Source organism: Lycium barbarum, chromosome 10 (assembly GCF_019175385.1).
Source record: "Lycium barbarum isolate Lr01 chromosome 10, ASM1917538v2, whole genome shotgun sequence".
Classification (NCBI taxonomy): domain Eukaryota; kingdom Viridiplantae; phylum Streptophyta; class Magnoliopsida; order Solanales; family Solanaceae; genus Lycium; species Lycium barbarum.
The window spans coordinates 90,284,456-90,356,544 of NC_083346.1; the positions used below are offsets into that span (position 1 = coordinate 90,284,456).

The 72,089-nt window shown below is 39.2% G+C and overlaps 3 protein-coding genes and 1 non-coding gene across 4 annotated transcripts; 1 reads left to right on the top strand and 3 right to left on the bottom strand.

Moving 5' to 3' along the window:
* Positions 1-24,731: 24,731 nt before the first annotated feature.
* On the bottom strand, positions 24,732-24,837 carry LOC132616298 (small nucleolar RNA R71). The gene has a single exon (XR_009573089.1). It is a non-coding gene; the product is annotated as a small nucleolar RNA R71 (small nucleolar RNA).
* A 19,565-nt stretch (positions 24,838-44,402) lies between these two features.
* LOC132615501 (uncharacterized) lies at positions 44,403-45,594 on the bottom strand. Its single transcript, XM_060330105.1, has one exon. It carries the CDS (start codon positions 45,328-45,330, stop codon positions 44,530-44,532), a length of 801 nt encoding a protein of 266 aa, XP_060186088.1. The 5' UTR covers positions 45,331-45,594; the 3' UTR covers positions 44,403-44,529.
* Positions 45,595-58,973: 13,379 nt separating this feature from the next.
* LOC132613105 (uncharacterized) lies at positions 58,974-59,495 on the bottom strand. The gene has a single exon (XM_060327157.1). It carries the CDS (start codon positions 59,493-59,495, stop codon positions 58,974-58,976), a length of 522 nt encoding a protein of 173 aa, XP_060183140.1.
* A 4,540-nt stretch (positions 59,496-64,035) lies between these two features.
* On the top strand, positions 64,036-64,485 carry LOC132613106 (uncharacterized). Its single transcript, XM_060327158.1, has one exon. The coding sequence runs from the start codon at positions 64,036-64,038 to the stop codon at positions 64,483-64,485; it is 450 nt and encodes a 149-aa protein (XP_060183141.1).
* Positions 64,486-72,089: the final 7,604 nt, after the last annotated feature.

Sequence of the window (72,089 nt, forward strand, 5' to 3'; positions counted from 1 at the left end):
CAGGCATTGCATCACATTGCATTCATACCTCATATTGCATTGCCTTGAAAATACTTCTTGGTTGATTATGACTTGGTTATAATGTTGGTTACATTTCTTGGCTGTTTATGAGTTAGACTACGTTGGTTGGATCGCACTAGTAAAGATTTTTGATATACGTGAATAGTTGGGACAATTGAGATTATTTGCTATAACACGAGGTTGGATATGAACGGTAATTACGTGGAAAAGCATGACTTGTACTCTATCGTTTTACTTGTTTTCTTTTACCTTATTGTCTTTATATATGTCAACTAGTCTTAGTCGGCCTATGATACCTACCAGTACCGTTGTTTTGTACTGACTTACGCTTGCTGCATTCTTTTATAGATGCAGAGTATTAGACAGGTTCACTCTTTTCCCTCGCAGCTGATCGGCGAGGCTGATGTATAGTCATTCCAGGTTGAGCACGATGAAGGCCGCTGCCGGATGTTCTTTCCCTTACTTACTTGTCTTACTCTTATTTCGAGACAATTGTATTATGAGACTTTTTCTTCTTCAGACTTGTAGTAGTTAGTTAGTGCTCTTGTATGACCAGACCAGATACTAGGGTGGTTTATGATTACTTCCGCATTTATTGTATATTCAAATAACAGGCTTTGTTGCTTTATTTTATTCCTCTATATATATACTGGGTTTGTGAAGGTTTAATTAAGGGTTCACCTACCGAGGTGGGATAGGTAGGTGCCCGCGCAACTTTGGGAATTTGGGTCGTGACATCTGATTAATCCCCTCTGTGTTATTGTTGATATGTATTCCTTACCTGTTATCCTGCATACTTTCCTCATCCCTTTGTATGCCCTCTCATAGTTCACAGCCTTCTTGTATCCATTTGCACTAATCATCCATGCCTTGTTGTGTCCTCCCATGTATGATCCTGTGTCTCCCCTATCCCCTCCCCTTGCATTTCAGCTTGCCTGCTCATGCATACTTGCTTATTTGTGCAATACCTCATCTAAAATAACTCTCAATATGCATTTAGTCACCTGCATAGTACTTTGCCAAGCCTTTCTCCTGTTTCAGCCCAAGTACAGACTAGTTAGTAAGCATGTCCCTTTCACTTAGATAGGATGTCTATGTAAGTTGATCACTATGTTTACTATACCTGCATCCCATGTGTACCTCTTGACTGAAACCAGCCTTGTTCTCTCCTTGAACTGTCACACTGCTTGAAGCATCTTAGCATACCTGGCATATCTATTGTGGCATCATGTATGTAATTATCCATGTCTTGTGTGTCCATTCACTATGTTCCTGTCACTTGTTGGTAAGATATCCATGCTTTATGATCATTGAGTGATTATCTGAATGGCTTAAGTATGTAATCTTTCTCTGGTAACCTCACCATCAAGCCTGTTCATCTTAATCCGTGTCCCAATCTCCCCCATAGCATGTCATGATCCTAGGTCTTTGCAATTTCATTCATATTGACCATGTGTGCCCACTAAGTTCTAAACCTAGACCTATAAATTAGTTAGTGCCCTTGAAAGATATTAGGTGTCCAGATTCCACATCTGCAGTCTATCTAGGCTAGTCTCTTTTGTGACCATATGACTGGTCATCCCTTTTTCTGAGTTCTGTGATGGTGCAGTCTATATTTGGTTGTACTAACTGACCATGTGCATGGGCCTCATCCTTTTCCTACCTTTCACCACATTGAACCCGCCTATGTAAAATGCTACCATGATTTATCACCTTCCTGAATGTGCCACTGTTTGTGCCATTAGTTGAGTTTTGTATGTCTCCTCTCACAGAAGTTATGACTTACTTGTCCCTTCACCCTACTTGTTCTTTGCCTATATTACTCCATGTCTGCTGGTTTTTCTTTTCTTTGCTTAGTGTTGACATCCATAATCCCTCCCTTTTCTTTTGATATGCCTTGTGACCTGCTCCCTGCCTTTGCTTGCTCTCTTGACTGCACCACCTTGCTTGTTTGTCTCACCTGGTCATGTAGTCTTAGGCACCTACCTTGTCCACTTCCTGCACACTACTGTAGCCTGCACTTAATTAGGTATTATAGACCTAGAAGTTGGTCCTTGTGTCATCTTTATGATTGTGCTGAACTAATGACCATGCTGCATACCTTTGCTGATGCTAAGCTCCTCTGTTAAAACTTTTTGTTTTGCCTTGCTTTGTCTGAGGCTTTCTCTGCTGAACAAAAATGTTTTGGTGTGTCTCTGGTCCTTGATATTGCACTTTGCTTAAGCCTTCATCATGTCCCTACCCCTATCTATGCATGATCCTGTCCAGATTGCTCTTCCAATGTGATTAATTGCTGCTGTTCCCACATACATAATTGGCTACATCATCTTGCTTAAAACAAGTTTAATGTCATTTGCCTATGTTTATAAAATTTTCCTAAAAGTAGTCTTGTATGCTTCTTGATTCTATGAAGACATAGCCCTAAAATGAGCTTGAGTGACTCCCTTTCTTGTGTTGATCCTGCTTCACCTATATTGCCGTATTATAAGTAGTCTTTGGTTCTTTTAACCCTGCTGTGAAATGCTAATAATACTCCCATGTCGTGCCTTGACTGATCTGCTGAACCTTGCCTGATTGCTTCATGGTTATTTCTTACATATATCTCCTATATTCTGGCCAGTTGTTGTTTCTTTGCTATGTGTAAGCTTAGTTGGTCTCTCTTAAGTCTAAAAGTCCTGTGCTCGCTACTGTCTTACTTGGGGTTCATTAGTTTTGAAATGAGTCATGGTAGTTTGGTGTTGTCCGAGCCTTTGCTGGTGTTAGCCATGCTTGGGGTTCCTAGAAATCCCTTGGAACTTGTGCGACATCGGGCTTAAGAGGCAAGGACCCAGTCCCCATACCATGTCGAGTCTCAAACTAGTAAAACTCCATTTTGGGACTGGTATGGGGGAAGTATAGACTTTATATGATCTTGTTTAATATGTTTACATACATAAATATAGTTGATTATTATAGTGATAAGTTCAGCGATTATAAACTAACCAGTGTTTTCTTCCTCCCCCCCCCCCCCCCCCCCCCGCTCTCCTCCTATCACGTGACTAATCGGGTCAAAAAATGCATGAAACCACCCTCTTGGGCCTAAGGCACAAGTAGGAATACTACTTCAAAATAGAGTCCGGGAAGATAAAAGGAAGATAGCGAGGCGCACAGAAGGCCCAGTCATGGGTGAAAATGACCAAACTAGGGGCTTGGTACGCCCCTAGTCTAACCCTATTTCCTTACATTTTGCAAACTTATTTTTAATTTGATGTATTCATAAAAGATGTGTTTGTAAACCCGTATTATAGTGGAAAAAATTGTGGTTGGAATTAGACGTCTTAGGACAACAGTTCTTACACCGTTTAGTCAACTTTAGGTCCCCATGTGCGTTTTCAAAAACCACGGACTTGACATAACATTTATATAACTGAGTTTAAAAATTGGAACTTAGAAAAGATTGTTTTCTTCAAACAACAAACTGATTTCTCAAAGTCTCAAATGGTCGTCCCATTCTATAGCAAAAGTGTTTCAAAACTAAGTTGTTTAACTCAATCAGTTTTTACCGCAATCAAGGGATTTTTTCCACCTTCGCTTTCGATAAATGGGTCCAATGCCCATCAACTTATACATTTTCATTTGAAAAACAGTTGGTAAATTTTTGACAAGGTTGGATCAGTCTTAATCCAAAAATCAAGAGTTCTCTTATGAAATTACAAAAATCTGTTTTGCTTGAAGTATAAAAAGGGGACTCCTAAAGCATGATGCTAATTTTGGCCCATAGAAGGCCCAAATAAACAAGTATTTACAAATGGGATATACTCATTTTTAAGTATGAAAACGCCTTTATAAACGTACAAAACCAATTCGTAATACACAATTGCGGATAAGGATGAACGTACCGATACGGATCAACCCGAGCCAAGTGTATGAGTATAATAAGGACTTAATTTATAAACCAAGACTCCCTTCTACATTCTCCCTTTATAAACATATACTCCTTATACCTAAAGGAGACTATTTCTACACGGATGTTATAAATCCGGAACTACGATACCCTATGTATGAGGGGAATATATTCAAATTTTTTTCCAAAAAAGAAACATAATATGCATGACAGTTCTTTTTTTTTTAAGGGAAACTAGTTGTTCACTAGGATTGATAACCTGGCTTTGCTATATTTGTTTTGATGTGTCCTAAGAAAAGTGGTTGGACTAGTTTGGATGATGTATAATGATTTAAAAATTTGTAATAAAACTAGAAAAGAGGAAAAGCTTTTTTTCAAAAGGGAATATTTTTATGAAGATTATATGACAATATGCAACAAATTCTTTAACATTTGGTTAAGTTAGGATCATGATTTAGACCTTATGTGAATTCTGTGTGCATTGATATGGTTTCAACTTGTGTTTGAAAGATGGTATGTTCTCTCCTTGTATCCTAAGTCATAATAATACCTTAAAAATAAGGAGGTCAATGGTTTGCATTCATTCAAGGTAGCAGTATAGGCCTTGGGGTACATTTGACCCTTTCTTTGTAATACTTTAGATAACAAGTCATGCTTTCTTTCCGTCTTCCTTTTTCTTAAAATATGTTTTGAGTCTATTAAGCCTAAATTCCAAGTAAAAAGTAAAACTGAACTTAATATGGTTATGTTGGGTGAATGTGTCCTCCTTTTGTGTAGCATTAAAAGTTAGTCATGGATATGTGGTACTTGTCCAGTTTTGGAAGAATGAAGATTAAGAGTAGGTCATGACTAAATTAGGTGCATCCCTTTAAAACCAATTTAGACCTTTCTGCAAATGGAATAGAATCAAGAGCAAAGGTCTGGAAAATTCCAAACTCTGAACTTAAAAAATGTGAAATTCTCGTGCATTCCTGGGACTTTGACTTTCCTACTTGCTTAAGTTATGTGTGAAGATGTAATTGTTGTACCTGAGACTTGTATATTCTAAATGGGATCAATTTGACTTTAAAGTCTCTTAGGAGTGGTATTTCTACAAAATAATCCTGGTTCAGTTATCATTCTTGTTTGCACCTTAAATTGGATTCTGTTGAGGAGTGATATAGCACTATATCAGTAAAGGGTTGTTTCATTTAAAAAGGACTTGGATTTTCACCTACTTGGTTTTGTCATACCATACTTGCTAAGATCACAGTTTGGTTCCTTCTATTTATTCTTTGACTTCTCTAGGAGGATCATCTAGACTTTGGAACATGATATCTAAAAAAATGACAAGAATCTTCACTTGATTTACCCATAAAATATCTAGGCTCATTTGAGGGTTATGCTTAGATAGTTCTACATATATTTCATAAATACCAAACCTGTTGTGATTGTACCATATCTAGAGGCTTTTTTTTTCTTATCCTGGTGTGCCTTTGTACCTTACCATATTTACTTAATTCGACATTGTTAAGACTTGTGTCATTTACATGGGACTGCCAGTGTTGTAATTACTTGGTTTAAGTTTAGCCTTGGTCGTGTTGTGTTCATATAGATCACTTTCTTTCTTCCATGTTAAGTCATAAGTGATGTCTTGGCTTTGGTTCATGAGATCAACTTGCTTGCTGGATTTATTCATTTATTCTCTCCTTGTTTCATCTGTTCTTTTTGGCTTATATTTGTTCCATATACATGTATATTGGGCCTATCCAATTTATTCTAAGCCATGTGTATGTATGTGGATCCGTGTCTTCCATGGTTATGTTTGTTTGAGAGACAGTTTAGGTAAAGGGGGGTCTAGTTTGAACCCTTCCCTGGTGACCAGCCATGCCGAATGTTCATGAAACCTCTTGGAACTTGTGCGGCATCAGGAATAAAGGGGGTGATGACTTGACCCTCCACCACCTATTTTGGGGTTTGAGTTTAAGGACATGGAACACACAATATGCCCATCATATGAGCCTATGAATAAATATGATATGTTGCTTGTACATGTGTATATTTATGTATATAATAAGACTTGTGAACAGTTGTACACTGTGTATATTGTGTGTGTATATCATGTGTATGATAGGAACAATAAAATATAAACTAATCGGGGTCTTTTGTTTTTTCCTCTCTCTACAGCATGGTCACTTGGGCCGAAGTCCAGCTACCCTATTGGGCTAATAGGGAAAATTCTTTCAAAATGTCGTCTAGTCCAAAGGAAAAAACAAAAGAAGAAGAAAGGGAAGCTAATTTATTGAAGGCCTAGTTATGGGTAAAAATGACATGAAGGCCCAATCATGGGTGAAAATGGTTAGGGCTTGGTACACCCCAATTTACTTCCTTCATTACATTTTCTCTACTTGTTTAAAATTTCTCTCTTGTATTGTATTCATTATTTGTAAAACCCACAAATATTATTGGAACCATTATGTTGTGAATTAGGAATCTTAGGAAAAACAGTGCATATGCCGTTTAGATTGACTTTAGCACCCATTTTTTTTTTTTTTTTTGAAAAATCTGGGAAAAATGGCTACTGATTTTGGAGATTAAAAATGGAAAACAAACTACTTTGGTCTTAATAAACAGCAAACCAAAGAGGTCTTCTTTAAACAAAAAATATAGATGGTATAACGTGTGGTACAAAATTGAGAGGATGAATACATTAGGCGGAAAAATGCTTTTTTAAAAGAATTGTTAAAACATGTCTCTTTTCTGGATCATGAGTCAATAAAAACGCGATGTTTTTTTTTTGGGGCAAAAGCCCACCCGAGTCTTTTCCTTAAAAACTGAGTGTTTTCAAAAAATATTTTTTGGCCAGAACTTATTTTTAGTTTTGTCTTTGGAAAAAATAAAATTTACCTAAAGTCACCATTTGGGCTAACAGATTCTGCTTTTTTTTTTTATAATTTTTTTTTTTACATAAAATCTGGGGTTAATAAAAGGAGACTAGAGCTCATAGTGTAAGAGGTCAAAACAAGATACATTTGGGCCAAAGCCCATGTGGTTTGTTATAAAATAAAACCATTTCTTTGAGTCGAGGCCCATTTGATTTTCTCTAAATAATGGATCCATGATTAAAAGTTTTTCTTGGCCAGTGCCCATGTTTTAAAGACATTCAGTAAAGTTTCTTAAGGCCCAAAAACGAAAATGGATTTTAAAGTCAAAGTCTCATCTTTTAAAACTAAATCTGGGACTTTTATAAACAATATAGCAAGTACATTTTGTAAGGGAACATATACAAGATTTTAGGCCATAAGCATAATTCATTTTCCCTTTAAAAACCAACTGCGCAAAATATAAAGAGTTCTTTCTTAAAAAGTCAAAACAGTCCAATTTACGCCTAATTTATAAAAACAAATTAGCTAAGGGTATTCTAAAAATGTATTAAATGGACTAACCCGGTCCACTTGTGAGTAAAGCATGAATAGAACTTAAATCAATAAAAAATAAATAAACTCTCTATCTTTTTCTATAGAAAAACTACTATCCCTAGATATATAAAAAGAACTAATTATATCCGGGTATCATTAATCCGAACCTAAATACCGTAAATATAAAGGGGATATTCAATTCTTTTTCAAATAATGATATGCAACATGACAGTCTTTTGCGGAAAATAAACACTAAGTAAACAGTTCATGCAAATACTCACATATTGGAATTCGAAGGTCAATAGTATAGTGCGGATCCTTAATACTGGGGTGCCTAACACCTTCCCTAGGGGATCACCAGAACTCTTACCTAGAACTTTGGATTAAGAAGGTTTTTTCACGGCGTATGAATAAACCCTTCAAAACTGGTTTTCCTAATTTCCTAAAAATTAGGTAGCGACTCTTTAAAACAAAGTCTAAAAGAGTACCAACGATTTCGAAGTAGCTTTTTCGAGCGCTAATCCCGCCCGCGAAAATGCGAACCGTTACAGTGTTTACTTTCCTGCAACTATTAACTGTCATTGCATACATATCATAACTCCGCCACTCCTGGCATTTATTTTACACTTTGTTTCAAAGGCGACTTTGCAGAGCACGCGATCGTTCCTTCAGTAAAAAACCAAAATATTTCTTTTGGAACCGTTATGAGGTGGGGTTGGTTCGCGATCGTCCAACTGCCCTAACGGTTCATCCCCAGTTGTCCCCTCGGATTCCCGGTCTTTTGTAAAAAGCCCACTCTAGTGGAAACTAGGATAGATCTAAGCAAAATTCCTACTGAACTAGAGCATTCGTACTTAGATGAACCTTGGGTATCTCAGACCTACCTAAGGCTCATTCAGAGAGACTACCTTGTATTCGGACGATCTATGATCCGAAAAACACCGCATTTCATTTATGCGCTATGTGAAAGCATGCTGGTGCCTATGTGATGAACCATTGATCCTATGGGGATGGGGGGAATCTTAACTGTGTTTTGTTTTGCAGATGGAATGAAGAATCCGTTTTGACATAGTTACCGAGGCTCCAGACTAATTGAGAGCTTGGTAGGAACGGTCAGGTGATGCTCATCGAAGGACAATTAGCTGCACTCTAGGACATCTACCCTCTATCATGACAATGAAGGGTCGCCCAGAGCTAATAGAGGTATTAGCCGGGTATTGGGACGATAAGGAAATATTGTTCCATTTTGGTAATATCGAGATAACTCCGACCCTAGAGGAAATTAGGGATGCCATTGACAGTAATAGAATATGTTTAAGGAGGCGACACAAGCCAGATCATAATCTGTTATTCCTACCATCGGCCAAATCATGAAGTTTCTTGCCTTAACTGAGGTGTCCTAGACACAAAGACCCACTGTAGCCTTTAGGGATCTGTACTGGAGGTTCGGGGACATCACTGGGTATAATCTATATCAGAGGGAGTTTAAGAGTAGAAGAGAATCGGAAGCTATTAGACCTTTGGCATTTGCCATAGCCCTACTAGGAACTATGGTATTCCCGAAGGATGAGTCACTGGCCATAGACACCCGAGTGATCTACTTGGCCCATGCTATCTTCTATGGTATAACCAAGGATCAGGAAACCAACTATTTCGACCTAGCACCCATCATCCTGGCGAAAAGATTTCGGTCTTTAACCAAATGCCGGAGTCATTTCCGATACTTCCAAGGGTGTAACATGTTGCTACAATAGTGGATTATCAAACACATCAACATGGCTTAAGGAGTCCAATATCTGAGCAATAACAACAGGATAGACCGACTCACAAATTACTGTCCGAACCTTTGTTACATGTCCAAAGGGGCAGGGCCTGCTTCTTTGCAAAGTTGACTGAAGATAGGATCCAGTGGATGTTCCCTGACTTCATTTTTTAGAGTATAGTGGTTCGGGGCAAAAATTGCCCATTTGTGCCATTAGTCAGGGTTTGAGGAATCCATCTTTATTATCCATCTCGAGTTTTAAGGCAATTTGGTAGAAGGAAATTGATACCCCAGATGGGGAACCCTGAGCAATTTATTATCGAGCATGCCGAACAGAAAATTAAAAATCCTGGTACAATCCTAAGAGAGTGGAATGGTCATGTGAGTTGGGGTCTAGATACTTTAGCTTCAGACAGATTCGAAGCAGGTGTGATCTAGGGTATTATGAGTAGTTACAGGGATACTTGGCCCGTACATCTGTCCCAGGGCCCACACTTCATCACGATACCCGAGAAGAGGAACGTTTGAAAGAATGTTTGGAAAGCACAGATGAGCACTTGGCCAAGATTTTAGAAGAAACAGACGCGGTGATAGTTAGAATTGAGCTCTATCAGGCACGCCTTCGTATTTAGACCACCCTTCGGAGGGTCAAGAAGGCCAAGATAAGCCACTCCTCGACATCAGCAGCTGGAGGAGGGCCCTGCTGATTTATTGCTTTATTATAAGCCCCATGTAGGCTTCATCATCTTGGTAATCCCTTCAGGGAAGATATTTTTATTATTATTTATTAACTAATGATGATTTTCGGGGCAATAGTTCATCTTCACAAATGGCACTTGCATGTTTCAAATGATTAAGAATTTCTTAGCTCAAAAAGGCCTTAGGAACATGAGTAGTGTAAATATCTACATGATTGCTTGCTACGTGCCTCGCATGTTTACTTGCTATGAATGTTATCACATATTAAAGCTTGAGTACAATTGGTCCGATGATCTAAACTACATACCCAAAAGAAAAACCATGAGACTTAAAACATACCCGAATTTATCTCCACTAATGGTTGAATTACAATGGCGAATCAAGGAGAGCAGGAAACGCGGACTTTAGGAGAGACAGCTGAGTGGCTGCGGGATAAGGTGCTACAAATGGAAAAGCATCTCCAGGAAAAAGGAAAGAAAATTGAGGAGGTAGACAGGTTGCTGGATATGGTTGGGAATCCGCCAGAAGGCATACACCAGGAGAAATACTATGAGAATGTCCCGGAAGAAGTGAGAGAATTGGTGTTGAATTATATACCCTTAGAGAGAAGGCTTGTGACGCCTAGAGAAGGGACTCCAGAAGGAGTGAATGAAAATGAAGGAGCTAGGTTAGACCCGTGGGTGATGGAATCGGACTCACAAAATGAGTCGGGGCCTCAACAGGAAGCCTCTGAATCCATTGAGGAGGAAGAGCCAGAAGAGGAAGAAGAAGAGCCTCAAGATATGGAGGAAGAAGAATTGGAGCCTACCGACATAGAGGTCGAGGAAGAAGAGGAATCATTTGAGATGTTTCCTAAATTTCAAGTAGAGAACAATGTGAATGATGAATCTGACTATTATGCCCCAACCAACGAGGCATCTGACTTCTATGCACCCTCACCCGTGCTAGTACATTGAGGTCTCTACTATGGCGTCAGAGAATTTTAGGAGAGCAGGCCCTCTTAAACCGGCTTGGTGGGGCATAGCCTTCAAAGCCTATACCTCTCCATTCAGAGTGGCCCCACGGTCTGTCACCTGTAAGTTGGTATTCAAAAGGATGATCGCCACGGGAGTGTCTTGCACCACTAGGGCCAGGTTGCCACTGCCCGAGTTGGTGTATGCCTACAAAAGGTGCCCATTTCACTGCAATCAGGCGGGTTATACCTTGAATGAGTGCCTAGGATTAAGGAAGAGAATTTGCAGCTTGATCGATGATAGGATCATCGGGACTTTGTAGGAACCACACACCCTACTAGTCCATGACCCTATATCCCTGGAGAAGGGATCACCGCAGGACAACAACTCACAGAGTTATACTCTTGGGTAGATATTAGGTGTCCCCCACTTTTGTATACAAAAAGTTACCACCCCTCCTATAAATGTTGCGAGGAACCGCGCCGACCTGACGTCCCTATGGAGGGATACGCGGTAAGCGCTAGTCAGGCCTGGTCTGGGGATGTCTTTAGTTAGTGTTAGCCCAAAGTATATTTAGAGAAAATGTATATCCTTCCCAGTAAACGAACTATGATAGGGCCTGATTTTCCCTGATGGGATACGTAGGCAGTCTACGTAAGACTCAGCCCCTACATAATATAAATTATAACCCTCCCTCCTTCCCCCCCCCCCCCCCCCCTCCATTTGTTTGATTTTTGTAACAGGAAAAGGGTTTGCCAAAGTAAGTCGACAAGAAAGCCCATTGAACCAAGATCCACCCAAAGATAAAAGGCCCATAACATTTGAATCTTTAGAACAAAGGATCAAAAATTATGCAAGCTTTAATATATGACTTTATGTGCTACGTGCGCTTTAAATACCAATATGTGATATTCTTGCTTTTGTATTTATATCCAAGTAACTAACTTTGTTTGAGTTATTCTTATCTTATAGAACGAGGCCAATTAGTGTAGTACCGAAAGCTGGCATACTTCACAAGATCTAAAGCCACGTTAGCATCCTTCTCAGATAAAGGAAAAGAGAAAATGACTGGTACACCCGATAATAGTAGAAATGAGTTCGTTATCCGCGAGGGAGATAACCAAGACCCACAGGAAGTGTCGTCTCAAGAAGATGTCATCACGACATTACTGACTGCCGTCACGGCCCTCCAAGAAAAGGTGGCTAGGAATGAGGCAGCCAATGCCGACAAGGACACCTCAACTGAAGAAAGAAGGCATCCTCCTCCTTTCCCATCACTAAGCTCCCCAATACCTAATCGTTTTCCTATATATCCACCGGGAACCATCCCACCTTCATTAAATCCAACTGACCCGAATCACGTTGGTACTTCTTACAGCATTCCACCAGAACAAAATACACCCAAATCCCAAGGACCACTCACTCAATCCCTTCTTACTAGGTTCCCCAGCCGGTATTCATCAACCCGGCAAACCAAGTACGTGTTACAACCCCACTAACTGGGCAAACCACCACTGCCCTGCTTAACCATTCCACTCACCAAGTATCCTTCTTCACTCCTAACATCCCAAATGAATCCTCCCCAGGACATAAAGAGCTAGATCAGTATGAGGAAATGGAGAAGGCCTGGAGGGCCGAACAGGATAAACGTGAGAGATATGGAAAAGAAGATGGAAGAGTTACTGGAAAGATGCAACAGATCCGCAAGGAAAGCTACAGGCCTAAGATATGATGACCTGCCAGAAGGGTTCAAAATCCCAAGGCGCGCATCCGCTCATACTGTGAACAATTGGTTGGAGTTAAGAAAAATGAACCTCTAATTATGTGACTATTCAATCGTAATCTAACTGGCGAAGCCGCTGAATGGTTCGCGACCCATGACATGCGTCAATGGCTCACTTAGGAGGACATGGCATAATGCTTCATGGAGAGATTTCGCTTTAATGGTGAAACGGTACCCGACCGCTACTACCTCGAGAAGGTCAAATAGAAGTCGACAGAGAATTATAAGCAATTCGCTAGTAGGTGGAGGGCTGAGGCAGCCAGTGTGCAGCCACCGATGTGTGAGGCAGAGCTAGTCTCCATGTTCATTAGGTCCCAGGAGCCTGATTTCTACGATAGAATGTTGTCCATGGCTGGGAGGCCATTTGCTGAGTTGGTCAAAATGGGAGAGACCATAGAAGATGGTCTCAAATCTAGGAAAATAGTCAACATCTTCAACAAAGCATCTGGACAACTACTGCGTGAATCTTCTGCAAGAAGAAAGAGGACGTGGCGAGCATATCCCACATTCCAAACCCAAGCCCAAAAGAACCACAATCCTCCCACATAACTTCGCCTCTTATAAATTACTCCACACCTACCTACAACCCAACACCTTTATATTATGCACAGCCAAACTTCACCACCACTATACCAGCTTACACGGCTTCTCCTAGTGTCCGTGTGTCCGCTTCTGCTTACCAAACATCACCACACAAGCATATCAACCACCACCTCAGCAAAACTACCGTCTGCCGCAAAACAACCCACCACAAGCTTATCCACCTCTAAATTATCAAAATCAACCACCACTTCCAACATATAATGCTTCACGTCCTGCTTTCGAGAGAAATCCAGGAAGAGAATTCATAACACTTCTCGAGCCTAGGGCTCGGCTCTTCGAAAGGCTATTGGCCGCGGACCTAATCCAGAAGGTCCCTCCAAAACTAGCACAGCCGGGGAATAGACTCTACAGGGCTGATCAGACTTGTGCCTACCATTCGGGAGGAAATAGGCACAGTAGAGAAGATTGCACAAATCTCAAGCACAAAATCCAAGATCTGATCAAAAAAAGGAAAATCATTTTACAAACCGCAGCTCCCAATGTGAACAAAAACCCGCTACCCAACCATGGAAACAACGGGGTCCACATGACCAAGAGGGATGAAGACTGGGAAGCTTACAGAGCATTGGTCCCCAAAGCGATTGAATCTCTAGAACAAACAGTAGCCTCCTGCACACTCCAAGAGCGCCCAAACTTCAAAGTTTTGGTCCCAGCGCCAACAACTCCAAAGGCTATACCAGGTTTCAAGACTTTGGTCCCAGCACCCATAGTAACCCAAACGGCACAATAAATTGTGCCTAGCCCCAAAGATCCAATCATTGTGTAAACAACCATGGCTCAAGGCATGACCCGCTCAGGGAGATGTTATACTCCTGAAGAGCTGGCTCAGAATGCCACAAAGAAAGAAAACACCCTAAAGAGATCAATAACCGAAGGAGAAGCTGAATATTTTTAGCGGTGTATGCAACCAAAAGACTACTTCATCGTTGAGCATTTAAAGAAGACACCGGCATAAATATCGGTGTTATCATTACTTGCTAGCTCCCCATGACACAGGCAGGCCCTCATGAGAGTGTTAGCTAGTGCACACATGTCAGCTGGTACGAGCAGCGAAGACTTGGCTGGGTTCGTAGTCCACATCATCGGAGAACATAAAATCTGCTTCACCAAAGAAGAATTGCCAATAGAAGGAATCTCCCATAACAGAGCTCTTAACATCACTGTAGAATGTCGTGCCAAGGTAATGGGGAGAGTGCTTGTGAACAATGGATCGGGCCTCAACATATGCCTCATCACTACATTAACACAGCTCGGCTATGATATAGGCAAAATCTTCCAGAGCGGGACAAACGTCAGGGGATTTGATAGATCCCAAAGTGATTTCGTGGGAGAAGTAGGCCTACAGATCCAAGTTGAGCCTGCCTCTTTCACAGCAGAATTCCAAGTCATGGCGATCACGGCCAATTATAACATGCTATTGGGAAGGCCCTAGATACATTCTGTCGGCGCAGTACTGTCAACTCTGCACCAAGCCATAAAATTTGAATGGCAGGGATAGAAAATTGTGGTCGCAGCAGAGAAGGATACCTAGAAGTATCCTTACAATCTCATACCTATGATTGAGGAGAGCCCCCATCAATCAAACTTATATATGGTGGAACACGTCGGGGCCACACATTCAGAAGGGAAAATGGACAAGCCAATGCCAGCGGTCTACATAATGATTGCCTCCACCATATTAAGAAATGGTTTTGAAATAGGAAGAGGACTGGGAAGAGACATCGAAGGAATAACAGAGCCCGTGCCAATCCCAAAGGCAAACTACCATTTTGGCCTCAGTTATATCCCTAGCGAGAGAGAGCTCACGAAAGCCATGCAAAGGAAAAAAAGGATGAGGAAATTACCTCAGCCTATCCCAGAATTGTACCAGTCATTTCCTAGAAAGATGCCGATACAGAATGGAGAATGAGTTGATGGGGGTCTCAAGTCGCTATTTCAAGAAGAGGGATGCTACGCGATCATTGAGGAAATCCAGGAGACACTCACTATATGCAGTCTGAGGCCAGGAGAGCGCTTGAACAATTGGACATCTACTCCCCTCTTGGCTCCTCGATAGAGAGATGGGTTTTCCTTAAAATCTTTTGCTAAAAAAGCGGCGACATCGGCCGAGGCCCGAACGATCACCTTTTCTAAATTACTTCGTGATATTTAAAAATGAAAATGGTCCAACGTCGTTCCGAACCAGAACAACTATTTGTAACCAATTGCTCTTGAATTAATGAAAAGCCTCGATGTACATAAAACGGCTATCCTTATCAGATAATAATAACTAAAGTTTTATAACTAACCACGAATAACGAATAATAATAAACCTAACTCTACTTTGCCTCACCTTTTCAGTAGTAACCATAATAAAACAACCGAAAATGTCATAACGTGTCGTGAAATGAACGAGAAAAATAGTCAGCAGAAATACGAGGAGAACGACGAAGCGACAATGATGCCAGAGGGACTGGTAGAAGAGTTGGAAGAATTAGAAGATAAGAAGAAGCCAAATATGGACGAAACTGAGCTGATCAACCTCGGTGACGGAGAGGATGTCAAAGAGACACGAATCAACCCTCACTTGGGAGCACCACAGAAAGAAGAGCTCGTACCGCTGTTGAAAGAATATGTGGATGTCTTCGCCTAGTCATACGCAGATATACCAGGGTTGAGCACTGACATAGTGGCCCACATATTACCCATCAAGGAGGGTTTTGCCTTGGTCAAACAAAAGACGTGAACATTCAAGAAAGAAATGAGTATCAAGATAAAAGACAAAGTAGAGAAATAGATCAAGTCTAGAATAGTGGAGGTAACATCCTACCCCACCTGAGTGGCCAACGTAGTGCCAGTACCCAAGAAGGACGGAAAGATTCGAATTTGTGTGGACTACCGAGACCTCAAACGGGCCAATCCAAAGGCTAAATTTTCCCTTCCAAACATCCACATTCTAATAGACAACTACGCCAAGCACGAGCTACAGCCATTCGTGGATTGTTTCACCGGGTACCATCAGATACTCATAAGTGAAGAAGATGCATAAAAAATAGCTTTCATCACACCTTGGGGAGTCATCCATTATAGGGTAATTCCATTCGGCCTCAAGAACGCCGGCGCCACATACATGAGAGCCATGACTACCCTGTTCCAAGATATGATGCATTGAGAAATTGAAGTTTATGTGGACGACGTAATCATAAAATCAAGGGAAAGCTCAGAACATACCACGCACTTGCGCAAGTTCTTTGACAGACTTCGCAAGTTCAATCTGAAGCTAAACCCTGCAAGGTGTGCAGTTGGAGTGCCTGTAGGTAAGTTGCTAAGGTTCATAGTCAGCCGTAGGGCCATCGAATAGGACCCTACCAAGATCAAGGCAATCCAGGAGCTACCACCTCCCAAGACTAAGAAAGAAGTCATGAATTTATTGGGAAGGTTAAACTACATTGGGCGGTTCATAGCCCAGTCAACTGTGATTGTGGAGCCAATCCTTAAATTGATCAAGAAAGACGCTCCCACAAATTGGACGGAAGAATTCCAAGAGGCGTTCAACAAAATCAAGAAGTACCCCTCCAATCCTCCCGTCTTAGTACCACTCAGGCAAGGGAGTCCTCTGTTACTGTACCTATCAGTATCAAAAAGTACTTTCGGATGCATGCTCGCCCAGCATGATGAAAAGGGCAAAAAGGAACATACCATCTACCATTTGAGCAAGAAGTTCACATCCTGCGAGGCACGGTATACGCTTGTAGAGAAAACCTGTTGTGCTCTGACCAGGATTGCCCAAAAGCTGATGCACTACCTATCGGTGTTCACCACTCACCTCATATCAAAAATCTCTATGAGCAATTGGCCATGATAGATGAGAAAAGAAGAATGGTGGCGGTATGCCACGGACAACTGTATAGACAAAGAATGTCTCGAGCCTTCAACAAGCAAGTCAGAACCCGACTCTTTCAAATTAGTCAACTCGTACTCCAGCAGATCTTCCCTCATCAGGAAGAATATAAAAGAAAGTTTACGCCAAATTGGCAAGGACCATACATAGTCAGAAAGGTTCTATCAGGAGGAGCCGTAGTCCTGGCCAAGATGGACGGACAAGAGTGGCCCAAAGCTATCAACGCAGATGCACTCAAGAGATATTATGTTTAGGATTCCATTTGCTTGAAATCGCATTTTCATTTCCTTATAATCTTACTGTTGCTTGTAATCGTACCTTGTAATAGAAACAGGAAAAAACAGATCATCTATGTAATGAACTACCCGATGACATGACTTCCCCACAGTGGGATACGTAGGCAGTCCATATCAGACACGGTCACATTTTTAGTAAACACCAAAACTCAGTTAATTTATTTTTTGAACTACGTTTGACCTGAATTCCTACTGCGATAGGATACATAGGTGCTTTCAAGCTCAGTCGTCATAAAAGAAAAACCCGAGAAACCCTTAGAAAACCTCAGAGACAAAAGTCAACGAGATCAGAATACAAGGATCAACACGTGAGATGGCTAAATGTCAACCCTACACTAGGGAAGAATTTTTTAGGGAACCTTAAAAATTCCTATCAGAAACAGTCAACAAGGAAAGTGACAAAGTAAAGCCATACACTGGAGCAGAATTTTTTAGGGAACGTCAAAAATTTCAGCATAACAAGACAAAGCAAGGGTCGCTCAGAGCAAATCCTGAAACTGGGGCAGAATTTTTGAGAAAGATCTCAAAAATTCTATCAGTTCAGAAGTCAGCAATCATACCTCTCTGGAGAGCCAGAAGACCTCGTTCGAAGAAAACACACGTCATGACACATAAAATGAAATAAACATTTCTTTTAACGAAAAAAATGCACATTTTATAAAAAATTTACTTTAGATTTTCAAAATTGGCATAAGTGTGTCCCAAAACCATCTCTCGAAATACTGAGTCCAAAGAGGGCTCGATCGAGCATCAAGAAGGAGACACCGAACGGGAAGACAACGACGCTAATCGACCTCTTAGGAAACTCACAACTTTCTGTGAATGAAGGTTTTTAACAGGATACAGGTACATTATCAACTGGCTTACTCACAGCAAAGGCGAAGAATAAACTCATCCAAGAGGTAAAGTACTGGGAGATCACAGCAAGGAATGAGTAACAAAGACACACTCGACCACGAGAGTCACAAAAACAAAATAAAGACAAATCTAGCCAAAAAGGCCATGACAAGGTCAAAGATATATCAGACTAAAAGGGTCACACAAAGAGTGAATGACAGGGACATATCAGGCCAAAAGGGATCACAATGAATGAGCATAAAGGTACATGCGACCAAAAGGGTCATGACAAGGACGAAAGGGCATATCTGACCACAAGGGTCAACAGCAAAATACAATGGACGAAAGAAAAAATAGCCAGCCACAAGGGCCATATCTTTCACCTGCATGCCAAGAGGGCCATTTCATTTATTCAAAATTTCCGAGAGGGCCATTCATACAAACAGCCGAGAGGGCAATTCATACGGACAAGCCAAGAGGACCATTCATATCAAACTGTCGAGAGGGCATTCATACAAATAGCTGAGAGGGCCATTCATATCAAACTGCCGAGAGGGTCATTCATACAAATAGCCGAGAGGGCCATTCATATCAAACTGCCGAGAGGTCTATTCATACAAATAGCCGAGAGGTCCATTCATATCAAACTGCCGAGAGGGCCATTCATATCAAACTACTGAGAGGGCCATTCATATCAAACTGTCGAGAGGGTCATTCATACAAACAGTCGAGAGGGCCATTCATATCAAATTGTCGAGAGAGCCATTCATACAAACAGTCGAGAGGGCCATTCATACAAACAGCCGAGAGGGTCCTTCATACAAAACGCCAAGAGGGCCATTCATTTAAATACCATGAAGAATGATATTGTCAAATCCAGGAGATGAGCACGCAGCCGCCAGAAAGGAGCCGACTTACTGAACCAGATCTAGCCAAATTGCAGAGTAAACGTGAAACTTTTTTTTACGCAGCCGGTCAAGATAGGGTGCCCATGAGATTCAAGTTCTCCGGCCAGGATTTGGAGGCCATCCGATCTCATACTCAGCCACACTTTATCTTGTTTTATTTTTTCTTTACTAAAAATCGCAACCGGTTGGTTATACATCGGGAAATCTGAAGGTATTCTCATATAAGGGATGTATTCTTCTCCAGCGAGTCCAACTATATGTGACCTGATTCCTAGAGACCAGGGATATGTAGGCGGGCTCAAGACCAGAGAGTAGCCAACACTCTAACAGTTGTCCAGAGAGACCTCGGTCAATACACCAAGGAATCTCAGAACTTTTCTGCCGAATCACTTAAAAGCCCTTAGTTGAGTCGAACTACAAGTGGCCTAAATTCTTGTATAGCTCGAGATATGTAGGAAACTCAAAAGTCAAGGTGCGGCCACGTATATGAAAATTGCATTAAATTGAAGGGTAAGGCAAGTCAGGTCAGTCAAAAATTAGGGTTAGTCAAATTTCGGTGCTCAGAGATGGTCCCGCCATCCCCGAACACCGAAGGGACAGTTGTTGACACCTAATGTTTTACCTCCCAAAATTTATTTTAATTACTTCGGGTCCTTGGATGATAAATAAAGTGAGCCATGCCTTTAAAGGGATTAAATAATTTTATAAAATTATTCAAGTCAATATTCTACCCCTTTAAATTTGATAAAGAGATTTTTACGACATCATGCATTATTTAGAAATTAATTGGTGCATTTTATGACATTTATGAAATATTGTTGAAATTAATCAAGAGCAAAACAATTTCGAATAATTGTTTACTTAATTTTTAAAATCGTCAAAAATCAAGTTAAATGATAATTTGTTCTCTTAAGTCCAAGAAACTTGAGTAATTGAAAGAATTGATCATTTTACCCTTCAATCTTTAATTCTGTGTGTCTGCATGATTGTATGAAATTAATGAATTGTTTAAGTGCTTAAATTAGGTTAATTAGTCAATTGAAGGATCATTATTGCAAATTAGTTTAATTATTTAATTGTTTAAATTATGGCCACAATTGAATTGACCAATTCCTGGTTTAAGACAATTGAGGTCAATTTTGCAAAATCAACCTTTAAATGGCCTTAATTGGAATGACCAAATCCATTGGCAAATCAGTTAAGGTCATTAGTGCAAATTTAGTCTTAATTGGTTAATTGGGAAAAACGGGGCCATAATTGAAATAATTAGTTAGATTCACAAAGGACATAATTTCAATCAGTTAAAAAAGAGGTTGTAATTGTAATTCATTCGGATTTGAAAGCAATTGAGGCTGTATTTGCAAACTAAGGATGTCTACATGACTAGTCGTGTTTTAAAATTAATATAAAATGCTAATCATGTCCTAATCTTTATAATCTGATCAATAATTGATGTTTAACATTTTTCTTATTTGTTTAGTCTATCCATTTTGCCCCCAGGCACATATATACATCTGATATACGTGAATATATGTGTATGGTATGCATAAATAAGGGCACCTCTCTTTCATTTTAAATCAAAGACCAGGCCCAGTCCATTAACGGACCAGACCTAGCCCATTGTAGCATTAAGAGGGGAGTATAACCTTATACTCCCACACTTTACATTTTCTAAGAACCAAACACGCCTCTCCTCTTTCCACTTTCTCACAAGAAACCCTAGTGTCGCTCCTCATTACTTCTTCATGTTTACAGTGTAATCATAATGGCAATATCTTTTACACGTCTATTACTGTGAAACAATTAAGTTTCCACGCTATTCACTCCAAATACGGTGCTATCCTCCTCTCTTTTACTTTCTTTTCAATTTTTTAGTCAAAACAATTCAATTTTTTGTATCTTTGTTGTTATTTTGTGCTTTTACGAATGATTTTCTATTGGTCTTCAATGTTTGACTTGGATCGATCCAAGACGGGTCAGATCCTACCGTATACGATTCGATTTCTGGAGATCCTGCCGTTCATTTCATGGTATGAACATTTGCATCTGGAAAATGACTTTGTACCACATCGGTGCTTTATTTTGTTGAAAGATTTTTGGGGTTCTATAAATAGAACCCTAACCCTCACTATTTCAGGAGTGGGAACAACCTCTTGAGGCTAGAATTTTGAATTCAAAGTTTTTCAGTATAAAATTTTTAAACTTTAACCTAAAAGATTTGAAGTTCCCTAGTTCAAAATTTACTTTCTTTTCTTTGTTTTTTTTGTGTTTGTGTGGCTGAGTAAGAGATTTGGAAGCACAAAAGGCTTTAAAATCAATTCTTGCGTCCGGCTACACTTCAAAAAGGTAATTCCTTATCTTGTTGTTACCTATTTAGTTATTATTATAGTTTGTTATGTATTATCTTCCTGTTATTCCGATTAGTTGGCTTAAGTATGATTAATGTTGAGTTTGCTGCTTTAATTGTGCTTGAGGCTCAGGGAGAGTTTAGTCAGGATTCTGCCTTCATTATTAGTGTTAGTTCAATGGTGCCAAATTATGCTTGCTTGATCAATGGGGAGTCTGAATATGTATCTGTTTGAACTATGTAATTAGTATTACTTCATTGATAAAGTGCTAAACTGGGGATGGCATGGTTTGTTGATGAGGTCGTAGTATTCTAAATATCTATGTGACGCACTATGAGAGTACTATTTATCCAATTACTTTCTTAATATGCTTTACTTATCTGAAAATTCATACAGATCCCTAAGTATTTGTTGTGTGACCTCTATTCTGAGTATGCCTGCAGCCCCCATCCATGTGACTTGTATTATTTCTTTCTTTGAGTTATAATACTGTGGTAACTTAAGCTCAAATCCTTATATGAAAGTATATTACATCTGCATATGGGAACCTACTTTTTGAAATGTGTTGCTTGTTCTGGATAACTGATAGCATTAAGTTGATTGTATAAAAAGAAGTATGATCACTGCTTCAGTAGCCTATATGTATATTAAGTGATGCGATAAGATCCTGATGTGTAATAATGCATTGTTCTGATAACAAGTTTAATTAAAAAGAAGGTAATAAGTGTTGTTTGATTGAGTTAAAATATAAGTAGCTTACAATCCATCCATAGAGGCACCCCTGGTTACATTCAGAGAGTTGCTTGGTATTCTTTATTTTCCTTACACCAAAGATGGAAGATAGTTGACATTTAAAGAGACTTTAGACTAATCATGTACAGCTAGTGGGTAGTAAAGCTAGAGACCCTTAAGTTGACTATGATTTTGAGACTAAAACTAATTATAGAAGACAGTAGGATCATTTAATGCTATTTGAATTGGTTAATTGACAAGGAAAGGGATCAAGGAGGTATGTGAAATGAAGTTAATCCATCTGGATCTTGAGGAAGCCTTTTAAAGGTGCCTTGGAGTAAGGATTGGGAATTAACCAAGACTAATACTTGGTTCATAGTACCTTACCTTCAAATAATCTATGGGGTATGTATTTCATTATGCAATATGCTTGATCTCTCTTTCTTATCAATGAATCAAGGGAAACAGAGGGTTTGAAGTTCAGAACTGTCTCATGTGTGTTGTGTCTTGTTAAAGTTTTAATGGATGAATAGTATATAGGTATGACTGTTCTTTTGGGATAAAAATGGAGTTTAGACTGCAAGGTCCAGTAGCTAAGTGAAAATTAGGGAAATCCTTTAAAGTATCTCATGTTAGCCATGCATAGTTACTCTGTCTCTATTTTTACCAATTGGTGCAAATCCTAATATGTCCAAGATCTAGGATCATCATCTGTGCATTCATTCTTATCTGTTTAAACTTGATAAATGATGTGGCGTGATTTTACGCCATAATCGATGCTTTTCGGCTATAAGTGTTACTAGTTTTTAAGCAAGTCTACGTGATTTTACGTGTTTTTTATTGGATTTCAGGTATTAAGTGTTTTGATGGCAAAAGTTGAAGAAGTGGAGAAAATAAGAGTCACTGAAGAGGCAGTTTGACAGAGAAATTAGACGGGTCGTAAAAACCTTATGCGGACCGTCAAACTGACCGTATAATGGTCACATTGAGCAATGTTCGACGAGCCATTCCTGCGGAGCAATTATACGGACCGCAGAATATTTGACGGTTCGTCAAAATGTATCGTGAAAATGTTAGTGATTGTTTACGGATGAAAGGAAGTAATTTGACGGTCCGCAGAACTGTTTTGCGGATCGTAAAATGGATCGTAGACTGAACACGACGGGCAATTGCGTATTTTCACTTCTCACGATTTAGGTCTTATAAATACCTTTTATAGGTTTATCTCACCACAGAACTCAGTTTTATTGTTCCTTAGCATTAGTTACTCATAGTTTTGAAGTCTTTTGGAGATTACAAACAATTGCAATTAATTTCTCTTCAATTCCAACAAATCAATTGTAAGCATTATGATTCCCATTATTTCTTATTGTTCTTCTTCTATGAGTAGCTAATTTCCCTTACTAGGGTTGTGAACCCAATGATGGGTGTTTTGTGATTGGGTTTGTGATTGATATACACATAATGGATTATTAGGGGTTAGTTATTCTTCATTCTTCATTCATAATTAATGGTTGCAAACATTGATTAAAGCAATAAACCTTGATTTATTTAGGAAAATAATTAGGGTTGGTAAGAATAACTAACAAGGACTCAAAGCTTTAAAATTTGTTTAATAAATTCACTTAGGAATAAGAAGAATTTACTTGGCATGATTAATCGTTCTTCATAGTTACTTTCTTATATTTGGAAACATCATAGAAAGACATAATAGTTATTTATTGGGAAATAGTACAGATTCATATAGAGATTAAGTGCATTCATATAATAATCCATTAGAAGTATATCGAGATCAATACCCATGATCATACACTCTATCTAACGGGGACACAACCTTAGTTTCTTTTACCATAAATTTCCACCAAAACAAGTAGATAGCAATTAGTTATAGAAAAACCAACTATTACCAAAATCATCGGATTAAGACATTAGACTAAGCTTAGCATCCTACGACTTTAGTAACCTTTTCACACCATATTCCCTGTGGGATTCGACCCCAACCTTGTTGGGTTACTATATTTGACAACGTCCGCGTTATACCATTAATAGGTGTAATTTGAGCGTATCATTTTGGCGTCGTTGCCGGGGAATTCAGTTTTGAAATTACTAAATGGTGTTTGCTTTGATTGAAGTCTTTTTCTTATTCCATCACACCTTGTTTGCTACTCTGTGTAAACCAGGTGAACATGAATCAAAATCAGCAAAATCAACGTGCTGGTAACCAGGGGAATCGGTTGAACAATCAGGCGAATGAATCAGATGATGAGAATATTTTCGCTGATCTTGTTCCAGAGGAGGATTTTGCATCTTCTATTGTTCAGCCTCGAGTTGGAGCTGCTACTGTGAAAATTGACTCCTCTCTATACCAATTGTTGAAACTTGAGGGATACTTTCGGAACTCTACCGAGAATGACCCTCAACGTCATTTGCAGAATTTTGTGGATGTGTATTCTAATGACATCCAGAACAACGTTCCACAAGATGCTATTCGGTTGAGGTTATTCAAATATTCCTTAACTGGAGAGGCAAGAACATGGTTTGAGAAGCTGCCCTGAAATTTGATTACTTCATGGGCAGAGATGGTGACTACTTTTCTCACAAAGTGGTACCCCCCTAGCAGGAAGGCTGAAATTCGTGATAAGATATATGAATTTAAGCAGCGACCGGGGGAACAATTATATGAAGCCTGGGAGAGATTCAAGGAGTATTTGCAGAAGAGCCCGAATCATGGTTTTTCGGATCAAATATTAATGGAGAAGTTCTACCGAGGACTAGATCCAGTGACGCAGTCAGTTGCTAATAATGCAGTTGATGGTTGTTTCATGAACAAAACTTATCGACGAGTGACCACCATACTTAACAAGCTAACGACTCATAATCAGGCTCGACACTCAAACAATGCTGATGTGGTACCGTATGGTAGTGCTATGATCCAAAATATAGTGAAGGAGAATCAAGACACCCAGCAAACATTGGCAGAACTTGCAACAAATATTTCCCTGCTAACGAAGAAGTTTGATGAATCCCAAATCAAGAAGGTAAATGTTTGTGAAGATGATACAGTTTTGCCAAAAGGTATGTACCATACTCAAGATGGTCCGTTCCATGATGGGCCACCTATGCAGGTTGAAGATGCTAATTATTTAAATAACTCTCAAGGGGGTTACCAAAGACAGAATTACCAAGGTGGCTATCAGATTCAGAATCAATGGAGACCTCAGCAAGGTCAAGGTGCTTACAACAACTCTGGGAACTACAATAATAATTATGGTGGTGCGAACCAAGGGAGCTACAACAACAGCAACAATTTCGGGAACAAGAGTTCCAATCCTTATATACCACCGAAAGGGCAGTCAACAGAGCAAGGTAGTTCGAAGGTTGAAGTAATGCTTGAGAAGATTCTGGCCAATCAATCTAAGTCTGAAAGGACTTTATCTGGGCTGACAGAAATAGTGGGTTCCCATACAGCAGCTATTCAGAAGCTTGAGTCACAGATGAGGGATATTTCTAGAGAGCAGCACCCTCCTAAAAAAGGAGGAATTCCGAGTGACACTATTCCAAATCCAAAGAATGGGGGAGGCGGTGTAGACCGTGTGTTTGCCATCACTATTAGGAGTGATAAAACACTCTAGGGGGCTGATGAGAAGTTGATTGATCTTTAGCCGATGGATGAAGAGGATGAGGTGCAGTATGAAGCACCTATTATTGCTGATGAGAATCCTACTGACAAGAAGGTTGCTGATATTCCAGAGATGGTAAAGGAAGCTGATAACACAAGCAAGCAAGCTGTAAAAGAGGCTCTCTGCCCTTTGACGCAGCTTTTCAAATCTAAACCTCCCTTTCCTCAGAGGTAGGTAAAGAAGAAGGAAGATGCTAAGTTCGAGAAGTTTTATGATCAGTTGAAGCAGTTATCTCTAAATTTCCCCTTCTTGGAAGCTGTCAAGGAGATGCCCGGTTTTGCGAAATATTTGAAGGATCTGCTGACCAAGAAGAAGACGGTTCAACATGAAACCGTGAGTTTGACTCACACTGTGAGTTCCATCATTTCATCACAACTGTTCAGAAAAAGGGAAATCCTGGGGCGTTCACCATTCCTTGTTCTGTTGGGCACCATGATTTTGCTCGTGCATTGTATGAAAATGGGGCGAGCATTAATCTGATGCCTCTTGCTATATATAAACAATCAAGTTTGGGGATTCCAAGGCCGACTACTATGAGATTACAAATGGCTAATAGGTCTATCAAAAGACCTGTTGGGGTGGTTGATGATGTAATTGTGCGAGTTCGTGATTTTATGTTGCCCGCTAATTTTGTGATTCTTGATTGTGTTGTTGATCGGGACATTCCTATTATTCTGGGTAGACCTTTCCTTGCTACAGGGAGAGCTCTGATGGATTCAGAGAAAAATGAAATCAAGTTCCGAGTCAACGATGAAGAAGTGACTTTTCAGGGTAGCAAAGGGATGAAGTTACCAAGTGCTTACGAGAGTCTTTCGGTAATTGATTCGTTTGATGTTGTTGATGAAGCAGTAGAGTCCAAAATAGAAGAAGAAATTTTAGGTGAAGCTCTAGCCGGTATTCTTATGAATTTCGATGCAGAAGACATGGAAGGCTATGTGGAGACAGTTAATTCACTTGTTAGGTTGGGCTCATATTCATACCACCCAAAGAAGCTAAATCTTGATTTGGAAAATAGAACAACTCCTCCAGCAAAGCCTTTAATCATTGAGCCACCTAAGTTGGAGCTTAAGCAGCTCCCATCACATCTGAAATATGAGTTCCTTAGTCCGGACAATATATTACCGGTGATTGTTTCAGCCCTATTGACTGAGGAGCAGATTTTACAGCTTTTGGAGGTGTTGAGGGAGTATAGGCGTGCTATTGGTTGGACCATAGAAGACATTCGAGGTATTCCATCTGGGATCTGTGAGCACAAAATCCAGTTGGAGGAAGATAGCAAACCGAGTGTAGAGCATCAGAGGCGATTGAATAAGATTATGCAAGAGGTCGTCAAGAAAGAGATCATCAAATGGCTGGATGCGGGCGTGGTTTACCTAATTGCTGATAGTAAATGGGTGATCCTAGTCCAATGTGTTCCTAAGAAGGGCGGCATTACTGTTGTGCCGAATGCAAAGAATGAGTTGATCCCGACCAGAACTGTCACCGAATGGAGAGTTTGCATGGACTATCGCAAGCTCAACACAGCCACTTGCAAGGACCATTTCCCTATGTCCTTCGTTGATCAGATTCTTGATAGGATAGCAGGGTGTTCCTACTATTTCTTCCTTGATGGTTATTCGGGCTACAATCAGATCAACATTGTTTTGGAAGATCAGGAGAAGACCACTTTTCCTTGTCCTTATGGGACGTTTGCATTTAGTCGGATGCCTTTTGGTTTGTGTAATGCACCAGCCACTTTTCAGAGGTGCACGATGCCAATCTTCTCTGACATAGTAGAGGACTTTTCGGAAGTATTCATGGATGACTTCTCTGTTGTTGGGGGATTCGTTTGAAGACTGTCTTGGCCATCTGGGTCAAGTGCTGAAAAGATGTGAGGAGACAAATCTCGTGCTAAATTGGGAGAAGTGTCATTTTATGGTGAAGGAAAGAATCGTCCTCGGTCACAAAATCTCTGAAAAGGGAATCGAGGCCGATCAAGCAAAAATTGATGTGATTGCAAAACTTCCACCACCTATCTCAGTCAAAGGTGTCCGAAGTTTCTTGGGACATGATGGGTTCTACAGACGCTTCTTCAAAGATTTCTCCAAAATTGCTAACCCAATGTGCAAGCTTCTTGAAAAAGAGGCTAAATTTGTGTTTGATGATAAGTGTCAGAAGGCGTTTGAGGAGTTAAAAGAGCGTCTCACTACTGCTCCTATTATTGTTGCTCATGACTGGTCCCTGCCATTTGAACTAATGTGTGAAGCTAGTGGTTTTGCAATAGGTGCTGTGCTTGGGCAGAGGCACAATAAAATTATGCACCCGATCTATTATGCAAGCAGAACACTGAATGCTGCCCAGATGAATTACACAGTGACGGAGCAAGAGCTGTTTGCCATTATGTTCGCTTTCGAGAAATTTCGGGCCTACTTGTTGGGGTCCAAAGTAGTGGTTTACACTGATCATGCAGCCTTGAGATACCTCATGGCAAAGAAGGAAGCAAAGCCGCGACTGATCAGATGGGTGCTATTGCTGCAAGAGTTTGATTTTGAGGTGAAGGACCGCAAGGGCACTGAAAACCAGGTTACTGACCATCTTTCTCGGCTTGAAGAGGTTGGGAGACCTTCTGATGAGCTTGATATAGATGATGCTTTTCCGGATGAGAGGGTGTTGGCTGTGTCAAATGAGGTGGCACCGTGGTATGCTGACATTGCCAATTATTTGGTAATACGCATAGTTCCATAAGATATCAAAGCCTACCAAAAGAAGAAATTCTTGCGGGATGCTCAGCAGTACTATTGGGATGAGCCTTATTTGTTCCGAACATGTGCTGACAATATCATTCGGCGTTGTGTTCCGGAAAGTGATGTGATGGCGATTCTAAAGGCGTGCCATGACTCTCCTGTTGGGGGTTATCATAGCGGAAACCGGACTGCGGCTAAGGTACTTGAGTGCGGCTATTACTGGCCGACCATTTTTCATGATGCTAATCTATTGGTACGGTCCTGTGATCAATGTCAAAGGCAAGGGAATATCAGCAGAAGGCAAGAGATGCCTATGAATTTTGTTATGGAGGTAGCAGTATTCGATGTCTGGGCGATTGACTTTATGGGACCCTTTGTGAGTTCAAGTGGCATGAAATACATCTTGGTTGCTGTGGACTATGTGTCAAAATGGGTAGAAGCGGTGGCTTTACCTAATAACGAGGCCAAGAGTGTTATGGGGTTCCTCAAGAAGAACATATTTACTCATTTTGGTACTCCGAGGGCTATAATCAGCGATGGTGGATCCCACTTTTGTAATAGAGCTTTCGCGGGATTGATGGAGAAATATGGTGTACAATATAGGGTGGCAACACCTTATCATCCTCAGACAAGTAGACAGGTTGAAGTGTCCAATATGGAGATCAAGAGCATTCTAGCAAAAACAGTGAATACGAATAGAACTGATTGGGTCCGCAAGCTCGATGATGCTCTATGGGCATACCGAACTGCTTTCAACACTCCGATTGGGACTTCACCCTTCAAGATTGTGTTCGGAAAAGCTTGTCACTTTCCGGTTGAGCTTGAGCACAAGGCTATGTAGGCGCTGAAGAAACTGAATATGGAGTGGGAGGAAGCAACCAAGCTCAGGTTGTTTCAACTAAATGAGATGGATGAGTTTCGGTACCAGGCATATGAGAGTGCAGCACTTTATAAAGAAAGGATGAAGCAGTACCATGACAAGAAGATCTTGAAGCGAGAGTTCTACAAGAGTGACCCAGTTCGTGTCCCAGGTAAGTATTTCTACGGTTCGTAAAAATAAATAAAAAAATCGGTAGTTTTTTTTTTTATTTTAATTAGTATAAGAAGTCGGCTGGGTTTAAATAATACCTTCCCTTTCCCACTCAAATACCAGAAACATTTCTTAAATCCCTTCATCTTCCCTCTCCCACTAAACCATAAATCCTTACAACTCCTCACACCCACTCCCTAAAATTACGCCCCACATATTCCTCACTACTCTTTTCCATTTAAAACTCCTTCTTTCCCTTGCCCACAAACTCCCAGCCATCTCATAATCATAAAAAAAACAATTGTGCTAGTTGTTCTTCGAGAGACCAAGGTCCCGTAGAGAGATTTGTGATTGTAGTGCTGTACTGCCCACTCCAACAAGCAAGTAGGTGTGTGATTCTATGTCCCTGTGATCATCACTGGCCATTATATCCCATAATTCATAATATATGTTGGGTGTGGGGTTTGTGCATAAAATTGGATATTGATGAACTCATAGGTGATGGTATGATGGGTTGGAGGGCATTCCAATGATTGTGTTCAAGTCTTTGGATTCAATCACTGTTATGCCCGCCAACTGTTCGATGAAATGCCTAGGAAAAAAAAATTATAAAGAAAACGGTGAAGTCTGAGTAACCCCGGCTTTATATGAGTTCTACAAGTGTGCGGTGATGTATAACCTTGTGTGTGAATTGAAGAGTCGAGTGTAACAACGAACGACACGAACTGAGTAGAAGAATTCGACTACAAGTTTGACGGACCATAGAAATTTTACCGGTCCGTCTAGATGTGTCGTCAAAATTTTAGTGCGAGTATAATGTACTGTGACCATTTGACGGTAGGTTTGACGGATCGCAGAAAATTCTGCGGGACGACAAAACTCATCGTCAAATGGTCCAACCAACACCCACTCACTGTGACCATTTGACGGTAGGTTTGACAGACCGCAAAAAATTCTGCGGTGCGTCAAAACGCATCGTCAAATGGTTAGTTGTAACAATTTCGATTGTTGCCATTTGACAGCCAATTGTGCGAACCATATAACTTCCTGCGGCCCGCCAAAACATTTGACGCTTTAATTCCATGCAAAAAAAAAAATTGTGCATTTAACACATAAGTTGAAGGTGATACTGACATGTTTTCCACAGGTATGCCTCCCAAGGTTTGAGGAAGTGCTCCAACCACTTCACGAGGTAGAGGAAGGACAGAGCTCAAAGTCGTCGGGGGCTCCGTGATGAGCCCGACCAAGGAGAAATTAGTGCAGGGGATGACGCGCCACTGGCAGCAAGACTCACCAGAGCTAGGGGTGCTACTCAGGTACAAGTGTCCTCCCAGTCTGAAGAGAGGAACACTTCTACATCCTCTAGCAGCTCGGAAGATGAAGTGGAAGCTGCCAGGCTGCGGGAAATCCGAATGAAGGAAAGATCAGAGCACAATGTCAGATTTTCTGTGCCGGGCTCCAAAGAAATATACGATCAGGGGCTTGAAGAAAAAGAGGGGGGTGGTCCGAAGAAAAGCATCCATGAGGAGAAACGAATTAGCCTAGACAGATTGGAGGGTTTTCCACGTATTCTTGCTACTCTTGACCACCATCAGTGGAACTTCATTAGTCGCCCTCCAGGGGAGTACATCTCATCTCTAGTGCGGGAATTCTATGTTAATTATGTGGCGAAAGTGAAAAATACTTTCAAGCCAGTTCAGCTTAGGAAGAATAAGCCACCCCCATTGACAGAAGTGACAGTCTGAGGCCAGCGAATCAATATCTCTACCGAGACAATCAATCGTTTCTACTTTGGCCCCGATTATGTACCACCGCCAAACACAGATGAGCTTAAATACAGATTGGGTGGTGATCGGAACGACAAACTGGCTGAGTTACCATAGGTTGCTTCGGTGATAGCAAGGGGTTCCCCTGAGTGGAGTAAAAACACCTCGTTACCGGTAAAGAAAGCGGATTTATCAGTGGAAGGAAAATTTTGGTGGAGCGTGTTGATCCATAGGTTGTTCCCTAGTCAGTCAGATAACGTGTTGCTGGTTAAGCGGGCCATACTAGTAGTTGCCATCATGTCAAGGTACAACATAAATGTGGGAGATTTGGTGGTTCAACAAATTCATCAGAGAGCAATGACCAAGGAGTTGTCACTCGCATATCCCTGCCTCATTACAGCGTTATGCTTACGGGAAACTCTAGATCATTATGCACACCGAGATCATCGGTTACTAGCCAAGAGTGTGTATGAGCTCTGGAAGAGCAGAGATGGGGACATCCACCCTACTCCAGATGTTCCTATAAAGCTCACTGCTGGGCTGCCTGCTCCAACATCCCAGGTACATGAGCTAGCAGCTCCCGAGACATCACAGGAAGGGCCGACTTCCACAGGCACATTAGCTCAGTTCGTTTCAGGCACCCCGGGTACATCTACAGGGCCCTCTTCCCAGGCTGCTCTAGTTATTCACAGCACTCCTACCGCTCAGAGCAGCCATGTGGCCTCAGCTTCTACAGCCTTGCCTGGCGGTGTTCTGATAAAGTTTAATGCTCAAAATTTCCATGCTGCGTTTGTGAAAGCAGACAGGGCAGACCGCCAAGTTGCTAACTTTATGGGACAGCTGTAGGGTTATATAGATAAAAGGGTGGCAGCAGCCTTGGAGCCCGCAAGGAAGAAGGGGTAGGATTCCCATAAACTCATTCATTCTCGGATTGATGGACTTGAGCGGCGGATTCTGGAGCTTGAAAAGGTAGGCCCTACAGTCGATCTGGGGACGATGCAAACAGAGTTGATGCAATTGAAGACAGATGTGCTAGCATTGAAGGTTAAAGAGGGACTTGCATCTGCAACCCCGCCACAAGCACAGACGCTAGACTTAGCCTCTCTGTTGCCTGTGGTTAATTTGCTGGGAGATGATTCCCCACCTCGGGCTACTAGCAAAAGGCCTAGGGAGGAAGGCGAGAATGATGATGAGGAGGAGGACAGTGAGGAGGAAGAGCAGTTTCAAAAGGTTCAGCAACGCTCTCTTGAGGAGACCCATTTTACGGGGGCGTCATCCAGCCATGCCCCTCCTGTTGAGATGACAGTGCCTAATGTTGTGCTACCAGTAGAGGCTAGTACCATGGGTCCAGGGGAGCAACCGCGCTCTCAGAGTTCGCTAAAGCCAGCTGTTGGTACCACCATTCCAGCGACAGGGCAGGCACTGGACACCACTACTGAGGTGATGATACCTCAGAACGTGCAGGACGCCTAGAGCATTTTAGGTAGCCCTATCCCTTTGGTTTGCTTATTTTCATGCCTTGGGGACAATGCATGCTACTTTAGTTGGGGGTGGGACTATTTGATAGTAGTGTAGTGTAAATATGTGTTTAGGAACCCCCTCGGCTTTTCTTTGCCAGAGTTCTTCTCCTGAGGGGGGTTTTATTTTGTTGAAACTGGTATGTTTAGGATGTTGCTTAGGTTGAGTAGAGTAACTTTGACTTATTTGGTGTTACTTTGTAACTGATGGCATGTGTTATGGTTTGTTGAAAATTTTGGACCCCTCGAAAATTTGAAAAATGCATACTTAGAACAGTTATTGGTTGACATGATTGATTATTTATGTGACATTATGATTATTGGGGCATTGTGTGTGATAAATGACTACTTAGGAGGTCACAAGTGTAAAAATAATTGTCCTTAGGCCAATGTGTGGGTGAGTTGTTAGTTTAATTCTGTTTAAGCATGTATAATCTAGAACTTGCCTGGTTGGTCTTGTTTGAAATCCGAAAGTTAGTTTGGTTGTGAAATGATCGTAGGATTTCTTTGTGTAAATAGTCACTTTGCCTAAATAAGTCTTACCAAAAGCTGAAAATATCCCTAGTTTTCCTTTTTGAGCCTTTTGACCTTTCTCTTGGCTAGCCAAATATGAAACCTCACCCGTTGTGCAATTTATCCATCTTCTCACCCGTTCCCTCTTTGATGCTACTAGATAGACGAGGCAAAGTGCCTAAGTTGGGGGTGAATTAAATGTGGAGTAGATGTTAAAAACATAAGTTGGGGGTGGTAGCGTTTGCTAGTGGAGATTCGATGTGGTAGTTGCATATAAATAAAAGTCTTTTAAAAAAAATAAAAAAAATCAGGAAATTGTCACACAAAAAGATTTGCAAGTTGGATAGGAATAAAACCACATCGAGGTTGAAAACTTGAAAGAAAATAAAGGGGTTGGAAAGAAAAGAGATGAATCAAGGTGAAGAGATGTTGTAGTGTTCAAGGAGGGTGAGTCACTAATATCCAAAGAGTATCCTACCCGTCCCTAAGCCTACATTACAAGCCAAAACAAGTCCTAATGTGATCACAACCGAACGAGCCTAGGATGAAAACAAATAAAATAAGGGCAAGCCTATGGTATTTGCATGTGTAGATATGAATTTCTTTGTGAGTGTGAGTGTTTTTCTCTTCTCTTTCGTCTTCGTCCCATTCTTGTTGTATATATGTGTGTTGGGACATTCTTTGGTCTATGTGAGGGAATAAGGATGAGAATTGAGCAAAATAAAGTGACCGCCTAAAGTAGCGTTTGGGTGCATCATAATGTGTTCGATAATGTAATGTCATGCATTGAAGCTTCATTGTTAGTCATAGCATTCTTGAGTCATGTATATTGCTTGGAAATAGAAAATTAGGGTGGTCCTTTGAAGAAAAACATGCATGCCGGTAGTTCAGAGTCAAAACCAATGTAGACATTGTTATTCTATGATATCTAGGTGTTAGATTGAGTCGTTCTTTTGTATGGCTTGCTTGAGGACAAGCAAATACTTTAAGTTGGGGGTGTTGATGTGGCGTGATTTTACGCCATAATCGATGCTTTTCGGCTATAAGTGTTACTTGTTTTTAAGCAAGTCTACGTGATTTTACGTGTTTTTTATTGGATTTCAGGTATTAAGTGTTTTGATGGCAAAAGTTGAAGAAGTGGAGAAAATAAGATTCACTGAAGAGGTAGTTTGACGGAGAAATTAGACGGGCCGTAAAAACCTTATGCGGACTGTCAAATTGACCGTATAATGATCACAGTGAGCAATGTTCGACGAACCATTCCTGCGGAACAATTTTACGGACCGCGGAATATTTGACGGTCAGTCAAAATGTATCGTGAAAATGCTGGTGATTTTTGACGGATGAAAGGAAGTAATTTGACGGTCCGCATAACTGTTTTGCGGACCGTAAAATGGATCGTAGACTGAACCCGACAGGCAATTGCGTCTTTTCACTTCTCACGATTTAGGTCTTATAAATACCTGTTATAGGTTTATCTCACCACAGAACTCAGTTTTATTTTTCCTTAGCATTAGTTACTCATAGTTTTGAAGTCTTTTGGAGATTACAAACAATTGCAAATCATTTCTCTTCAATTCCAAGAAATCAATTGTAAGCATTATGATTCCCATTATTTCTTATTGTTCTTCTTCTATAAGTAGCTAATTTCCCTTACTAGGGTTGTGAACCCAATGATGGGTGTTTTGTGATTGGGTTTGTGATTGATATACACATAATGGATTATTAGGGTTTAGTTATTCTTCATTCTTCATTCATAATTAATGGTTGCAAACATTGATTAAATCCATAAACCTTGATTTATTTGGGAAAATAATTAGGGTTGGTAAGAATAACTAACAAGGACTCAAAGCTTTAAACTTTGTTTAATAAATTCACTTAGGAATAAGAAGAATTTACTTGGCATGATTAATCGTTCTTCATAGTTACTTTCTTATATTTGAGAAAATCATAGAAAGACATAATCTTTATTTATTGGGAAATAGTAGAGATTCATATAGAGATTAAGTGCATTCATATAATGATCCATTAGAAGTATATCAAGATCAATACCCATGATCATACACTCTATCTAACGGGGACACAACCTTAGTTTCTTTTACCATAAATTTCCACCAAAACAAGTAGATAGCAATTAGTTATAGAAAAAACCAACTATTACCAAAATCATCGGATTAAGACATTAGGCTAAGCTTAGCATCCTACGACTTTAGTAACCTTTTCACACCATATTCCCTGTGGGATTCGACCCCAACCTTGTTGGGTTACTGTATTTGACAACGTCCGCGTTATACCATTAATAGGTGTAATTTGAGCGTATCAATAAACGTTTCAAAAGATCATCTATGTGGTATTCTTGAAGTTAAATATTGACTAAGACTTATTCAATGCCAAATGTTGCACTTGGTTGTCCATTCTTAAGGTTTCATGGTCTTAGGTGTTGTTGGAGAAATGCTTGTTTTGATAAAATATGGTATTGTCCCTTTTCTAGGTTCATTGAATAGCTTAAGCATGAATATGTCAATCAGCATGTTTGTTCCTCTTCACACTATCATTTCAATCAAACTGAATATTTATATAAAGGTTGTATATCCTTGTTGCTTGCTACTGCCATCATGCCAAAACTCAGTTCAAGAAACATGGAAATCCCTCTGTGCCATTATGTGTGTTCAGAAAAGATACATATCTTGACTTGTCATCTATTAGTTGTTCATTCTGAGTATCAGTATTCTTGCAATAGCCAGCAGACTCAAAGGAGCCTGCTTCTGCATATTCAATATTGCTATGCTTGCTTGAAAGTCTGAACTGTCTTGGTATGCCACATTATGATCCTGCACATGTCACATTTGTGAAGTTAATGCATGCTCTAGTCTATTCCATGTCCATATGTTGTGATTGCTGCTTGCCCACCTCATGACTTTATGTTATAGCTTCATCCTGCTCATTTCATATCCATATGCTATAACTATTTCCTGCCCACTTTATGACTTTTGTTATGGCTTGCCGCTATTTTCTCTATATCCATGTACTGCAACTGTATCTATCTATCCTATGACTATATGTTATGGCTTGTTTCTGTTTACTTCAAATACGTGTACTGTAACTACTCGTGTTCACTTTGCGATCATGCTTTCTGGTTCTGGCTGCTATTTACACTATACTTCTACCTCTGCTTGCTTGGTTAAACTGAATATCAGTTTGTGCTATGTTTTTATGTGAATGTGAGGTCCCATGTCATCCTCCCTTCCCCTTTGGTTATACTGGTTTGGAAATTAAAGTAGCTACTTGGGGCCCAGTCTTAAGCCTTCCCCTGGTGTCTCGCCATGCTGGAGATTCATGAAACCTCTTGGATATTGTACGGCATTAGGAATACGGAGGGTGACGATTTCCTCTTTTACTACTTAAATCGCCATCAGTAAAAGTTAGTAGGAGATAGGAATGTGACAGTTACAAGACTTGTAAATAAATTTTGTAATATATGTGTATATTTGTGTAGTTGTATTTGTGATAAGTTCAGTGAATATAAACTAACCAAGGTCTTTGTTTCATTTCTCCCTCCACTGCATGGCCATTCGGGCCAAGATCCAGCCACCCCATTGAGCCAAAGGCCCAACGGGAAAATTCATTTCAAATATTATCGAGTCCAAGTAAAGAAAGGGAAGCTAATATTATAAAAACACGTAGAAGGCCCAGCCATGGGTCAAAATGACCAACTAGGGGCTTGGTACGCCCCTAGCCTGCCCTATCTCTTTATTATCATTGTTATTGTTTTAGCATTCCAATTTGTTGTATTTGAATTTGTAATACTTGTAAAGAATTTATATTATTATTGGAATCTTTTGGTTTGAACTAGTCATCTTAGGACGACGGTACTTATGCCGTTTAGTTGACTTTAGGTCCCCGAATGGTTTTCAAAACTCAGAATAAATATAATGATTTCAAAACTATGATGATAATGAGAAATTTCTACCAAACTGCCCAAATACGTAAAAATCATTTCTTAAAACCCCTTTGCAAGTTGCTAAGAATTTAGAAACTGAAGAGTGTTTGTTTTCTGGGTTTAAAGACGGAATTATATGAACCAGAGTTTTCTGGGATAAGCCCAACAAAAACGGGATTGAGTCTTCAGGGCCAAGCCCCCATTCATCTTTTCTTCTCTTGAAAAAAAATGCAAAGTGTTTGGGCAAAGCCCATTAAAGACACCATTTTTGGCAAAGAAACGTTTTTGACCCAAGTCCTATTTTGAAACAGAGATCAGATTGTTAAAAATCACAAGTCTAAACTGAAAATTTATTACATATAAATCAGATGTTTTAAATGGACAAAACATTTGTAAAAAGGACAAAGTTTGTGGTTAAGGTGTTCCGACGTAGTATATGATTCGACTCGAGACCGTGTATGATCGCGCATGAACTGAAAAATGAACTTATACACACACACAATCCATATCTTTTTAACCATTTCAAAACAAACTATACTATCCTTATACATGAAAGGAGCCTATTCTTACCCAGATGTAATAAATCCGAACCTAAATACCCTATAAGTAAAGGGGATATATTCAAATTATTTCCAAAAAATGATATGCAAATGACAGACTTTATAATGCGGGAAGAAAACACTAAATAAACAGTTCATGCACATACTCATACATTGGAATTCAAAGGTCAATCGTATAATACTGACCCTTAATACTAGGGTGCCTAACACCTTCCCTAGGGGATCACTAGAAGCCTTATCTAGAACTTTAGATTACGAAGGCTTTTTCACTGTATATGAATAAATCCTTCATCACTGGTTTTCCTAATTTCCTAAAAATTAGGTGGCGACTCTTTTAAAATAAAGTCTGAAAGAGCACCAACAAGTTTGAAGTAGCTTTCTGAGTGCTAACCCCGCCCGCAAAATGTGAACCGTAACAATGTTCATATTAGATTCTCGTTTCAATCAAAAGACCCTTAACGGGAATTGAAAGGTAGAACACAAACACCAAGAAAACCCTAGAATACTAATGGGTTACTGTTTATTGTTGTTTAATGTTGTTTAATCATCTAAGAGAAGGGTTTATCACTTCCTAGGATGAGAACTGGTTATTCTATGATGGAAATTGCTTGTTGAGGCCTAGGGTTCTAATAAAAATGAGAATGTTGGCTAAACTCATATTTGTAAGGTTGAATTGATTATAGACCCATAAATAGAGTTAATATGATTGTTGAGACTAGAATTAGGATGAATATGTTCCTAAGGAAGGTGAACCATTGATTAAGGATAGAAGTGGAGGGTTGTCTTCCCCAAATTTTTATTATTGAGTTAATGCTCATTTACTTACTTAGCATTATAATTTCTAGATTTTGAACGTTCTGAGGCATTGCGAAAAGGAAAGGCTGTTGCGAAGTGATTCCATTGCTCAAATCTTCTTTGAGGTAGGTTATGGTTTACTGGAGTTAGACTTTGATTAGTTGATTGTATATGTCGTAGAATTTATGGGAGAAATCATGTCTAAGTTTTCAGACATGATGTTGGAGTGATCGTTGTTAGTTGTATAATTAAATTGTGTGAAGTGATTCTCTATTATTAAGATTGATAAACATGAATTGTATTCTTGAGAACGTTTAAAGGGAGGTGTTCATATATACCCTTCGGAGACGAATTGACATAGCTACATAGTATATTATCATTGAGCAAATTATTTGTGAGTCTTATTGTGACTTGTGATATTTGATTATACTTCATTGGTGTTGACTTGATACGTATTCTTGAAATATTCTTGTGATGTGATTATGAGGCAATTATTGATAATGATTGGGATGGGACATATACATCCCTTAAGGCACATTTGACGGGGGTGATAATGTAGCCTAGTTATGAGCTCGTAGTCTGAGGTCCGTTCCGAAACGAGTGGTACATGGACACCATGGGTCCCCTGCAGGTCATGGCTATTTGGGGAAAACATTACCATTTAGCATATGTGTACAGACAAGGGAGATTTTTTTTAATCATTTATTGCATTACATTTGGTCTGTCTAGCGGTGTTCTTTGTTGATGATTGGCGACTGATTTCTCAGTGAGTAATGTCCAAGGATACTTGTTGTGTTTTCATGTTGGTTGTGCATGTCTGCCTATTCCATTTATTTTATGTATGTATGCATGATACTAATCTTAGTCGGCCTATGATGCCTACCTGTACGTGTTGTTTGTACTGACCTACACTTGCTGCACTTTTTTTAGTACATATTTTGAGCCAAAGACGTGTTCCAGACCTCGCATCTAGTTGAAGTTATCTGTTACCAAGATCATAGGGTGAGATTTTATCCGTGCCATGCCGCCCGAAGATCTTTTCTTATTTTAGATGTCTATTTACATCCCAGACATTATATATTTTAGACAGTTACTTCTTCTCTTTAGACATTGTTGGTTAGAGTCTTTGTACGATGACTTCCAGATTTTAGGGATGTAATAGCTAGATTTCCGCACTTGTTATTTATTTATACTATTGTTAGATTACTTTATCATTTATTCGTGAGTAATGTTTTATAATTGACTTAAGTAATTGGAATTGGCTTGATAATGGGTTAAGGGCTTGATAATGACTTAAGTAATTGGTTCGCCCACTATAGGACCAGTGTGGGTTCCACTAACGTCTGTCTGGGACGTGACATGAATGCTCTGACTCAATACTCCCAAAATCCCCAGAATCCCTATACTCCCTATGATAAAATTCCTCCTCTTGTGTTCTCCAGTTTTAAATCATGTTCCCTGATCTTATGTTTTTGCTTCATGATTGGAACCTATGTCAATCTTTATTTTCATGCATTTTCTGATCTGTCAACTATGTTTTGCTGATACATTAATTGTTTGGGAATTTATTCTGTTTTGTGCTTGATCATTTGCTTGTCTAATTCTCTTACATCTCATGTTATGCTGCCCCTGTGGCTCTGAGTTAGTATCGTTTTTGCTTGTACTAATTACCCTTTTCGGTGATGCCAAAAGGGGGAAAAGTAGTAATAAAGATTGAGCACAGTAGGGGAAAGGTGGTACATATGTCTCATGTGTTAGTGAAAGGGGGAATGTCTGAAAACTGGAAAACTGACATATATCTTTAACACCATCAGGTCTTCCATCCTTGGTACTGTTGTGTTTGTAACATGTTGTTATGTTCTAAAAATGGTCTGCTCTACAAGGGAAACAAGTGGGATCTGGTCCTCAGGGGGAACATCGCTTCTAAGTTTGTCATCATAAAAAAAGGGTGAAATTGATAAGATATGATACGTTCTATGTTTTGATGATTGTCAAACTGTGAAGAACCAGAGCGAGACCTGGTCTTCTATCTGTTCTCTCTGTACAACCTGCAGTCAACAGTCACAGCTGTAAAGCTGCAACTATTCATTGTGTGCAAGGACAGCAGTGTTGCAGCGGACCAAAGGTCAAACATAAAGATAAGTTGTCTCCATCTCACTTCTCATGTTTCCCTAGTATATAAGCAACATGTTACAAGGTCTTATGTGAGCCTTGAAAAACCTAATTTCACCATTTTGAAAAGCAGCCGACATAGGGTTCTTCAAGTGCCTCCAAGTGCAAAGCTACAACCAACTGCCAAACCTGCTTTTTACAAGTGAAGATGTTTTAGGTCCTTAAGTCTGTTGAGTCTGTCTTTTGCTCTATAAATTGTAAACCTACTCTTCTCTAAAGGAAGTTGTTGTGTAGATATTCTGAATACTCAAAAGTTGTTTGTAGGTTGTTTACCTACTTAAGCTTTTGAGTGATACACTTGTCTAAAGGCAGTCAAGGTGTATTAGTTGGTTTGGCTGGAGGTAGTCAAACTTTGTTGAGTGCTTGGCTAGAGGTAGTCAAGAGTGTGTAGCTTATAATAGAGGTATTGTAAGGGTGAGAGATTAAGAGGTTAATTCCTAGACTATATTGCAAGAGGTTGTAATCTGAAAGTTGCCTAGTTAGTGGAGTTGAAATCCTACGTGATAGGTCGTGATTTTTAATCCCTTGAGCAAGGAGTTTTCTACGTGAATATCCTGTGTTGTTTTCTTGCTGCACTGCATAAGGCAACTGGTAGATAATCAGGTCCCTTCATACATTGTTTTGGTGGACGCATAGCTCTTAACAGGAAGACTAAGCATTAGAAAGAGATTATAAAAATATTGTAGTTCATGGTGGTAATAACCAATAACAACACTTTTTAGGTATGAAAATATACAAAATGTAGATAATTTAGTTTTTTTTTTATGTACTCTCTTAAAGATAATGCATAACCTGTTGAAATCAATAAAAGATAGGACAAAGGTTAAACTCTATAGATTATGTTTTTTTTTTTTTTAATCATATCAGTGTATAAAATATAAATTTATTGTACAGATAGATTGAGGATTTGTTTGACTCTTCTGATTTCCTCGGCCATGCGACCAACTTGATTTTATATAAAGATATCTTAGAGAAAATTACGGTCTAATATCCTTCGAGTTTCAACAAACCAGCAAATGCATAGGTTTTATATACTATCATAGAATATACATATTAGTGTATATATTTTAAATATTTTGACTAGTGTCTGTAATCAATTTTAGCGGATGAGCAAAATTTCTTAAAAAAATCCTATTTTACCAGCCGGATATCCCCTAGTTAATGTTTTATCGGGGTAATTCTGGTCCACTTTCTGCCTTTGGTCTACCCAATCATGCTTTGCCCAATTAAAATTTCCATGTGCCACGCCTATGTTCATTAAATGTATTGTCCAATCAACGCAGCATCCACTTTAGATGCCAGCTCCAGGGATAATCTTTCATTTTATATTTTATAAATCTTGTTATAGTCCTTTGTTTTCTTATTCTAAGAGATGAAGTATATAATTTGAAGAAAAGTGCAGCCCATGTGCTTCGACATGTTCAACATTTTCTGATTTAATTAAGATCTGGAGGATACTGCAGGGAATGCTCGTTAGTTTGGCATGACGTATGGGAATAGTCGTCTTGTTACGGCTATCCAAATTTGATCAGTCCAATTCACCGAGACTATGGTCAACCAAGTCATTTTGGTACTATTTTTTTTGTTGTTGTTGTTAGTACTAATAAGAGATTCAAAATCAACAAACAATATCAAATTGATAAATCGAGTCAAATTACAAAAAATAAATAAATAAATAAATAAAAATTCGGCTAGTACTTTGGTTTAATTTAATTTGATGTTGAAAAATGTCGATCATAATTGTTTTGGTTTGGTATTAACTAAAAAGTCAAACTGGAAAAAAAATTAACACACTTATATATTATTTATATTTATTATATACACAAGAATATTTATTATAATCATACTTTGTAAATATTTCTTAACATTTTAACGCTATGTTTGGGCTTGCAGTCTATCCCACTGTCCTCTATATATAAATTTAAGGAACTTTTACATGGTATAGTTAACATGTAAAGGTATTTACCACAGTAACTGTAATTTAAATTAATTATCTACTATGCTACATTATGTATTTAATTACCCGTCATAGCTATATTATATATTTAAAGTAGAATACTCTATTTTTATTCTTAAACTGAGAATCTTCTGAAGCTTTGGGAGGAATACCTTTGCCAACTACGTCATCTCCTTATTCTCCGGCGAGAATACGCCGTCAACTACGTCATCTCCTTCTGTTCCGGCGAGAAGAAGCTGTTATCTCCTTATTCTTGACTGAAAATCAATCGACATCTCCTTCTTCTCCCTCCGCCGCCAGCGAATACATTTTCCTATGGTGAGAATCCTATGCTATCATTGTCGTTCGTCAAATTCCGGCAACAATCTGGCTCCTTCTCCATTGTCGCGACCAGCTGAACTTCTGGTTCCTTTTCCGCCATAAACCTTGAGTTTAGGCGCCATCGTCATCTCCCTTCACCGCCGTCGTCATATCTGGCTGAAATCCATGGCCAACCAACCAGGATTTTCTCATATCTGAGTGTATTTCTCATATTTGAGTGTATTTTCTCAGATCAGAGTGTATTTTCTCAGATCTGAGTGTATTTCTAATACCTAAGTGTATTTTATTTCTTGTATTTCTCTTATCTGATCGGATTGGAGTGTATTCGTAAATTTTTAATGTTAATACAATCTATCTTTTGTATTTTCACCTGTATTTCTGTATTTTGAAGGAGATTTATGTATCTTTTGTATTTTCGCCTGTATTTCTGTATTTTTAAGGAGATTTATATTTTCGCCTATATTTTTTGAACTTTTGTTGTTTGAATACAATGTAAAAGTATCTACAAATGAATACTGTGAATTGAATACATCCAAATATCCATGTATGTTTTATTGTTATTTGAATACAGCCGAATTGAATACAATCAATTAAATATAGTGTAAAAGTTGTTACGAATGAATACAGCGGAATACAACCGAATTGAATACGATGGAATACATAGCTACGAGCCGTAATTAGTTAAATTATAGCAATGCTTGTTAGAAGCTTCCAAACTATAGTTATTTCTGTAAGTTAATCTAAATTTAAATGAAACACAAACCAAAATCAAATGTTGTCCCCTATCAATATATATTAACTTAAATGAAATCATTACCCGGCTAGAGTTTTTTTGTCCCTGACAACAATTCATCCATTTATAATCAAGTTTTTAGTGTATAGAAAATTTATATAGTTAGAAATAATGCAATTTCTAAAAGTTGAAGTCCCAATACAATATGTATGATATTAAATTTTCTCCTTTTCGTAGTGTTGTGGTTGACAATTATGTGTGTAAATTGTTATAATGAACTGAATTAGGTATGATTGTATGAAATGGTGTGACATTTACATCATACTTCATAAAAATCAAATAAATTTTGTTGTAAGATCCTTCCTATCGAACCACAAAAAAATTGAGAAAATTGAAAATCCAAAAATGAAAAATTCAACTTTATTGATTTGATTTTATATATAAATATAAACAGTCGACACAATTGATATTGGTTTGATAAAATAAAAATCTGAACCAATCCAACCTATATACACCCCTAGTTAGTCATTATAAAATTAAAACAAGAATGTGAATGGAGTATTTACAAAAAATAACTTCAACCCGTAGCCAATAAACCGCAAGCTCCGCGTCATGATTTACTCAAGTCAAACTCACAACATTATTATACAAAAATAATATTTCCAATAATGTTAAAAAATGTAAAAAAAAAAAAAAAAAATCTAATTTTCATGAGTTGCTTAGAATGGGTGTACATTCCTTGTTAATCCACCATTCACATTAGTGAAAAAACCGAAAGGGTCCGGTCGGTAAGATCGTCGACGTTCTTTATCTCTAGCTCTACTCTTCATATAAGCTTCATGTGCTAATACAGCTTCACTCTTCTTTATTTTCTTCTTATTTGTTTGTGTAATTACTTTCGTAGCTTGAACTTCAACTCCAGTACTAATTTTTCCTTTCTTCTCCAAAACCTTATCTTCTTTCTTGACAACGTTTGATGATGATGACGACGTTGTAGGGTTGTTCAAGAACACAAATGCATCTCTTCCATCACTGTTACTCCGATTAATGAAATCTCGGAATCTCCATAGCTTTGAAAAACCTGTTGAATTACTCTTTTTGTTTGTTGCCTTTTTTGACCATTCGCAATATGGTCCGGAGATTTCTTCTTCATTCGAAGTTGTAGGAGGATTATTATTGTTGTTATTATCTTCTGTTTCGACGAATACCTTGTCGTCAGGTGGCAACCGATTATTTTTCAAGTGTTGAAAATCAATATCAGACAGGAGGAGATCTCTATTGAACAGCGGGAAAAATGGCCTGATATGACCATTATCAAATGCTTCTTCTGCTGCTATTGGTGATGTAAGTACACCACTTACAAAAGAAAATTCTTCATCATTAGCATCAACAAGTTCAACCTCACAATCATCATCGTTGTCCTCTTCTTCTTGATCATCAACTTCGTGTTCACCTTCAGCTGATTCTTCTTCTTTTACTTTAAGCTTCGCGTCGTACTCTTCAATTAGTGAATGTGACATGTCGGGTTGTATTTTCACTTTGATTTTCTAGAGATACAAAGTGGTGGTAGAATCGTGGATTGAAGTTTTAGGTTATGAAAAATGTGTGGTGGGAGAGAAATGAAAAAGAGTATGAAAAACGAGTAGTGGAAGGATTTGAATTAAATGAGGGGTATATATTGAGTGGTTGAGAAGAGATGTGACAATATTGGTATTATTAAAAGAAAGAGAGAGAAAATAAATCTTTGAAAAGTGATTAGAAAAATAATGTTTGGGGAGGAAGGAAAGAAAGTGAGAGGAAAGTGGAGAATTTTTGGAGAAATGAAATACTATAATATTAGCGCGTTAGAGATGAGAAATTGTGTCCTTTTTGGCCCAACCATTTGGTATACGAAACAGATTTTTATTAAAATGTCACGATTCAAAATTATTACAGTAATGGCATTAAAAGCTTCAACTAGACAATAGACATTCACTTGACAATGTTCTTTTTTTTTTTTTACACACATCTGATTGTTGTTTCTTATTTCGTACTCTTTCGATTTTAAAATGTTTGTCTTACTTTTTTTTAATCCGTTTTAAAATGAATGTTTTTTTCCTTTTTTGATAACTTTTTAATTTCAATTTTTCGCATGATATGTTTAAGATCACAAGAACATTTTTGTACATTCTGCATAGCTTTAGTTTAAGACGACAAGATAAAAAATTTCTTTCCTTTCTTAAATTTCGTGTCAAGTCAAAACTAGACAAACAAATGTAACTTCGAGTATAATTAAAAGGCGAACTCAAACTCATTAATTGGCAAAGCAATCGGTTGCCAACAAAAACAACGTGTATAGCGTTTTCCTCGTGAAAATTGATATGTTTCGTTTTTTTTTTTAATAATCCATTTGTAATCGATACGCTTCCAGCATCCCATATTATAACTACCTAATTATTCCGTCTGTTTTGATTTATCTTCAGCTTCTTCTTTTTTTCAATTTGAGGGGGTCGTAAATATTTGTCCCAGTCCCCTAAAAATATTATTCCATGCAACTTTCATAATTTTAAATTCAAATTTATTTATCGATTTAAAATTTAAATTTTGATGTTACCTTTTTTTATTCTATCAAATTAGCTTCTCAACCAAAAATCTAATATGTCTTTCATTACAACTAGAAGAATAAACAAGTCAAATTACAACATTAAACTACGTGTCCATTCTAAACCTTCACATAAGTTAATGAAGTATTTGGTTTTCACTATTGTCTCCTCAAGATCAAAACATTTCGTGCGTAATCTCCTCAAGCTATGAGAAAGCACATACCAACTTTTTGTTCTCCAAATTCCCTTGACCTTTTCATAGAATGAAATAATTTACCAGGTGTACATCCAGAACATAAATAAAGCTAGTGAAAGAAATGAGACTTGATAATGGATATTAATTAGAATAATCAAAAGGAAAGGATAAGAAATAGGAGGTGAGGAGGAATAAACGTGTTAATCTACTTTTAACGGGTAAAATGCAAATACAAGCCACTTCCTTTTACCTGTTCTATTCTCTCAATCCTCCGATTTTCTAACCTCTTAATTAGCCAATTCAGGGTCGGCTCAACAAGATCGGGAGCCTAAAGCCTTGGACCAACTACTGATCATCGCCTTAGTAAGCTAAACTTCACAGAGAGACCCTATTTTATTTTATTTTTAAAGAAAGGAAAGATCATCATACATATTTTTATTTAAAGCCTACTTTCTAGCCTTTTAAGATGTGAAGTTATAAACTACTGTTTTATAATCTAGTTGTTCTAAAAAATCCTTTTTAATTAATAATATAGCTATCGAGGGCTCCTTTTTAGGATTTAATTAATTCTTCAAAAAAAAAAATCTCTTTTGGAATTAGAATATTAACCATAACATATCCAGTTTAATCTCACAAGTGGAGTTTGAGGAGGATAGCGTGTACATAGGCCTTACCCTTACCTTAGGAGGTAGAGAAATTGTTTGTCATAGACTCTCGGCGCAAGGAAAAGCATATTAAACGGTAGTAGAATATTTCACAATAAGAATAGTAAAAGCGGGAAATTAGAATATAATATATATATATATATATATGATTTTTTTTTTACAAAAAATGGAGCCCCAAGCCATTGCTTTACTGGCCTTATGGTCGAGCCGGCTTGAGCCAATCACGCTAATTGATAAAGAAATGGACTTTAAGCCTAAATCAATCTCAAAATTAGGTCGGTGAGGATTATTCAAGATCATATATAGAGACTAATTAACACACACCCTATCGATTTGGGACACAACACCCGCCCACTCCCTACACACCTAGGACTGAACATTCAGATTATAGACAATATAAGAAGATGGGGTCGAATAGTAAACAATGAATTGGAAAAGTCTATCTTTGATATTATAGTAAGAAAAGGACCTTGGATTTAACTCAACTACAAAAATCAGGTCAAGAGGGGAGAATTGCTCAAAATAATATAAAGAGACCAATTAACCCACACCCCACCGATGTGGGACTCAACATTAACGCTAGAGTTCAAATTTTGTGCACTAACACATTTGTTTATATTTTTATACTTTCAGTACTTGATGTATGTAACGAATAACTACTATACCAACATGATCTGGTAACCTCAAAGATAGAACAAATAATAGCCAGAATAGTTTAAACTACACGAATAATATAAGAAAGTTTTTGTAATTATGCCCCTTGTTTTATTGCATTTATATCCAATTAGTCAAATGGATCCTTCCATCAAGAAACTTTGCTTCAAGTTCTACACTTGCGTTGCACGACTCACTCAAACATATAGATATATTGATTAATTAACTTGTATAAAAGTCAACTGTGGATATCCTTTAATTTTACTCGGATTAAACTCTCAATTGCGGCACGAATGTTGATCCTTGGACCATAAGTTTGGTATTTTCTAAGCAACAAAGACATAAATATAATTGAGAAAACTAGAAGGTACTACTTAGGTTTTGAAAGTGATTTTAAACATATTGAGTCAAGATAAGGGGCCTCTAGCTTTGTTTGACATTGACTATTGACCAGTCAGAGATTGTGTTTGGACCACGTTTCAATTGAATTTGAATCCAACCCCCAGTTATAAGATCCACTAGAAAGGGAAAGCCCGTGCAGAGCACGGGCCCACTCACACTGTCTGAAATTAATATTTTCAGTTGCAGCATGTTTGATTTGGGTAAAGTACGTATATATACATATTAAGGAAAAATATTTACGAAACGTGAGGATAGTTTTCTATTTACAAAACATAATATTACAAACCCTATACAAAACATTTTTAAAAATTATTTTTTTAAAATTATTTGTTTTTTAAAAAATAAAAATCGCTAAAAAATTTGTATGAAAGTTGTATGAAATGTGTATAGATCAAGGCTTAAAAAGTTCGTTCAAAATTTAGTGTATGAAAAATGTATGAAATGTGTATATCTCGTTCAAGGCTTAAAAAATCCGCTCAAAATTGTGTGTATGAAAACGGTATGAAATTTGTATCTCGCTCAAGATTTAAAATTTCGCTCACATTTTGTGTATAAAGTTCATGTTAGATTTCTATAAAATCAATACAACTACAACAACATTGTATACAACTTTGATACAACATTCAAGACCTAAAATAATCGCTCAAATTTTTGTGTATGAAATATGTATATCTTGCTCAAGGCTTAAAAAGTTCGCTCAAATTTTGTGTATGAAAAACGTATGAAATGTGTATATCTCGATCAAGGTTTAAACATTACACTCAAAATTTTATGTATGAGAATGGTATGAAATGTGTATATCTCGCTCAAGACTTAGAATTTCATTCACATTTTTTGTATATAAAGTTCATATTAGGTTTTTGGAAAATTAATACAACTACAACAACATTGTAACAACTTTCATACAATATTCAAGGCTTAAAGTTTTCACTCACAATTTTGTGTATGAAAATTATATTAAAAATTTTGCTCACACATACACATTTCATACACAAAAAATTGAGGTAATTTTTTAAGCCTTTGAGCAAAAAAAAGTTTAAAATAATTTTTTTAAAAAAAATAATTTTAAAAAAAATATTTTCTGGAAAAAAAAAAACGAAAAATATATGAAAATCCGTCATGTTTCGTAAAATATCATTATGTTTTGTAAATAAGGAAAACTATCTATATATTTTGTAATAAAGAGTCTTAAGTAGGTACCGTATGTCATTTTCCCTTTATTAATACGGTGATGCTTTTTTTTTCTTATTTAATAACCATATTAATGGTCTAACATAAAAAATCATGTCATTTATGGCTAAAAAATTAAGAAATGATAATTAAACATAACACTTAGTTAATAACTAATAAAGTATGGTAGAGTTTTGAACAATAAACCAAAAGTTAAGAAGTTTAAATACTTGTTTTGTACTCAGTAATGTAATTATCGTTAATGTTAGTATTTGAAACAATGACGAAATATTGAAATAATTATTTAATCGACATTACATACTAAAGAAATAAGGCTACTACTCACAATTTTCAACCTTTCTTTTTCAAGTTAAAGTTCATGTCCAAACATAGTTATAATAACATCCATACACTCTTTTTTCAACTTCTACTTTAAATATTTTAAACCTCAACTAAATATTGTTTGAATTCTTTTATTTTAAAAAATACAAATAATTACGATACTATTTTTCTTATAATTGTATAAACGAATATGCACTATAAATAAAGAATTTTTTTAATTCACAACTCAAAATTCAATATATATAAATAAATAAGAAGATATATTCAAAATTCGAATATAGAAGACTAATTAACGTTGCTAATGAATGAAACTATGCACTTTTCACTTTTAAAATGACAAAATTTATCAATGATAAAATCAAATTTCCACATTACTCTGACAGGTAACATAAGCAACAAAAGAAATAATAATAATAATAATAATAATAATAATAATAATAATAATAATAATAATATAATAATAATAATAATAATAATAAGCAAACTAAAATCCAATTGCTTCCAAAGATATATCATTATTTCAGATATATAATATGTTGGTTGAGCAAAGTAAACCTTTTTAATAATATGGAGTAATTGCTGATTGAAAGTAGGAGAAAAAGAAGCGAAGAACAAAAAAGTTGAATACAAATCCATTTGGTCGTTTAGCACTTTTAGACCTAGTATTCCTAAAACACCCTTTCCGTGGTCTTATTTTAGTGTTTATAGCTTGCGGTAATGGTTGACTCGGTTATTTAATTGACGGGGAAACATTTGAATATTTATTTATTTATTTATTTATCATGTGTGAATAGTTTATTTATAGGAATATGTGTTTCACACATATAGGATATAAGTTGGTAAATAAGGTATTTAACGGAATGATTATATTTTATACATATGGTTAAGTGAATAAGTAAATTGTAAAAATTATTGAAATAAATTATGGGGCTTAACCCACTTTTTATGACCCATATATCTTACAAGCCTAGGGTTTAAAAATAATTCATTTACTTTGGGCAAAGAAAAAAAAAATAGAAAAGCTTTGGCACAATAGCGGAAGAAAACCACCACAAACTTCTTCGTGCACAGCAGTTAAGAGACACCAAGAGGCATCAGGTAGATAGCCTTTACAGTTTGTTCTTGATATTTCACTGTAATCATTACGTAATGATTAATGGGCAATGACTAAATAAGTTCCTGGCATGTGTAAGGGTTTAACTTTGCTTTTGAATAGGTTTATCCTAGTTTCGTTAGTCACTGGTTTAGAGGAAACCATAATGTGAATATTGAAAATTTACTTTTATCTCTTTAATGTTTGTTTCATCTCACATGTATTCATTATGTTATTGTTTTGTTTTTCGTGCCTGTGTGATTACACACTATTAATGAGAGTGTATAGGAGTATATACCAACTATTTGTGTTGTGGAAACAATTTTGATATCATGACTAACTTTAATTATACTACAAAATTATCTTCTTCAAAATTTTTGAGTCTGCAAAGTTCTTATTTATTATTTTGATTACTGTAGTATATTGGGTTTATGAAATTAAATACTAGATGTATTGAATTGTATGTACACCTTTAAATTCATGGTATTTGAGTTGTGAAAGTTAGATTTTAATCTGAAGTCAAGATTTTGGGATAATTAAAGGTTTTGAGTCCTAGTCCTAAGAATTGAGAATTTATGATTTGAGAGTTCATTATGGATGAAATTGGCTAATTTTCAGGATATATGACCCTTAAGTTATGAATGATATTATATTTTTAAAGAAAATTCCAATTTTACCCTTGTGGGTCTGTGGTCACTTTTCGGGGTGTATTTTTTTGGGTTTTTAATATAAGTATAGAAACATGGGTGTCCTTAGATTCGTATTCTGACGTAGATCGCATATTTGATAGATTTTGATCGTTCAGAGACTCTACGTAAAGGAAAGGCATTGGTTTGATTGTTCGTGCCACTCGCTCGGCGTTGAGGTAGGTTACGGCTTACCTTTTTGGTTATACTTCGATTAGCGAAACATATGTATAGTTAGATACTGTCGGAGAAAACATGTACGTTTTCGGGTACGAAGTTGGGATGGACTAGGTTGGTATTGTTGACTGATTTGTTGGCTTGTAGCCTTATATGGTTGTGTTGTGACTTGATTGGAAGTGATGATAAGGAAGAGAGTACATGAGGCCCGAGGTCCTTACCGGGATCGTGAGAGTGGTACATGGACTTCGCGAGTCTCCCATGGGTCATGACTGTTGGGCGATGATCTACACCGCCATAGCATGTGTGTACTGGCATTGCAGTGCATTATATTATATTGCCTTGCGTTGCGTATTCATTCTTCATATCATTCTTTTATGCCTTGGATTCTGTATATGTCTTTCTCTATTTAGACTGATATAGTGGATTGTGATTTCTACTTGTACTTGATTGCGAGCATGTCTATCTTTCAGTTTCTTCCTGTGTATATGTTAGCTACTTGTTGTCGGCCTATGATACCTACCAGTACTTTTGTTTGTACTGACCCTACCTTGCTGCATTCTTTTTGAGTGCACAGTATGAGATCAGTACCCTTTCTGCACCTCGACATTGATCCCGAGGCTATCTGCGGAGTTTGCTAGGGTGAGCTTATTGGACTAGTCCGCCACCCCTAGGACTCCTTCTTTACTACTTGTCTTAATTTGATCCTTAGACAATATTTCTAGTTTTGAGACTCATGTATTATTCAGACAAGTTGATCAGTGGCTCTTGTACTATTTCTGACCATTTTCCTTGGGTGGTATTTAGAATTGGGAATTACGCACTTGGTATTTATAATATATGTTAGACTCTTCATTAATTTCGCTTTATTTAGTAATTATTGTTGTATAACTGATTAAGGGAAGGGTTCTCCTACCGAGGTGGGATATGGTAGCGACATTTGGGTCATGACAAGTTGGTATTAGAGCCTAGGTTACCCGGTCTATAAGTACAAGAGCATGCCTAGTAGAGTCTTGTGGATGGGTACGATGAGCTCCGTACTTATCTGCGAGAGGCTATAAGGCATTTAGGAAACCTTAATTTTCTTGATTCTTTCGTGCTACTTTATTTTGATTGGTATCTGGAACACTTGAATTATCTGATTCCTCTCTATTCTCTCTCAGATAGTGATGAATACACGAGCTGGTCATGCGAGGGATGTTGAGCCCGAGCTCGTTATTGTGGCCGACACTCGAGGTAGAGGTCGTGGCCGTGCCAGAGGTCGCGGTGTTGCACCAGTCAGGGACAGGGCTCCTACAGCTGGACAGAGACGGGCGCCCTCGCTATCTCCTGAGCGTGAGCCCGAGGTTGAGGAGCAGGATGGGAGAGGTTTGGGGCCAGCCCAGACTCACCCCTAGTATATGTCATACCCAGCGGTTCAGAATACGTTGGCCCGTATTCTTCTTCATTTGGAGGGCCAGCGGACTACTGGGGGTGCTGCTACTAGAGGTTCTCACACTCAGGCCGGTCTGCACACTCCGGAGCAGGGACAGACTCTTGGGATGCAGCCTGCCGCTGTTATGGCCCCGCGTATGGATGGATTTTGTGCCCCCGAGGGCATTCCGAGGCCAATTGCCTTACAGACATTGACTTATCGTGATCAGGAGCTCATTTGGAGGAACCTGAAGATGGAGCCGCCTAGGTTTCACGGCTCCCGGGGTGAGGACGCATACGAGTTTATTGTAGATATGCATGAACATCTATACCAGATGGGTATTGTGGAGACCCATGGAGTTGACTACACTACTTTCCAGCTTCGCGATGATGCGAAGACTTGGTAGAGGTATTATGTGGAGAGTAGGCCAGTTGGTTCGCCTCCTCTCACTTGGGCTCAGTTCCATCAGGTTTTTCTTGACAAGTATGTACCTCGCCCATTGAGAGAGCAACGTAAGGAGGAGTTTACTCACTTTCAGCAAAGGGGGATGTCTGTAGCCGAGTATGAGGCTAGGTTTCTATTTTTGGTGAGGTATGCTACCCACATGATTCCGACAGATGAGGAGAGGGTCCGTAGATTTGTGAATGGACTCACTTTTGATATTCATGTTCACTGTCTTCAGCATATGACTCCCGAGGCTTCTTGGCAGAAGGTTGTTGATCATGCCATTAGTATTGAGGCTGCCCAGGTCCGAGCTCAGGGAGGATCGAGTGAGAAGAAGGCCCGTTATCAGGGTCAGTATAATGGCTCTTCTAGTTACCGTGGTGGGGGTCAGTCTTCGAGGTCCTATCATTCGGTCCCTAGTCGTCCGGTGCAGTCAGCTTTGCAGACTTCTTCTAGTGGTCATCCCAGGCAGGGTGGATACGGGGCTGGCCAGTCTCAGGGAGGTTCATTTTCTAGGTCAGCTGCCCGTGAAAGCCCTTTCGGATCTTCAGCCTCCATTCATCAGTCTTCCGAGCCTAGGGTTTACTGGGGTTGTGGCGATTCGGGGCATATTTCTAGATTTTTCCCTCGTGCTAGACAAAGTGGGGCTCAGCAGGGTTCTTGGTTTCAGGCTCCGAGGACTCCGGCATCTACTGGTACCCGGGGTGGTTCTTCAAGGAGGGACGACGCTCAGTCAGGTCACGGTGGTTTTCAGTCATCGAGAGGAGGACACCAGTCCGGGAGAGGTGGTACTCATGGCTCCAGAGGTGGGGCACAGTCTGTTCAGAGCGGTCGGGGTAGCGCGCAGTGTTATGCTTTTCCGGGTAAACCAGAAGCAGAGGCTTCAGATGTTGTGATCTCATGTACTATTTCTGTTCGTCTTCGGCCGACTTCGGTTTTGTTTGATCCAGGGTCTACTTATTCATATGTGTCTACTTATCACTCTGTGGGTTGGGATTTGACTTGTGACCATCTTGACCTGCCTATATATGTGTCTACTCCGGTTGGGGATTCTGTGTTGGTTGATAGAGTCTACCGAAATTTTCTAGTTACTTTCATGGGGTATGACACGTGGGTAGATTTGATGATCCTGGACATGTTAGACTTTGACATTATATTAGGCATGACTTGGTTATCTCCATATCACACCATCTTGGACTGTCATGCCAAGACTATTACGTTGGCCATGCCCGGTATTCCTAGATTAGAGTGGAGGGGTACTCCTAGCCCTGCCCCGAGAAAGATTATTTCCTACCTTCGTGCGAAGAAGCTGGTAGATAAGGGTTGCTTAGCTTACTTAGCGCATGTTCGTGATACTAGTGCAGATTCCTCGTCTCTTGAGTCTGTGCCAGTGGTTTGTGAGTTTGCGGAGGTGTTTCGTGCCGATTTGCCAGGTATGCCGCCCGATCGTGATATCGATTTTTGTATAGATTTGGAGCCTGTCACTCGTACTATCTTTGTTGCACCTTATAGGATGGCGCCAGGTGAGTGGAGAGAATTGAAGGAGCAACTTCACGATCTTCTGAACAAGGGATTCATTAGACCGAGTGTCTCCCCTTGGGGTGCTCCTGTGCTATTTGTGAAGAAGAAAGATGGTACCATGAGGATGTGTATTGACTACCGACAGCTGAACAAAGTGACCATTAGCAACAAGTACCTTATTCCTCGCATCAATGATCTATTTGACCAGCTTCAGGGTGCTTCTGTGTTTTCAAAGATTGACTTGAGATCGGGCTACCATCAGTTGAAGATTCGGGCCGAAGATATTCCTAAGACGGCCTTTAGGACTCGTTATGGTCACTACGAGTTCCTTGTGATGTCTTTCGGGCTTACGAATGCCCCAGCAGCTTTTATGACTTTGATGAATGCCATTTTTAAGCCATACTTAGACACCTTCGTTATTGTCTTCATTGATGACATTTTGGTGTAATCAAAGAGTCAGGAGGAGCATGAGCAACACTTGAGGATTGTCCTTGGTTTGTTGAAAGAGAAGGAGCTCTATGCAAAATTTTCTAAGTGTGAATTTTGGATGGAGTCGGTGGCATTCTTAGGCCATGCTGTGACGAAGGAGGGGATCATGGTTGATCCCAAAAAGATCGAGGCAGTTAGATATTGGCCGAGGCCCACGACCGTGATCGAGATTCGTAGCTTTGTGGGGTTCGCCAGTTATTATCGCCGGTTTGTGAAGGGGTTTGCTGTCACCTATGACAAGATTGACCCAGAAGGAGGTTCCCTTCCAGTGGTCTGATGGTTGCGAGGAGAGTTTTCAAAAGCTCAAGGCCTTGTTGACTGCAGCTCCGATTTTGGCACTGCCCGTAGAGGGCAAGGACTACTCTGTTTATTGTGATGCATCCCGTATTGGTTTGGGCGCTGTGTTGATGCAGGACGGTAAGGTCATCGTCTATGCCTCGTGACAGTTGAAGGTTCATGAGAGAAACTACCCTACGCATGATTTAGAGTTGTTGGCAGTGGTCTTTGCCTTGAAGATTTGGAGTCATTATTTATATGGGGTCCGTTGTGAGGTGTTCACTGATCATCGTAGTTTGCAGCATGTGTTTACGCAGAGAGATATAAATTCCAGGCAGCGTAGATGGATGGAGTTCCTGAAAGATTATGACATTACCATACTTTACCATCCGGGTAAGGCGAATGTGGTGGCAGATGCCTTGAGCCGCAAGGCGGTGAGTATGGGTAGCTTGGCGAGATTTGCGGTGTCTGAGCGTCCCTTAGCCATGGAGGTTCAGACTCTGGCTAACCGTCTTGTCCGATTGGATCTTTCACATTCGGGTCGGGTATTTGCTTGTCTTGAGGCGAGATCGTCTCTCTTGGAAGAGATTAGGACTAGACAGTTTGAGGATCCTCAGTTGTGTAAGATTCGTGACAAGGTATTGCGAGGCGAGGCCAAAGAGGCTGTGCTCGATGGTGAGGGGGTTCTAAGGATGAAGGGACGACTATGCGTTCCTTAGGTCAGTGATTTCATTCACGTGATACTGAAAGAGGCTCATAGCTCCCGCTATTCTATTCATCCAGGTGCTACCAAGATGTATCGTGATTTGAGGCAACACTATTGGTGGGGTCGAATGAAGCGTGATGTTGCAGACTTTGTGGTTCGATGTGGAAATTGTCAACAGGTTAAGTATGAGCACCAGAGACCCGGTGGCATGCTTCAGAGGATGTCCATTCCCGAGTGGAAGTGGGAGAGGATAGCCATGGACTTTGTTGTGGGTCTTCCGAAGACCTTAGGCAAGTTTGACTCCATATGGATCATTATGGATAGGTTGACCAAGTCAGCACATTTCATCCCGGTTCAGGTTACTTATAATGCGGAGAGATTGGCCAAGATCTACATTCGTGAGATAGTGCGGTTGCACGGGGTTCCTATTTCTATTATCTCCGATCGAGGCACTCAATTTACTTCCCATTTCTGGCAGACCTTGCAGGAAGAATTGGGTACTCAGTTGGATCTTAGTATTACATTTCATCCCCAGACTGACGGACATGTTGAGAGCTTGCGTTATCGATTTCGGTGGTCATTGGGACCAATTTTTGCCTTTGGCTGAGTTCGCGCACAACAATAGTTACCATTCCAATATCGACATGGCACCGTTTGAGGCCTTGTATGGGAGGAGGTGTCGTTCTCCTATCTGGTGGTTTGATGCTTTTGAGGTTCGACCATGGGGTACATATCTGTTGAGAGAATCATTGGATAAAGTGAAGCTTATTCAGGAAAAGCTTCGGGCAGCCCAAAGTAGACAAAAGATGTATGCGGATCGGAAGGTCCGAGATATGGCGTTAATGGTGGGGGAGTAAGTCTTGTTGAAGGTTTCACCCATGAAGGGTGTCATGAGATTTGGGAAGAGGGGTAAGTTGAGTCCCAGGTATATCGGCCCATTTGTGATCCTTCGTCGTATTGGCAAGGTTGCATATGAGTTGGCCTTGCCATCAGGACTGTCAGGTGTCCATCCATTTTTTCATGTTTCTATGTTGAAGAAGTACCATTCAGACGGGTCTTATGTCATTCACTGGGATTCGGTGTTGCTAGACGAGAATCTGTCATATGAGAAAGAGCCTATAGCAATATTAGATAGGCAGGTTAGAAAGTTGTGGACCAAAGAAATAGCCTCCGTGAAAGTTCAATGGAAGGATCGTCCGGTGGAGGAAGCTACTTGGGAGACCGAGGCAGATATGGGAGTAGATACCCTCAGTTATTTGGCGGTTCAGGTATTACCTCTCAGCAAGTTTCTTTTGTTCGCTCGAGGACGAGCGATTGCTTGATTGGTATCTGATGTAACGACCCATTTGGTCGTTTAGCACTTTTAGACCTAGTATTCCTAAAACACCCTTTCCGTGGTCTTATTTTAGTGTTTATAGCTTGCGGTAATGGGTGACTCGGTTATTTAATTGACGGGGAAACATTTGAATATTTATTTATTTATTTATCATGTGTGAATAGTTTATTTATAGGAATATGTGCTTCACACATATAGGATATAAGTTGGTAAATAAGGTATTTAACGGAATGATTATATTTTATACATATGGTTAAGTGAATAAGTAAATTGTAGAAATTATTGAAATAAATTATGGGGCTTAACCCACTTTTTATGACCCATATATCTTACAAGCCTAGGGTTTAAAAATAATTCATTTACTTTGGGCAAAGAAAAAAAAAATAGAAAAGCTTTGGCACAATAGCGGAAGAAAACCACCACAAACTTCTTCGTGCACAGCAGTTAAGAGACACCAAGAGGCATCAGGTAGATGGCCTTTACATTTTGTTCTTGATATTTCACTGTAATCATTACGTAATGATTAATGGGCAATGACTAAATAAGTTCCTGGCATGTGTAAAGGTTTAACTTTGCTTTTGAATAGGTTTATCCTAGTTTCGTTAGTCACTGGTTTAGAGGAAACCATAATGTGAATATTGAAAATTTACTTTTATCTCTTTAATGTTTGTTTCATCTCACATGTATTCATTATGTTATTGTTTTGTTTTTCGTGCCTGTGTGATTACACACTATTAATGAGAGTGTATAGGAGTATATACCAACTATCTGTGTTGTGGAAACAATTTTGATATCATGACTAATTTTTTTATTGTTTTTGGTAAATAGAGGAATTTTATTACCAAGGCAAAGGTTTACAATCAAATTTGAACCTATAAAGATTTCCTACGCTCTCCTAGTCTTCTAACCACGTCTCTCCTTCAGTTCCACTGCCTCTTTATACTAGAAATACCTCTTACATTTAAGGATAGTTATTAAGTCTAGCTAGTCCACTTTCTAACTTCTTGTATCTACTCCCTCGACAGTGAGCATCTTGAATGATTTGTCTGATTACTTGCTCTGTGTTTTGCTTGGAAGATCCTCTGATTTCTTTCTTGCCACACAAAGTACACAGTTCCAGCCAGCACTATTCTGAAAATCTGAGCTGCTATGGAGTTTCCTGATGCATTTGTTACAGCCCAATTAAGCTCATCACTCCATTGCATAGGTTGCCTGTTTATCCGTTGCCACTTTAATAACCTCCTCCATATAGCTTGTGAGAACCTGCAGCTAAAGAATAAATGGTCGATGGACTCCACCGCATTCTCACACAGGGGACATTCTGTGTCATTTGTTATTCCCCATTTTTCCAATCTATCTCTTGTGTGTATCCTTTCATTCGCAACTAGTGTCAATATGAAAATCCACTTGGGACATCCAAGGTTGTTGCACACCAATTTTCTCCAGGTAACCTTCTGAAATACCCCTCTGAGCTGCTGGTATATTTGTTTGATGGGGAAAGAATTCAAGTTCCATACATCATCTATTGTCATGCCAGCTTCTTCAAAATTTTTGAGTCTGCAAAGTTCTTATTTATTATTTTGATTACTGTAGCATATTGGGTTTATGAAATTAAATACTAGATGTATTGAATTGTATGTACACCTTTAAATTCATGGTATTTGAGTTGTGAAAGTTAGATTTTAATCCGAAGTCAAGATTTTGGGATAATTAAAGGTTTTGAGTCCTAGTCTTAAGAATTGAGAATTTATTATTTGAGAGTTCATTATGGATGAAATTGGCTAATTTTCAGGATATATGACCCTTAAGTTATGAATGATATTATATTTTTAAAGAAAATTCCAATTTTACCCTTGTGGGTCTGTGGTCACTTTTCGGGGTGTATTTTTTTGGGTTTTTAATATAAGTATAGAAACATGGGTGTCCTTAGATTCGTATTCTGACGTAGATCGCATATTTGATAGATTTTGATCGTTCAGAGACTCTACGTAAAGGAAAGGCATTGGTTTGATTGTTCGTGCCACTCGCTCGGCGTTGAGGTAGGTTACGGCTTACCTTTTTGGTTATACTTCGATTAGCGAAACATATGTATAGTTAGATACTGTCGGAGAAAACATGTACGCTTTCGGGTACGAAGTTGGGATGGACTAGGTTGGTATTGTTGACTGATTTGTTGGCTTGTAGCCTTATATGGTTGTGTTGTGACTTGATTGGAAGTGATGATAAGGAAGAGAGTACACGAGGCCCGAGGTCCTTACCGGGATCGTGAGAGTACATGAGGCCCGAGGTTCTTACCGGGATCGTGAGAGTAAACGAGGCTCGAGGTCCTTACCGGGATCGTGAGAGTGGTACATGGACTTCACGAGTCCCCCATGGGTCATGGCTGTTGGGTGACGATCTACACCGCCATAGCATGTGTGTACGGGCATTGCAGTGCATTTTATTATATTTCTTTGCGTTGCGTATTCATTCTTCATATCATTCTTTTATGCCTTGGATTCTATTTATGTCTTTCTATATTTAGACTGATATAGTGAATTGTGATTTCTACTTGTACTTGATTGCGAGCATGTCTATCTTGCAGTTTCTTCCTGTGTATATGTTAGCTAGTTGTTGTCGGCCTATGATACCTACCAGTACTTTTGTTTGTACTGACCCTACCTTGCTGCATTCTTTTTGAGTGCAGAGTACGAGATCGGTACCACTTCTGCACCTCGACATTGATCCCGAGGCTATCTGCGGAGTTTGCTAGGGTGAGCTTATTGGACGAGTCTGCCACCCCTGGGACTCCTTCTTTACTACTTGTCTTAATTTGATCCTTAGACAGTATTTCTAGTTTTGAGACTCATGTATTATTCAGACACGTTGATCAGTGGCTCTTGTACTATTTCTGACCATTTTCCTTGGGTGGTATTTAGAATTGGGAATTCCGCACTTGGTATTTATAATATATGTTAAACTCTTCATTAATTTCGCTTTATTTAGTAATTATTGTTGTATAACTGATTAAGGGAAGGGTTCTCCTACCGAGGTGAGATATGGCAGGTGCCCGCACGACTTAGCGGCATTATCAAAGAGGAAAAATCTAAAACAAATACTTAAAATGTAACTGCTGGAGAGAGAAAGCATAGAGCACAAAGAAGATATCCCGTAGCAGGAAAAGGCATTGTGGCTTGGATGATAAATGATGACACAAGCAAAAGGGCAAATTAGTCAAAGGCACTCTAAATTTCTATAGCAGCTACAATAGTTTTTGTTTTTGTTTTTTTTTTTAATTTTCAGCCAACCATATTGCTTAAATGTTACCGAAATGACCAAATTGCCCTCCAAAGTCTAAACAGGCATGTTGACCTGCTGCGTGCTTACTCCCTCTTATAAGATAGTATAGAATAGAATATATAATCCATACAATATGAGGTACAAATGCCAATCGAAATCTTGGAAAAACGTATATGCTCTTGAAAATTGTTTTAAGTTACATTTTACGTTGAATGGAATTATATAGCGTTATAAGCTTTGAATAAATAACTATTTGGGACTTACAAATCTACTGCAAATTTGTAATATTGACTTTTCTAAAATTGACACTTTCAATAAAAAAATAATACAATTCCAGCACGCAAGTGCTAATTGCTAAATGTGTTTCTCATCACTTTATATGTTCATCAAAAGGTAGCAAAAAAATTATAAACCATAAAAAAATGTGGTCGCTTTTAAAAAGGGAAATTTGACATAAATAGCGGCCCACTAAAATAATAACCAGCAAATGTATATGTTTGGCATATATATATATATATATATATATATATATATATATATATTATAAACATACAATATACATTTTTTAATACATAAGTGTATTGGGATAAATTCGTACAACTTAGTTGGACCAGTACCATTAAGCCATGTGGCTAAGTGGATAAGTCAAGAATGAGTCAGCACTTAGTGTCACTAGAAGTAATTTCATTGCACCGGAGGCGCCACTTGGTCCGAAAGGCTGTTGGAATAACTCCGGAGGAGAGCCCAGCGGCAGTTGTTACGGATCGGGTTGAACGTTATCTACTGGTATTATTAGGCTTAATGGTCCCCTTTATTGCTTATTATTATTATTACTCAATTAATGCTCATAATGGGCAGGGGCATAATACATGGAATGTGTGCCCCTAGCTCTTAGTATAAATAGGGATTGTCATTCCCATTGTAAGGAGATAAAATTGAAGAGAATACATAACTCCCATATTTAATTGCTCCATTTTAGAGCTCTTTTCTATTTTGCTAAGTTATCTGCCACAAGCTTGGCCAGAGGAACTAGTACTGGGTTCAACCGAGGCTCAGGCTATCCTTAACCTTGCTTTTCTTTATTTCATTTTAGTCTAATTTATTTGCATACTATACTAATTTACTGGGCATTTTGATCCACGTGTCCTTGACCACGAACACAAATTCAACTAAACCTTTTTCCGGGTAAACAGTTTGGCGCCCACAGTGGGGCCAGGACAGTTGTGGTTATCACTGTGACCATCATTTGTATTACTAATTTTGCTTGAGTTTCGTGTTTTCCTAAGTATCCATTTCAGGTATGACAGGAGCAAACGACAATACGAATACTGGAAACAATTCGGACAGCATTCCGCTAGGTCCGGACGGCGTGCCACTCCAAGTACCATTGGATGGTTTGCATCCTCAAGATCCAAATGAGGATGCAAAAGGAGGGGGTAAAGACCGTCGTACCACTGAAGACGACATTCCCACCGACGAGATTGGTGGTAAGGCAATGCAGATCCTAAGGGAACGATATTACTCAATAGGGAGGAGATGGATCAGATGAGATAAACCATCGCGTCCCTCGCGTCTGATACGCATGCCAGAGTCACGGTTCCCGGTGGAGTCCCCACAACTCCTACCGGTGAAAAGGCCGCCACCGTTGGTAGCGGACAAACCATAGGAAGGAACAGAGATGTTTTCAGCAGTGAATCCGCTCCAGACGATCCTTTCCAAACGAAGTCAAGCAGTTCATGAGAGAAATCACTGGGAAATAGATCAAACATCCAAGGGGGCCGAGAAGAATGCCAAGGAGTTCCAAAGGCGTTTGAGTCAAATTTTCGGGGTTCCCCTGGTCATAGAAGGCCCCGACGCAAGTAAGTATATTCAACGAGCGTACAAACCTGAAAACGCTCAGGAACTGATCCTAAAAAGGTTCAACATGCCCGACATTCCTAAGTATGACGGAATGACGAATCCACAGGAGCATATTATGGCTTACAGAATGGCGGTGAAAGGCAATGACTTGAAGGAGAAGGAGATCGAGTCAGTCTTAAGCAAGAAATTCGGCGAGACCCTCGCCCGGGGGGGCTATGACATGGTACTCCCAACTGCCGGAGCATTCAATTACTTCATTTGCCATGTTGGCCGATGCATTCATCAAAGCTCACTCCGGTGCCAGAAAGATGAAAACAAGGAAGGCGGACATCTTCCGCATCGCACAGGGAGAATCTGAGCACCTTCGAGACTTCGTTACACGGTTCTAGAAGGAACGTATGCTTTTGCTTGCTATACCGGACAACTGGGCAGCTGAAGCTTTCACCAAAGGATTAAACCCCTTAAGTTTGGATGCTTCCCAAAATCTCAAAGAGAACCTCCTGGAGTTCGAGGCTACTACTTGGGAGGACGTGCACAATAGATATGAGTCAAAGATTCGGGTCGAGGACGACCTACTGGGGGCTTCCTCGATAAATCCCCCTGCCAAGACGGACAAAGGCTTCAGGCCAGATCAAAATTCATCGAAGAATCGTTTCCAACCATACCTACCTCCGGAAATGACCAATGGCATGTCAGGCTACCAATCATTGGAAGCATCGAATGTAAACAAGAAGGAGAACCCCCGGAAGAACGGTCGCGGGTTGCAGCCCAAGAATAATCCATCCGAGATCGCTCCGAAGGGGACAGAGTATCCTAAGCTCGCAGATTACAACTTCACCATCAATGAAGCTCAACTGGAATCCATACTGAAGTACCATCCGGTATCACACCCTCCTAGACCCTTTGCGGTCGGATCCTAGTACTCGAGATCAGATGGTTTGGTGCGAGTTCCATGGGACCCCAGGGCATAAAACCACATATTGTAAACACCTCCAAGAGGAAGTGGCTAACATGCTTGTCAGGGGTCATCTTCGTGAGTATCTCAATGAAAGCGAGAAAAATAACTATGGTAGAGTCGGATCAGACGAAGAAAAAGGTGCACTCTGCGCTTCACCGCATGTAATAAACATGATTTTTGGCAGATCTATGATTGCTGGGACCAGCTTTCACGCTTCCAGAAAGATGAACATCTCGGTAACACGGGAGAAAAGAACTCTGGACTTCCCGGAGGAGGATTTGATTGCTTTCTCTGACGAGGATGCAACGGGCATTACTTTACCTCACAATGATGCCTTGGTTATCACTGTGTTTATTGGCTGCTGTCAGGTAAGGCGTGTGATGGTTGATCTGGGGAGCTCGGCTAGTATTCTCTGTTGCAAGTAGTAGAGGTGATGGGTCTACTGGAGAAAATCATACTAGCAGCAAGGACCCTTACTGGCTTCAATATGTCTAGTGAAGCTACCAAAGGCGAGATCGACTTACCTGTGGAAGCCGGAAGGGTTATCAAAGTAACAAAGTTCTATGTAATCGGCGGTGATATGCAATATAACGTAATCTTTTAGAGGCCTTGACTCTACGATATGAAGGCTGTCCCTTCAACATTACATTTGCTTCTCAAATTTCCTACTCCAGAGGGAATCATGCAGATCTGAGGGGAGCAGTTGACGTCGAGGGAGATGTTCGCGATCGAGGAACCCACAGCAGTTGAAAGTCTAGCCGTACCTGTTCAATAGCAATTACAAGATCCGAAACATACATTAGTTGCAGCTTAACAAATTCTATCGGATAACAAGAACGATGTGGGACCGAAAAAAGCTAAAGATAAGTACGGAGTCCCAAGATACTTTTAGCCTTCCGAGGAGCTCGAACAGATCTCCTTGCATCCGGATCAACCCGGACGAATGGTATACCTGGGCACGGGGCTGATCCCGGAGCTCAAGAAGGCAATACTTAATTATTTGAAAGATAAAAGTAACTGTTTTGCCTGGTCCCATAAGGATATGACAGGTATACCCTCGGACATGGAAACACACAAGCTCGGGCTAGATCCCAGAAGAAGGGACCCATTGCTGAAGTCCGAAACAGATTTTTCAAAGAAAGAGGTATCTCGTTTGTTAAACATAGGTTCTATCGGGAAGTAAAATATTTAGACTAGTTGGCAAACGTAGTCGTAGTACCAAGAAAGGGAAATAAATTCAGAATGTGCATAGATTTTAAAGACCTAAATAAAGCGTGTCCAAAGGATGCATTTTCTCTTTCGAGCATCGATCAAATGATCAATACCACGGCTGGTCATGAGGTAATGATTTTCGTCGATGCCTAATCCGGTTATAACCAAATAAGGATGCACCCGGAGGATCAAGAGAAAACTTCTTTCATTACTAATTTTGGTCCTTATTGTTAAAATGTAATGTCCTTTGGTTTAAAGAATGCTGGAGCCACTTACCAGAGGCTTGTAAACAAAATGTATAGCAACAGATACGAAAAACAATGGAAGTATATATTGATGATATATTCTTTAAGAGTCTCCGCACTAGGGACCATCTAAGTCAATTGCACAACGTATAGATTCTGGTAGAAGTCGGTACTCCCAGTCCAAGGTACGACCGGGCGTAAGAGCAGCCCAGTACGGAGGCAATGTTGGTGCACTTGGATTTACTAGAAGAACACAGAGATTTGACACGTATTCGGATGATCGCCCAAAAGCAGCGGATGGAACGTTTCTACAACCGTCATACTGACCTCCGACACTTTAAAGTCGGGGACTTAGTACTTCAGAGGGTGGTCCAAAATAGCCAAGATGCCAACGCTGAAGAGCTCGGACCAAATCGGGAAGGTCCTGACAAGGTAACCAGCATTGCATGCAAGGGATCGTACCAGTTGGAAGATGGAAACGAGAACAAGGTCCTAAGGAATTGGAATGTTAGCTTCCTCAAAGGGTATTATGTCTGACCGAAAAAATCGTTACCGGTAGTGTTGCACTCTTTTTTCCTTCGTCCGATTTTTGTCCCAATTGGGTTCTTTCGGTATGGTTTTTAATGAGGCAGTGTCGTTCGGTTTATTCAACCGTTTTCCCGGAGGCATTCATCGGTGCTTGGAACTTCATCTTTACTCCCAAACACTTGGGGAGGGGGTGGGGTATGTATACATTAGTATGGAGCTATGAGAGACTTAGACTTGGCTCGAAATTCAAACGTTTGACGCCTGCAACCGTAACCGGGGACTGCCCGGACAGAAAGGGCAATTATGTGTAGTCGGACTGACCACACTAGATGGCAGTCGTACTTACATTTTGTAGCTCAAGTGAAAATTTGCGAAATTAATAAAAAATTCCCTTCCTTTTTGAAAAATCTTTGCCACGGAAAGCGAATACATTAAACGAATGCAAGTTTTGCCGTACTGAAAATTTGTGCCAAAATGAATTGGAGACTTCCTTTTCTAAAGCAGCGAGAAATAAGGATCCTCTCTTATTAATAAAAATACCCTTCGAAATTTTAAAGGGAAAAGGAAAGAAGGTTAAAGTTCAGACATAATAACAACCGAACGAAAATTTGTCCGGCATGATAATCGGAATCGGTTCTAATAAACCTTGGCGGGAATTGGCAGCTTAGGTTGATACAAAAAATAAAAGCCAAACAACTAACTTTCTGCGATCACGGGGTTGAAACCCTTTTGACAAAAGCTCCGGGACATCAAAGTCTTAAGGGCAGTAGTCTCGAAGTGAGATTTGTTAAGTCTTATCCAAAGAATTAAAAAAAAATGCAAGAGCAGAGTAAATTGCAAGTCATTAAACGCATAAAGGATGAGCATTTCATAAATGTCTCTCCGGGCTTGAAAAACCGAAGCCAACATAAGATAATTACAAGCCCGCGAAAAGAATCAGCACGCCTGATTCTATGGTCTGCCAAGGCTTTATAAGACAAGTTCCACAAAAAATCAAAAACTACAACAAGTGGTCCTACGGGGCTGAAGTTGGGAGCTGGGGAGATCCAGATGCCTTTGAAGCAGTAGCAGAAGGGTTGGGATTAACCTCCGAGGGAAGAACTTGGCCAACAGTCGGCGCATTTTCCTCGATGTACTCTTCATCATCAGAGGCATCATCTTTATTTCTCTCGTCCCGGTGCCCCTCTTCCAGAGACTCAGCCGACCGCTGTTCGAACCACAAGGCTTTCTCAATCTCGGTTTCAATATCACTGGTGCTTCCATCTCTGACCACTTCAAGAGTTGTCCTCCTCATCTAATAGGTACTTTGGATCCGGGCAAGGTTGTGGCTGTCAACGGTGGATTGATATTTGGCCTCGGCCATCTGAGCAGTTAGAACCAGCTCGGTATTTTTGCTCCGGAGTGCGGCCATAGATCACGAGAGCTCCAGATTGGCATCCCGTTGTTTCAGGTTCTGTTCTTTGACCACTGCCATCCGACCCTTCAAATCCTCATTTTCACGGCAAACAACAGCAATTTCGGCATTCTTCGCCTGCACAAGCTCGTCCAGGGAGTGTAAATCCACCTCAAGACTTGACACCCAGGCCATCAGATCTGACACAACGTCATTCACCATGCCCCACCTCCTTTTCTAGTCCTCAACACTGTTCTGCAGGATGGTGGCCTGTTAGCGGTAAGCCTCGTTGTTGGCTTCAGATTGGCTGAGTTGGGTTTCCAAATCTGATACCTGAGCCAGCTTCACCTCCGCAGATAAGATCTTCTCCATGGTTGAATCCCTTTCTTGAGCAAGGGCAGATTTTTCCCCGATCATCCTCTGAAGACCCTAGTTGCAGAGAAAGTTGGCCTGTACCGGTTAACAACGATAAAGCTAAATTCCGATCAGGCAAGGGATTGAAGTTAGTTGCAAAGAGAAAGTATGTTACTCGGGCTGCAGAATGGTTGCTAGAATTTATCAAACACTCCGCTGAGACCTCCCCTGTCTTCACCCGGTCCCTCTCCGAAGCCACGTGTTTCATATAGTTGGCTATGCCCACAGGTTGGGACAAAAGGTGGCACTCTGTAGGAACTTGAAAGATAACCTGCCTAAAATCATTCGACTCATTAGCCGGAGTAGGATATTTATTTACCAGATCCTCCCGGTTCGGCGAATGAGGGCGCTCTCGATCTGAAGGTTCTTCTTCAGGGTCAGCAGTAGGGGGAGCAGAAAATGTACATAAATTCACGGTGTTAAGCACAACATGAAGAAAATGTTGGAAAAAGTAAGTTCAAAATCAGGCATTGCACTTTATGTCAACCACACAATAAATCATTGGGAAAATATGGCTCTCCACATCCTGTGCCACAACAGTTAATAAAACACCGCCATACTTGCCCTTTGAGTGTGTCATTGACTGCTATGACTTTTCTTATGCGCTAAAATTTCCTTATCAAAGCACCAAAAACTACGAAGAAATATAAGAATCTCCTCTCCGCATCTAGCTGTAAGTATGACTTGCTTTCAAGATTTGTGATTTCAAGCACGAAACGATACAAAACCAATTTTGAATACCCTTAATCCACTAACCCCCTTACCATTTCCTTAGCGAGTATGTTTTCCTACCAGGACTTTCAGTGGCTAATTTTAACAATCCAAATCTTCATTAATATCTTCCAGATTTCTTTAGGAGATGGCACTTTGCCTTCAACAAATTTATTCATCGTGTGTCTCACTATTACTTCAGCTGGGGCCTTTTCATAATTGATAGCAATTTGTTATCCGCCACATGTGTGCAAGTTATTGTACACGCTTATAATAAATCTATCACATCCATAATAATTATTAGCGTGCAGTATCCACTTGCAAGTCTCATCAATACATGCACCAGATACCTGTGTGATTTGCTATTCAAGGTCTAGAAATTGATATGATTCTTCACGGAAGCTAGTCGAAGTGAAATTGTTAGCGTCTTCTTGTCCTTAAACTTTCGTCACTCTTTCAACTTGTTTTTATCAATAAAGGCCTATGGATGCTAGAGGACTTTGCTGCAACACGATTCTCCAAATCATCTCCATTAACATCAGGACAGTCATTGTCCATCGGACACATTCTTCATGGCCATTGGAATGTTCATCGATGATTGGTGAGGCTGCCCCTGGTGGATTTGCACTGGACTTCCGTCAGACCTCTCGTACACACTTACATATTAAATAAGCCTGGAAGAATTCATCTATATGGTAATATATGTATCATCCTTAGCAAAATTCATAAGGTATATCATGATGTTGGTAGAAACTATTGTTTCTTAAGAGCAACACTACTAACTAGGTAGCTAATGGAGATGTCGTACTACTGGGAGTCTATATCACTGGACAGAATCACGTTGCACACTAAATCTTTATAAGTATAGTCATTACCCAATTCAACAGCTTGGATTTTTTAAGAAGAAGTCTACCTCCAGACGTTTTTGTGCTAGACCACTGACCACCATAACGACCAGCTGCTACCTCTTTACCCTTCATAAATTCAATGTGGTCTATAATAATATCCAGTCCAACAGATGAAATCAAAGATAATCGATTATAAACCCAAGACGCGGAGAAATCTAAAGAACATATACTTACGAACTCTGTGTAAAACAAGAATTAAAGCTTACCAGATCAAAATATCACCAAATCGAACAAGTAATGCCCAAGCCAATAAACACATAAAATACCACCCAAATCTAAATCAATTTTCAAATGTTTCAGGGGCTCAACATTGGCAGTTGAGTGAGACAAGGAACGAGTGGAGAAAAGGGAAAGGAAAACCGTTAGAGTTAAGATCGAAAGAGAGGAGAAAAGTTTATTTGGGAGAGCTTCAGAATCTTTATCATAAAAAAGCGGGAATGGCGAAGAGAAGAGGGAGGGGAAAGTTTATTAAAATTATTATATAATTATTTTGGATTTTTTTTTAATTTTTTATTACTTTAGACCAAAATATATTTTCAAAATCATGGAGGCTGATTTTGAAGGTGAGATAACTTCTGTTGAATTAATTAGGACTAATCTTAATAGGGGTCCATCTACCTAATAAAAAAATGAAAATGAGCCCTCGACTATACGATATTCCACGATTATGCGTTGTTTAAAGGTGGGCACAGACGTGCCTTTAGTGTTATAAAAGTCAAGTCATTCATTACCTTGATTAACATAAAATATATTGGAGGGCATATTTGTTTAGTCTCGCATAGTATAAGGGTATATTTGATCCATTGAAGTTCCGGAATATTATGGCATAAAAACAACAATAAGGCGCAAAATAGAATTATTCCAAAACATGAAAAACATTTGCAATTACAATCCTGTCTCCATTACATTACATCTAAATTATACAACTAAAAATCTAATGCAATTACATCCATCTTTTAAAGTCTTCCCTCATAACTTGTACCTAACCACAAAACAAACAAAACAATTCAAAAAACATAAGATAGATTTTCCCCCTCATATTCCCAAGTCTTCCATCAATAGAAGAAGAAGTCTCAACCTCACCCACAATTTCTTTAAAATCCTCATTATTTATACTAGAAGAAGTCTCAAACTCATCCACTACTTCCTTAAAATCCTCATTATCAACAATAGAGGAATTTACCGGAACTCAATCACTACTTCCTTTAAAGTTTCAAGCTGAAGAGAGTTTACTTTTTACTTCAAAAGAATGTTTTCAACAATAAGAGCAAAATTATCCCTTTTCAAAAAATTATTTTCACTAATGAAAACAACCTTTTTATTCTTCAATTTGTTGATGATCTGGATAATGCTTTCTGGAAATTTTTCGTCTTTTCAGTCCCAACATCTACACGATAATGCATGCAACAAAAGTCACAAGGAAAAAGATCTGTCGTAACAAAACATAAAATTTTAAAAAAAATCATTACAGATCTGCCGCAAAAAAAAAAATCACAAGAAAAAAGAGATAACTTACATAAGACTTATGACACCTGAAAAAATGTCTCCCAAAATTATTTGGAGTCCACGATGTGTGATGGAGTGCGATAACTCCACATCCACAAACCCTTCCAGGGTTATTTGAAGAACTTGAAGCTTCCGACATTTCATAAGCAAGTGAAAGAATAAGAGATCAAAGTGTGGAGTTTCAAAATACAGTACTAAAAAAAAATAGTGACTATCATAAAGTGCACCGCTAAAAAAACTGAGTAATGTCGGTACAATATGTAGTTCAAGAACTTAAATGGATCAAATATGTCCCTATACTATGCAAGATTGAACAAATATTCCTCCAATATATTTTTCGGGTTTCCGTTAAATTAAGACCACGAATGGTTGGAATTAGGGGTGTCAAATGGACGAGTTGGGCTAAGATTGGGTAAGTCAAAATGGATTGAGCTAATTAATGGGTTGGGCTAAGATTGACCCAAAAATTATTTGGGCTAAAATGGGTTGAGCTGAATTGGGCTAAAAATGGGTAGGGTCCTGACCTGCCTAACTTGACCTAATTTTTTTTGAAGGGTCTATTTTCTAGAAAAATATTTTCCGAGGAAAATATTCTCGCGGAAATTATTTTTCGTTGAATATTGCCGAAAAAAATATTTTTCATGCAAAATATTTACCTTCATATCAAACACACCCAAACTTATGAGATACATGATACACAAAAAGTGAATACATAGAAAAAAATAATGTAAATATCCAGCAATAAAATCAAATTAAAGTAAACCCCAAAAGTGGGTTATAATTGGGCTAAATTGGAGATCACTTTAAAATGAGTTATGTTGGGTTGAGCTAAAATCAGCCCAATACGAAATTATCTTGAGCCCAACCCAAAATATTTTAGGCATTGGGTGGGCCATCAACTTTTGGGCCATATTTGACACCCCTAACTGGAATATATAACCGTAATGGCACGTCTGTGCCAATCCTTAACCCCTGTTTGGATGGTTGTTTCCCGTGGTTCATTATTGTATTGTTTTCTATGAAACTATGTTTGTTTCCATCATTTTTTTAATTATGTTGTATGGTGTTGTAATTCTGTGGTTATATAACCACGAAAAAGTCTAATTTTTTAA

Excerpts from the sequence above, each read along its gene's own strand:
- LOC132615501 (XM_060330105.1), bottom strand. The coding sequence starts at position 45,330 with ATGTCACATTCACTAATTGAAGAGTACGACGCGAAGCTTAAAGTAAAA.
- LOC132613105 (XM_060327157.1), bottom strand. The coding sequence starts at position 59,495 with ATGACAATAGATGATGTATGGAACTTGAATTCTTTCCCCATCAAACAA.
- LOC132613106 (XM_060327158.1), top strand. The coding sequence starts at position 64,036 with ATGGTTTGGTGCGAGTTCCATGGGACCCCAGGGCATAAAACCACATAT.